General features: G+C 40.9%; 4 protein-coding genes, 1 long non-coding RNA gene and 1 pseudogene across 7 annotated transcripts; 4 read left to right on the forward strand and 2 right to left on the reverse strand.

The window, feature by feature from the left end:
• The first annotated feature begins 18955 nt into the window (after positions 1 to 18955).
• Positions 18956 to 22464, forward strand: LOC141642516 (uncharacterized). Its single transcript, XM_074451352.1, has 7 exons — positions 18956 to 19216; positions 19370 to 19825; positions 20093 to 20299; positions 20648 to 20836; positions 21171 to 21620; positions 21718 to 21924; positions 22152 to 22464. Exons 2-7 carry the CDS (start codon positions 19442 to 19444, stop codon positions 22239 to 22241), a joined length of 1527 nt encoding a protein of 508 aa, XP_074307453.1. The 5' UTR covers positions 18956 to 19216; positions 19370 to 19441; the 3' UTR covers positions 22242 to 22464.
• A 4092-nt stretch (positions 22465 to 26556) lies between these two features.
• On the forward strand, positions 26557 to 31923 carry LOC141642514 (uncharacterized). Of its 3 annotated transcripts, XR_012543330.1 has the most exons (7): positions 26557 to 26574; positions 26671 to 26773; positions 27015 to 27086; positions 28108 to 28204; positions 29099 to 29322; positions 29636 to 29901; positions 30218 to 31923. It is a non-coding gene; the product is annotated as an uncharacterized LOC141642514 (long non-coding RNA). The 3 variants fall into 3 exon arrangements; XR_012543328.1 differs by lacking the exon at positions 26557 to 26574 and having other exon boundaries at positions 26625 to 26773; XR_012543329.1 differs by lacking the exon at positions 26557 to 26574 and having other exon boundaries at positions 26625 to 26773; positions 29639 to 29901.
• Positions 31924 to 33855: 1932 nt separating this feature from the next.
• On the forward strand, positions 33856 to 35687 carry LOC141642518 (uncharacterized). The gene is made up of 3 exons (XM_074451354.1): positions 33856 to 34035; positions 34166 to 34701; positions 35016 to 35687. The coding sequence occupies exons 2-3, from the start codon at positions 34240 to 34242 to the stop codon at positions 35103 to 35105; spliced, it is 552 nt and encodes a 183-aa protein (XP_074307455.1). The 5' UTR covers positions 33856 to 34035; positions 34166 to 34239; the 3' UTR covers positions 35106 to 35687.
• Positions 35688 to 36153: 466 nt separating this feature from the next.
• LOC141642517 (stellacyanin-like) lies at positions 36154 to 37368 on the reverse strand. The gene is made up of 2 exons (XM_074451353.1): positions 36951 to 37368; positions 36154 to 36711 (listed from the first exon to the last, which is right to left on the reverse strand). The coding sequence occupies exons 1-2, from the start codon at positions 37138 to 37140 to the stop codon at positions 36341 to 36343; spliced, it is 561 nt and encodes a 186-aa protein (XP_074307454.1). The 5' UTR covers positions 37141 to 37368; the 3' UTR covers positions 36154 to 36340.
• A 13828-nt stretch (positions 37369 to 51196) lies between these two features.
• On the reverse strand, positions 51197 to 52528 carry LOC141637798 (uncharacterized; annotated as a pseudogene).
• A 5718-nt stretch (positions 52529 to 58246) lies between these two features.
• On the forward strand, positions 58247 to 59410 carry LOC141637804 (uncharacterized). Its single transcript, XM_074447231.1, has one exon. The coding sequence runs from the start codon at positions 58247 to 58249 to the stop codon at positions 59408 to 59410; it is 1164 nt and encodes a 387-aa protein (XP_074303332.1).
• Positions 59411 to 72089: the final 12679 nt, after the last annotated feature.

Genomic DNA, 72089 nt, shown 5'->3' on the forward strand with positions numbered 1-72089 from the left:
TTCGATACACAAGGGCATTTCCACCATGTGATCTGGCATATTTATTAGAGATGCAAGTTTCGCAAGAGCGTCTGCAAATTGATTTTCCTCCCGAGGTAGGTGTAGGTATGTTACATGATCAAAGAATTGAGCGACTTGGTCTATCCTAGCCTGATAGGGTGCGAGGCTTTCACTTCGGATTTTCCAGGATCCTGTAACTTGGTTGATGATTAGCGATGAGTGCCCATGTACTCGGAGGTTTTTGATGCCTAAGCTTACTGCCGCTTGTAGTCCAATGAGGCAAGCTTCGTATTCGGCAGCATTGTTTGTCACCTCGAAGTCGAGTTTGACAGCAATCGGTGTATGCTCACCTTCAGGAGAAATGAGCAACACTCCTATTCCGAATCCTCTTAAGTTTGATGCTCCATCAAAGTACAGATCCCAGGAGTCTACATCTGTTTGAAGTATGTCCTCGTCGGGAAATGACCAAGTATCTATGGTTTGTGCGTCGTTGATAGGGTTTTCTGCGAAGAATTCGGCGACGGCGCGACCTTTTGTGACTTTCAGTGGCACATATTTAAGGTCGAATTCTGAGAGCATCAGAGTCCATCTTGCCAGACGTCCGTTGAGGACGGGTTTCTCGAAGAGGTATTTGACTGAATCCATTTTGGAGTATATCTTGACAGAGTAGCTAAGCATGTAGTGACGTAGCTTCTTCGTTGCCCACACAAGAGCGAGGCATGTCTTTTCAAGTTGTGAGTATTTGCACTCATATTCCAAGAACTTCTTACTTAGATAGTAAATAGCTCTTTCTTCGCTTCCTACAGTTTGAGCCAACATGGCACCCATGGCGGTTTCCGTTACTGTGAGATATAAACCAAGAGGTTGATCTCGTTGCGGTGGCATGAGTACTGGTGGTTTAGCTAATATCTCCTTGATTCGGTCAAACGCCTTTTGACAATCATCATCCCACATGGTGTGGTCTGTTTTCTTGAGTTTTTTGAAGATAGGCTCACAAATCATCGTAAGTTTCGATATGAATCGACTTATGTACTGTACTTTTCCCAGGAATCCTCTGACTTCTTTTTCTGTTTGAGGTTGTGGCATTTCGATCAGAGCTTTGATTTTTGAAGGATCTATTTCTATACCGCGTTGGCTAATGACATATCCCAGGAGTTTCCCAGATGTTACCCCAAATGTGCATTTCTGTGGGTTGAGTCTCATGTTGTACTTTCGTAGTCTCGCGAAGAACTTGCGAAGGTTCGCAATATGTCCCTCTCTTTCCTTGGATTTGACGATCATGTCGTCTACGTATACCTCAACTTCTTTGTGCATCATGTCATGTAGGAGTGTAGTTGCGGTGCGTTGGTATGTAGCTCCGGCGTTGATCAATCCGAATGGCATTACCGTATAGCAATATGTTCCCCATTGGGTGACGAATGCGGTCTTGTGCATATCTTCCATGGCCATCTTGATTTGGTTATAACCCGCATATCCATCCATGAAGGATAGTAATGCGTGGTCTGCAGTATTGTCTACCAATATGTCAATGTGAGGTAGAGGAAATTCATCTTTTGGACTCGCTTTGTTCAAGTCCCTAAAATCAACACAAACACGGATTCTCCCATCCTTTTTGGGCACGGGTACTATGTTAGCTACCCAGTCAGAATACTCGGAAACTTTGATGAACCCGGCTTTGAATTGCTTGTCCACTTCTTCCTTAATCTTTAGAGCCCATTCTGTTCTCATTCGTCGAAGCTTCTGTTTCACAGGTTTGAAGCCTGGCTTAATCGGAATCCTATGTTCGGCAATATCCCTGTCGATCCCTGGCATGTCTTTGTAGGACCAAGCAAAAACGTCTTTGAATTCATTTAGGAGGTCTATGAAATCGGCCCTTTCGGTTGAGCTCAAGGTAGTCCCTACCCTAAGTTCTTTGGGTTCTAGTTCGGTTCCAACATTGATGGGTTCGGTGTCCTCTATTACAGGTCCCCCTTCCCCTTCCTGTAGTATTTCTTTGGCTACGTAGGGAGGTATTTCGGTCAAGTCTGGGTCTTGGTCATCCTCAGTATCATCGTAAACAGAATTGCACTCAAGATAACGCAAAGAGTAAGCGAGAACCCGATTTATTCATATTAAGATTTGAGTAAAGTTGAAACAAAGAAGCCAACTGATCCATGGTCCGTGGCGGCAAAGGGACATAATGGTGGGGCATTTCCCGAACTACCGTGACTACTCGAGGCTAAGCTAGGAGAAACAAAGGGAGTGGGGATGACAACAGGAGTAGATTCTCTAATGACTCCTCTAGACTCTGACTCTGACTCCGACTCCGACTCCGACTCGAACTCGTCGTCTTCTGGTTCTCCTTTGAACATCTCTCCTTCTCCAGTAGTGAGCTTGAAGAGTCTTCCTTGGTTGTTGATCCATTTGATGGATTTTCTCCATCCTTTCACGCTTTGTGTCGATTTCTCGTGATCAACGCGGTGGGGTTGAAGCGATCGTCTGAAGTATCATAGTAATGATCTCATCTGCGCGGCCCTAATGAATCGATCTTCTCCAAACAATAGGCTAACAGCTTGTTCGTCGAAGCAAGGTGCTTGACGGGTTTTGACGGTAGGAACCGTTTCGGGAGGAATGAAGTAGCAATCGTGAAAGATCTCGATTCCGGCTAACTTCCTCTCAAGATAATGCCAAGGTTCGGGAAATCCGTGAAAGAGTTCTGAACTTCCTTCTTGAACGAAGTACCCATTTAGAGTGGGGAGATATGGCCTCATTTGGATTCCCACGTGCTTGCGATTTTGGACTTGGGCGAGCATTTCGAGAACTTCTTCTTTTGTGGGTTTGTACCCTAGTCCAAGTGGTATCCTTGTCGAGTTGCCTTCCTTGTATGGTGCGAAGGTGTTCTTGCGAATTGGGTTTAAAGGCATTCCAGGGAAGTATCCCTGAGATTTGAGTATGTGGTTGACCACCAAGTTGGAGTAGGGATTATAGTATAAGGGTGCCAACTCACTTTCTATGACGTTTACACTTTGGAAGCCCCCAAGTTCGTATACGGGATCCGCAAGGACTTGATTGTTTGATTGCTTCTCGATTATTGCCTTGATGGGTGACGAAGTGATCGTCACAACTTTGCCATTTAGTGGGATCTTGATCTTTTGATGAAGGGTGGATGTTACCGCTTTGGAAGCGTGAATCCAAGGCCTTCCTAGAAGTATGTTGAATGAAGCTTCGATGTCCACTATTTGGAAGTTAACCTTTCGTTCAATCGGCCCCGTGGCTATGGTTAGGTTAACAAGTCCTACCACTTTTCGTCGCGTACCGTCATATGCACGAACACCTTGATTTGTAGGAGTCCAATCCGACTCCTTCATGCCTAGTTTGTATGCCGTTTTGAGGGGTATGACGTTGACCGCGGAGCCATCGTCTACCAAGGTCATTGGCACATTTTTCTTTAGACAAATGACAGTGATGTATAGAGCAAGGTTGTGACTAGCGCCAAAAGGTGGCAAGTCTTCATCCGAGAAAGTAATAGGATTACTTAGCTTAGGTGATTCTTGGAAGACCAAATTGACTACATCTTCAGGAGTGGAGTTATGTGCCACATTCAATTTGGCCAAAGCTTGCGATAAAGCTTGGCGATGTGGAAATGAGCTTGCCACTAGTTGCCGATGAAAGATCGGCCTTGGTTTTTGTAATTGCTTGAGCAAATGATCGGTGGGGTCATCTTCGTTGTCATTTGGTGTGATGACGTTGGTTGGACCGTTTTGAATAGTGCTTTGATATGGGCGACCCGAACGAGTTAGGTGATCCACATCTTGGTCTTCACCATTTTGGACTATTTCCTTGACTAAGGAGTTTTCAATGAGATATTCGTCTTCATCATCATCGGCCCAAACCCCATTGATCAGACTAGTTCCTTCATTCTCATGATATCACTTTCTAGTCGTATGATTTGATCGACTAGTTTATCAACCACGGTGACTACTTCTTGCATAGTGGCATTTTGAGAGAAGATCAATGGTACACGTTCTTTGGGTATTGCGTTGGGATTGCGCAAGGTCGTTACCATGTTTTCTAGTTCCCACACTTGTCTATCTACATTCCTTGCCCATGTGATGAAGTCGGAAATGGTAGGGGAGATAGTAGAGTAGAGCCTTTCCTTCTCAATTGCATGAATTTCATTTTCGGTGGGAGAAATGAGGTGTGAGCAATCTAAGGTAGATTCGTCACTTGTAATCACTAGAACTCCAAGAGGATTCTGAGTGTTGTTGGGCTTACCTCCTGGTGGAATTGGAAGTCGACCATCTTCAATCATATCTTGAAGTACGTGTTTCAACTTGTAGCATTTTTCTGTGTCGTGCCCTTTGCCCCTATGGTATTCACAGTACGAATTTTCATCCCAAAACTTGGACTTCTTTTCGGGTTCGGGAGTAGGTCAAATGGGTTGGAGTTTACCTTGCTTCATTAACCTTTTTAGAGCGTTGGAGTACGTATCCCCAAGGTTTATGAATTTCCTTGGTGGAGTAGTTTTCTTAGATGGTTCGAGAAGGTTAACTTCGTCGGTCTTGCTAGTAGAGCCGTATGAACGACTTGTGGATCCGTGATATCCTCGACCTACCGTTTTGGACAAGAGTCCTTTACGGATGTCATCTTCAATTCGTGTCCCTAATACGGTTAAGTCCTTGAAAGTCTTGATGTTTTGATATCTCAAATGGTTGGCATATATGGGCTTGAGATTATCCACAAACTTTTCCACAAGAGTAGCTTCATCCGGGCGTTCAACTAGTTGAGTACTAGTCTTCCTCCACCTACTTAGGAAGTCGGTGAATCCTTCTTTGTCATTTTGGGTAAGAACCTCTAGAGTACGCATGTTGACTTGGATCTCGGCATTATCTGCGTATTGTTTCGAGAACTCGATCGCGGCGTCTTCCCAAGTAGCGACCTTCTTGTGATTTAAACTTAGGGATATCCGTCATGCTAAAGTTAGTTGGCAATTTGGAATTGACGGCTTCATACTTGCGATTGTTTTCCCTATAAATGTCATCCCCCTTAAGGTACATCAATTGCTCCTCTAGGTATTGGAGTCTCTTCTCGGCTGCAGTTGTCCCTATGATAGGATTCTCATCCCCAGACTCGTCATCGGAGAAACGTAGTACTTCACCTTTAAGGGGAGGCAACCTTCCCTCTACATCAAAGATACGGCCTTCGATGAGCTCAAGGCGGTCATAGGTTTGGTTTTGGGTAACTTGCATTTGGGCTAGCGTGGCTAGGATTCGATCATTACTATCTTGAATTTGCTGGAGATTTGTTTCTTCACTTGATCCGGGCATCTTGGAAACTGGATAAGAGATCGGCGACGAATCAAAACACGATCGACCATTCTATCACACTTGCTAAAAGAGGAAAAGTTTTGACTCGTGAAGTGGGTGTGTGCCACTTGTGTTGAGTGGATTTTGAAGAAAGACAAGGTCTTTGAAAATGTGTGTCCTAGTCAACTGCAGTGTAGTTGTAGGAGTGGACTCGAAGTGAGGTTTGAAATGGGCTTGTGGCCCGAATTTTGACACGACGAACGGACAGGGTTTTGACCGGACTTTGCGCTAATTGAAGGCCCTTTTTTTTTCGAAATTTTTGTTTTGAAATTGGGTTTTGATTTTTGAAAATTCGTCATGATTTGTTTAGAAATGGTGATCACGTAAGGTTTATATATATTTATACAAGCATTATAACGGGATGCTGAGTGCATTTAAAAGGGTTTTGGTTTAAAGGGTAGGTTGCCATACCGAACCATCAAACCCGAAGTCTGTGGAGAGGCTCGTGCCAAACAAGAGTAAGGCCGATTCCTAGTCCATTTCCTCAAGTAGTGAAGGCCCTTGATACAAACAAGAGTAAGCATCATGGTATGGATGACGTCAATCGCTATCCATCCTTAGGCCCAAATAAGAATTAGGACCGTTTAGACGGGACGATTGGTCGAATGGGTTGGGTTGGGCCTAGGAAGGCCGAATAAACGATCTAGGAAGACCGAGTTATGAAAACCGACAATTGTCTTGTACAAACTTATTCCCTAACCTTGTTCAAGTTCCACCCTTGCTACACGTAAGTGTATTATCCCCAGCGGAGTCGCCAAACTGTGGACAGCGGGCCGCCCACGGGGGCGCTTGGTGAAGGTCGAAAAACAAGCGTTTGCATTTTGTAAGGAGTCGCCACCAATTATTATGGGAAATTGGAACCGTTCGAATACCTTGTGCCATGTCAAGACACAAAGTAGTGACATGAACACTAAGCAATCGTTACCCTTAGCATTCTATGTCTAGAATGACTCTCGTGGATGCCAATGAACACGGGTGCTCACGGAGATCTGGAGTAAGGGGTGAGGGTACGTATTAGGAAGCTCTTTTGATCGAACACCTAATCCCGCCCGCCTCGATAGCGGCCTCTACTAATGATTAGGGAAGTTATTCATACTCGATATATCGTCGGCTATATGCATGCAATGCAACATCCAAGTTTTAATCCTAGCATGTGAAGATTTAACTAAGTCGGTTGACACGTAGTTAGCATACAATTGGGTCGAAGTTGGATTTAATGCTGATTTACATGTGGAAACATACAAACAATAAAAGAAATACAATAATTATAAATTACAATAATGGAAATTACATTAATTACAACGGATAGGCGATTTATGTCGAAAATACCTTTAAAACGGATAAATTGAGAAAAAGAATAAAAGAACAAAAGAAAGAATTAAATAAATCAACGAACAGGAATTAGCGTGATATTATGGATAATAGTTAATTAATATGTAAACTAAACAAACTAGGTCAAGGCAGAAACGGAGTTCAGGGACAGAACTCAACCAGGAACAGGCGCAGCAGAGCTGCGTCCTTTGGAATAGGCGCAGCAGACGCTGCGTCTGTTCCCTGGCTCAGTTCTGGCTGTGAAGCCGTAATTGCAAGCCGTTAATGTCGATTGGTGATTTAAAGGATTAATTGATGACATTTACTCGGATGAAAGTGATTAACAGGTTAATTACATGTGAATGATGGTCATAAAAGCGATAAACATGAATGATACGGATGTAGACGAATTAATTACATGAAATTATGATGAAAATATTAATGAGTCCTCTGTTGAAATAAGTCAATTAGGCTAAATATGACGGATATACAACGAATATGCAAATAAGCAGATGAAAACTATATCGATGGCGAATTCCAGAAACTCAATATGAACAAATTGAATCTCTAAAATCCGGGTTTGAATTTAATGACGAAAACCCGCAAATATGAATTATAAGGGATTTAAGTCGGATTTATGATAAACAAAACATATTAATGAATGATGATTAAAATATACATGTGAATTATCAATGACGATTATATCAAAGAATTAACGGACGAACAAATAACAAATAAAAAGAAGCGAATTACAGAGGACGAGGAAGAAGAAAAGAAGCAGGAACTGCGGCAGCCTCACGAAGAGGCGCAGCAGGAACTGCGCTCCTTCAAGAGGCGCGCAGCGATTCTTGCGTCTTTTCTCGACGCCTGCGTTCATCTGGAAATCCGCGAAAACAGAGTTTTAAAGCACGGTTTTAGAAATCGGTTTTAATGGTGTTTTCGACATAAATCTTACAATGGTGATACGATAAATAAAATACAATAAATAAAAGAGGAATTATACACCCTCAGACTTACATGTTGACGGAACGAGATGAACTAAGATATCGACTAGTGAATGCTCGACGCGAATGCAAAGAGAGTGCCCTCGTAAGAGGAAAACGATTGATTAATTAAATTGATTGAGTGTAGTTGGTCAAATTGGTCGGTCATGCAACGGAGAGGCTGGTACCGGAAAGATCCGAGCTTACGTGGTCGAAAGTTCAAGCACGTAGGCGCCAATTAGTAAGAACAAAGTCTAGAATGCAAAGGGAGAAGAGAAGGGCGGACACTCGCGTGAGAAATATGAGGAACGAAGGCTCTTATTTATACTAATCACACGACGGAATTAGGGTTTCGGAGACTCTTTGGAAGTGAATCTCGGAAAGATATGAAAAGGATACGTAAGACATGCAAAGAAGGGCCTGGGAAAAGGCGCAGCAGCCACTGCGTCTCTTGGAAGAGGCGCAAAGATGACTGCGTCTATTCCCAGGAGGTTTCCTCCCTATTTGAAGAAAGATTTCCGCGTTTGAGTTATGGTAGGACGAAAATAATTCGATTATCTTATGAATATTACGGGATATTATTTGCCAAAAGATAAAATTTATGAAATATGGAATAGAAATATCCGGAACATTCCAGAATATTCCGACTCGGGATTTAACGATTTATCGAGAAAATGGAGACGGTTTTTGACCCGGACTCGAATGTACTCTAATTATCGCCGAACGACCGTATCGGGACGTAGATGACAACTAAGAGGTCGACATTTAATATTTGAGCAATCACTTGACGATAATCTTACGAACTGTCACAAATCGTTCCGCGTATCAAACATGCGGCCCAATCATCACCGGGTGGTTTGCGGGAGGTGCAGAAATGAGGTATCTACAGGGAGTAGTGAATTTGTCTCAAAATTTATTTCTATCGTAATTTTAGGATATGTTATAAAAAATATATTAATGATAAATTTATGGGTTATGCAACTTTAAGTAATTTTATTTAATGAAATAAAAAATAATGGTAAGAAGAGGTAGCCCGGGCGAAGCCGGGCACCAATACTAGTATAACTAATAGCTAAGCAATGAAAAAAAGAAAAGTAAGATATGATGTCTGCCAGAATCGCCTGTAGAAGATGGTGTGGACGCTCAACGCCAGCCAATTGACTAACAAGACAGAAGCAATCAGTCGAAATCTGCAAGTGACGAATTCCTTGCTCCTGCGCCCACAAAAGAACCAAACGCACGCCCAATCCTTCCGCTTGGGCAGCTGACTCAGCTCTAATCTTTTTTTCAGCAGTCATAAATTGTTCTCCATTTTCAGATAAAGCGACCCATCCAACACCGGCAATATCCCTCATTTTCCAACCTGCATCAACCATAACCCGAACATAGTCACAATGTCTAATCTCACCCACAAGACACAGAGGTTTACTTTCACGAATCCATAATTGACGTTCAATCTGCGGAGAAGTTGTAGTGGCAAATGCTAAATCAGTTTCCTTCTGATTCCCCTCAATTACCCGATCAGCTGTACCCACAATTTGCGTCCATAGATTATAAAACATAACGGGATGAAACTCCATTCCTTGAAATAGAACCCGATTACGAATACTCCAGAGACACCACAATATGGCCTAAAACCGGACTAGCCGCTTTTCCGCTTCCGCCAATTTAATCAAATAAGAAACCCAGTCAATTATCCATTTTTCAATACTCAAATGTGAATCCATATCAGTACGAATACCAATTTCTGAGCTAGCCCACAACCTACAGGACACAGGACAGTCCCGAAACAGGTGTTCCATTGTTTCCATGACAAGAACATCCATTTTACACAACTTACATCTTGGGTCCACCGCAATATTCCTTTGTGTAAAATTATAACCAACCGACAATGTATTAGTAAGGATTCATCATAACAGAATTTTCCATGATTGTGGCCGGAAGACCCCACAAAATCTTCTTACAAAACTTACGTGCATCCTCTGAAACCCTTACCTTATCTTTATGTGTTCCTTTTCGGTCCATGTACTCCGTGAAAAGAACCCCATAACCACTCTTCACACTATATTCCCCATCTTGAGTATGTAGCCAATACACGGCATCCCTTGTCTGTGTCTTACAAATGGGTTTGGCTAAAATACTCATTGCAAAATCATCTTCAAATATTCGATGAACCAATCCATCATTCCAAATCACATCCTCACCATAATGACCCCGAGTTGTGAGTTCATGTATCCGTAAGTTACTTAAATCCACTGATTCCAAACCTAAAAGATTCTGTTTAGGTTCAGGATACTCACCCCCTACCCATCTACTCGTCCAAACATTAAGTTTCGACCCTAGTCCTGGTTTCCATCCCATATGTTGTCTCAGAAATGTCAACCCATGTAAGACACTTTTCGCACCCCATGATAAATTATTTCCTTTAACAAGAGCAAAGTTTTCCGCCACTTGTCCTTCTCTAAGAAGCTTTTTCCGATAAACTCTAGTGAATAAAGTGCCATCTCCATAGAGGATCCGCCATCCATGCTTTGCCAACATTGCTTGATTTAAGCATTCAATTTTACGAATCCCAAGACCGCCCTCAGTTTTCGGTAAACTAAGAAACCTCTGACTACACCAATGAATTGGCTTCCCTAACCTCCTACCCGCCCACAAAAAATGTGATAATAAGGAATTAACCTTATTTGTCACACTTACCGGTATCTTAAATACCGATAGAAAGTAAATAGATAGATTTGATAGGACGGAAGAAATTAAAGTAAGCCTTCCTGCAGGTGATAAGAAAATTCCATTCCAAGAGGAGATCCGTTTCATCACATTCTCCACCATACCCTTAAATAATTCTCTCTTTGATCCCTGAATATCTGTAGGTAAACCAAGATACTTTCCAAGTCCCTTATTGCCTTTAATCTTCAGATGTTTCAACCCACGTCTTGCCTTTGCACGTGTAGTACTTGGACTGAATTGAATCCCCGATTTATCTTCATTCATGACTTGCCCCGAAATCTTGCAATAATTATCAATAATGTCCCTTAAAGACTTAGAAGATTTTTGCCTGTCCTGTAGAAAAAACACCGCATCATCCGCAAAGAAGAGATGAGAGAGCTGCTCCTCCCCTCGACACAAACTGGTGCCTTTAATGATTCCATTATTCTGTGCCCTGATTAGCTTCCAAGAAAGCACTTCCATGCATAGGACAAAAAGATAAGGTGATAAAGAGTCTCCTTGTCTAAGACCACATTTGGGTTTGAAAAGATTTAAAGGCGCTCCATTGAAAAGTACCTGGTACGAGACCGTGGTTACACAATTCATGATCAACTTTATAATGCGACTTGGCAACCCGATTTTACTTAAGATGGCCCTTAAGAAGTCCCATCGTACCCGATCATAACTCATATCAGCCTTGAACACATAGCAATTATTCCGCCCTTTTTTATGGGAATTGATTTTATGAAGTGCCTCATGCGCCGTAAAATATTATCCGAAATCACTCGTCCCGGTATGAAAGCATTTTGAAATTCCCCTACCAAGTATCCCATCACTCCAGCCAGTCTATTCGTAATACACTTGGAAACAATACGCATAAAAACGTTAGACAAGCTTATTGGCCGATAATCCCCTACATTTTCCGGATTATCACACTTTGGTATCAAACATATGAATGTCCTATTTTGTTCTGAAGAACCCTCCCCGAATTGAGCACTGATAATACTGCCTCTGTCATATCCCTTTTAATAAAAGTCCAACACTTTTGATAAAAGATAGCTGGTATCCCATCAGGACCCGGGAACTTCATCGATCCCATTTGAAAAACAGCTGCGCGTACCTCCTTAGCCGTAAAGGTCCGGTTCAGAGAGTCACAATCATCACTCTTAATTATCTTAGGGTAATCACACAAAGACTCCACCGTTAATTGCCTCCGTGTATCATTATCCACCCTTGAAATTGGATTATACAACGAAAAGAAGTATTCATGAAAAATTTTCCCTACCTGATTCGAATCATACTCCCAACAGCCCTCGCCATCCTTAACTCCTAAGATAAAATTCCTTCCTCTCTCCCCTTTACCCAATTGAAGAAATACTTAGTACACGTATCCCCATCAACCATCCATCTCAATTTCGCCCGTTGTCTCCAAAAAACTGTCGTAGCTCTCGAAAATTCTCGTACTTCTTCATTTGTTTTAGTATACAAATCTTCATCTCCATCCGTTATGGCAACCTCCATCCCCCTTTCCAAAGCAACATCAAAATCGCCCCATTTTTGTTTCCATTCTTGTCTTTTATCCAATGCCCATCACTTAACCCGTTGTCTAGTTGTCGTACTCTAGACAACTTTCGTGCAATCCTAAATGATGGTGATCCCCACACATGAAAAATCCACGCTTCCTTAATAAGGGTAATACATTCTTCATATGAAAAAACCCACGCATCAATCTTATACGGTTTTTGTGTCGTATTTTTCGTAAGGTGCAAGTCAAGTTCAATAGGCGCATGATCAGAGATTTGAATAGGGTAATGTTTAATTCCCGTATCCGGAAACAAAGATAACCAATTCTTTGAACCCATAGCTCGATCAATTCTTTCATAAACCCGTTTTTTCCCTTTCCGATTATTACACCAAGTAAAACGTGGTCCCTTGAAAGGTATATCTACCAATTGGTTATTAATCTTCCAAACGTTAAAGTCATATGCCCCATTGATGGATCTTGTATTCATACTGAGCTTGTCACTCCCAAATTTAACCTAATTGAAATCGCCCAAAATTAAGAACGGTTTATCGAATTTCGCAAGGCATTCTTCTAATTCTTCCAGGACTGACTGACGAAGAAGAAAACATGGAGCACCATAGAAGAGGACGAGGTACCATAACCGATCATTACATTTTTCAACAAGCAAAACGATGAAGTTATTACAACTCAAAACATGGCTTATTTTAGCCTCTTGTCTCCAACCTACCCAAAGCCCTCCCGAGCTTCCATTGGCATCTATGCCAATTTTATTTAAAAAACCAAAAGACCTAAACAAAGGATTAATACTAGATGCATTACATTTAGTCTCAATTAAAAAAAAAAATCATAATACTTAGTACTAAGTAACGCTCTTAGTTTCCGAATTGTAGGGACGAGCGTGTTATTAAGACCCCTACAATTCCAAGTAAGTCCAATCATGACGAAGAAAGAGGTTGAGATGGTCCAACCTCCGCAAAACCCTCATTGTTGCTAGCAACTGATGAATCTGATGACACTTCAATCTCCATATCAGTCACTGCCAGACGAAAGCCCCCACTTCCCACAGATTGATCACAGCACACCTTTCCTTCAATACATCTTTTTTTGGCCAGCTGAGTAAGATATCCCTTTGCATTCTCCATTGTGGTAACAACATCCTCAGGTACTTGTAATTCATCAGTTTGGGTACAACACTTACGTTTCCTTGCAGCCATGATAGTCTCCTTATTCTCCTCAATGCAAGTTGACTTGTAATAGCAGTCTGCCAGTCTCATAAAACCATCAGACATACTTGCAGCACGCCTACCCTTGTCCATACTTGCAATTAGTTTAGCTGATGGAGTCCCAAAATATGGGAACTCAAAAGACTTGCTCTACTTAACACCAGACCCCTCAACAACCACCCTTTCTTCCTGAATAACCCTGTCATGTCCACCCACACTCACAGCAGCTCCTAATACTTCATTCAAAGGCATGACAGAAGCAGAAGCTGCCTCCAATTCTCCAGCTTTCCTAATGATGGCTTCAGGTATTATAGAAATATCCAGCCTTTCCTCTCTGTCAGTCTCATCAACATTCCTTGTCCCCTCTCCCTCCTGTGTGATCCCATTCAAGCAAACACTACTACAAATCCAGGCAACTACAACGCCCCTTTAACAACGATTATTCACGAAAATCACAATAGACGTTGTATGTAGAATGTATGGCGCGAATTTTACTAAAATTAATTACAACGGGTATGGTTATAAAAACCGTTGTTATTAGTTTTAACAACGGGTCACACATGCACAACCGTTATTAATAATTTGGCGCAAAATTGGCGCAAAGTTAGTGAAAAGTAATCACAACGGTTACTTTTGTAACCCGTTGTTAAAACATAGTTGACAACGGGTGTTTTTTACAACCGTTGTTAAAACATATTTGACAACGGTTGTTGTTTAATAACCGTTGTCAATACCTTCCATACTATAAACCACACAAACATAAGTCTGCTGTAGCCACAAAACACAACCCTTAATACACAAACACAAACACAGCAGACAAACACAAACACAAAACACACACTTTCTCATCGTCTCTTTCTCTCTTTCTCATCGTCGCTTTATCTTCTCGCCGTCCATCGTTGATTTCATCGTCTCTTACGTTCGTATTTATCAGGTAAATCTCGCCGTCATCCTTTTGTTAGTTTCATCGTCATTATTTTCTTTTTCTAATTATTTCTTTTGCATGTATGTGTTTTTATCGACCATTATGTTATTTGTTTAAGTATTGTTCGCATAATTAGTTAGTAAAACAAAGAAGAAGCAAGATGAAGAAGCAAGATAAACATAATTAATATATATATATATATATATATATATATATATATATATATATATATATATATATTTATAAATAAATAAAATAAAAAAAAAATTACATTAATAAAAATGCAATTCTTATATTTTCATAGAGGATCTTATTCTCCTCTATCATATCCGTCCTCTCCTCCTTGGCTATTTGGAGGTTCCGTTCGCAGATTGCTATATCGTCATATAGCCGCAATCTTTCCGCTCCGTCAAGCCATCTTCTTTGGCGTCCTTCAGTACGGATCGAGCATCCGCAAGGTAGCTCCTGAAACTTTCCTCAATATGGAGGAACCGGCGGATGAAACTGTTGTTGTTCTCGATCATAGTAAGAGTCTTAAGGATGATATCATTCATTTTGTTGGAGTTTGGAGTTTGTTTTGAAAGATTAAGTAGGGTTAATTTATTTGGAGTTTGTTTTAGCAGTTAGGGTTTGGAGATGTATATATTGAGATAATGAAAATGTTAGTTGAGATAATACAATGTATTTATACTTCCTCCATTCAACTCCAAACTACCATATTGGTTTTTGCATACTATTCACAAATGAATCTTCAATTGCAATTTTCTCTCAATATATAAGTGAAAATATATTCTTGTGGGATCTTATTTGATTCGTCTTTACGAGTACATTAAAAATATGTAACTTTTATAATTTTTGCATATACGTAGCTAATGATATTTACCGCGCAAAACATGCGTTGGCAAACGTGAAAAGTGTACTATGGTAGTTTGGAGTTGAATGGAGGAAGTACTAAGCAATGTGTGGGTTGAGTTGTTTTTTAATTAATATATATGTTAGGAAGTTGTGCCATAATCATCATCATATCTCTCAATGCTGCTTCAAATCTTATTACTAACCCTTCTCATTCCATATTGTCCGTTCATATGCACAGTGATGTCAGTAATAATGCATGCATCGGAATTATAACGGGCCGTAATTATGCATGCATCTAGTAATATTTAATTTTTTTATTTTTTTATTTTTTAAGAACAAACAACAACGGTTATTTACAAACAACCCGTTGTCATTAGTTATAACAACGGTTTTGTATATTAAAACCCGTTGTTATAACTTTCCCCCCAAAATTGAGTCACACTTTCCACAACGGGTTTTTATACTTAAAACCGTTGTTAATATTTTTAACAACGGTTTCCTTAAGAAAACCAACCGTTGTTAAAACCTTTTACAACGAACGCTTTAACAACGTCCGTTTTTTTATATAACGACGGTTTTTGACCGTTGTTATAGCCTGTATTTGTAGTAGTGAAAGCTCAGTATTCACACTAACAGGTGCCCTAATCACCTCAGAAATATTTTCAGAACTCGAAATCAGATTAATAGCTGAACTATGATGAAAAGCAGATGACCCATCTGAAGTATTTCCCAAATCACCCTGATAAACCATCCAACTACTTGGATAAGAATCAGACTCCCCTTCACCCTCAAACTGCCCACCACTAGTCCCTACTCTTACTCCCTCTGCCACTAGAGGTTCCGTATCAGAACTAATAACAATGACACTATGAGACTCATCAACCCCCATATTCACCTCATTACCCCCCTCTCCCATTTCAACATCAGCACCCACTTCTTGTCCCATCATCCCTGGATCAACCCCCTCAGGATAGTGATACGTAATTGGAATACCACCTGGTGGTGAGTCAAAAGTTTGGTTATACCCACGATCATCGTCTTGAACCCTAGCCCATTCAACATCACTCTCCACACGGTAAGCAATGGCTTCTTGAATCCTTAAATCCCTATCTAGTGTTCCCCTAATAGTCCCTCTCCCACTGAAAACAACATACGGATCCCCAGCTTGAACATGTTGCAGGAAACCATGAACCTCAGCAGGCGGCACATGCACCTCAAATTCCTCCCCAGCACTGTAATAAGTTTCCTGATTGTTACCACTCCCCTCTCCTGGTAACCATCCACCTGCCCCAGGTTGATTTTGTCCCCTAAAAGACCCCTGCCCAGCACCTCCTTCTCCCATTAACACTCTCTCAATGCAATCCATTACTCCCCCCACCATCTTGAGCATTATGCAGATTAACCCCATTATTACCCTCTCCTATAACCATATCCTCTCCTTGCACATTACCAGCATCAGCTGGCTGAACATTTGCACTAGGGTTACCTACTCCCCCCTCTTCCCCTAAATGAACTGCACCCTGTCCTACTTGAAAGATGACTGGTCCAGCAAAAGACTGTGCTGTCACCGCAAAGCTCATACCAGGCAGCACACGCCCACCAGGTGTAGTTCCCAAATCGAAATTAACAGCTCTCTCCCTTGTTTGTCTTCTTTGATTGTCAGTTGCAATCCTTCTATTTCCCAATTGAAGTCTAGATGAAATATACCTAGTTGTGCACGGTGTAGCTCTCAAGTCCATATTGAACATAGTATGATTACTATGTGCCTGGAAAACCACAAAGCCACGCTCACAGACCTATCCAACAATCCATTAATGGAAGAGACAACAGTTGCTAATGATTCCCTACATTGAGCCCCCTGATGACCTATCTTACCACACTTGACACAGTACTTGAAAACCTCCTCGTACTTAAACTGTACCCACAAAATATGACCATCATCCATAGCTAAAAAGAAGCCAGGCATCAATGGCTCATTCAACTTAAGACACACGCTCAATCTTAAGTAATCATTTCTTGGAATAATTTCAAACGGTTCTACTTGATAATGATGACTTAGCAACTTACCCGCAACATGTGCCACATGCATGTTTAGGCACTCAAAAGGTAATCCACATACTCTAACCCGCATTTCCGCATAAGGAAAACGGACGGTTCTCGAAACAGTATCCGGGGACCACCTTGCAAGGACCATCAAAGCTCCATCAAAGGTAACAGTTGTCCTTCCCAGCAACCCTTCAAGATCTTCCACACTTTCACAATGGAGGACATAAATCTCCCCCATTCGAAAAACAGTAATTCGCCCATTCGTACTCCATTTCCTCCTAATAAGCCCATTAATCAAATCATCTTCAAAAAGTCGGTAATCCACCAGAAAACCCAAACAACAGTTGCCTCAAAACTCCCTTGATCTCCCCAACTCAGCTGGATCAACATTGATTACACCTCCAGACCTTGGGAACCTCCAGATATTTGCATGCAAAGGATTCATCAGGTTGAAATCTGCATTTGGATGCGGCTGATGATAGTTTTGATGATGGTAAATGTTTTGATGAACATCACCAGCATCCCCAGGCCCAACATTCCCAGACCTTCCAAATTGAGCCTCAAACTCCATCTTAGAACTGTTTGATTGAAGATTTGATGATTGATTAATCGAATGTGTAATACAACTTTGTAATGAAACAGATGACTTGAATTTTGATGGATTAAACCTCCTCATCTTCTTAGATTAAATAGACGTTCCCAAAACCCTAAAACACTCAACCTAATAGACTAGCCTCTTCACTTCCCCAATCCGCCAAAAAGTGGAAACTCCTGATTGGTAACAGAAACTGTTGAACTTCCCACCGACGCTGTGCTCCAATAACTTTTATTGAATGCTAATGATTAGTAATTAAAAGACAATTTTTTGGATAAAGAATCCCTTAAAAATGATGAAAATGGCAGTTTAGAAGCCTTAGGGTTTTTAGTTACCCAATCAGCAGAGAATTTTCTGACAATTAAAAGCTTTTTTAATTGATGAATTTTCCAAAAAACGCAGAAGACCAATAGAGTCTTAGATTTTAGAATGATTACAGATAAGTTGAGTGATTTTGGTATTAAAAACCCAGACTAATGATAGTGATGTCAGAACAAATGCTTAGGGTTCTTCATTACCCAATAAGCAATCAAGAAAGAAGGTGGAAAAAACCCCTTAATAATTTGAGTTTTTTATTTTTTTTATTTTTTAGAAGCTCTCCAAAAAAGAGAGAAAACGCTCTCTAAAAACAAGAGAGAGAAGATCTATTACTTATAATTCATTCAAATACTAGAAAAGTTGGTGAAACAAATGAGATTGTAGCAGATCATTGATTGATTCGCAACTATCAGATTAATCTTTTTGGGTAGGATGATTTTCTACGTAGTATCAACATAAGGTATATGGTAAAACAAGGAAACGTACATAGCAAGTCCCCAACCAGGAATGTGCAATCATTAGCACAAGAAGCGATATTAGAGGAGACGTCCCAACCACGGTCATCTTCGACGACATGGTGAACTTGTGCATCCGCCCATTTCCTTGCGTGCATAAACATCGCTACCACCACCATTCTTACAAAAGCCATATCCGTAACCAGGTTGGTAAAAAAAAAAATCATCGGGTTAGATTCAAGTCGGGTCATTTTGGGTTTGTAGACTTGGGGTTGGGTCGGGCCAACTCATTCTGGGTTCAGGTCATTTTCGGGTAAGCTATTACCAAGTTATTTGTTGATAATAATCAGTTGGCAATGACTTGAGTCTATGCATTCTGGACTTCGAGCTTGTCACCCTCGGATGGCTTACCTTGTATCACGTATAAGTTATAACCTAGGATTTATCAAGTGCGCACCGAAGGTAGCGGCTACATGTTCCCTCGTCACAAAAAAAAAAAAATAAAAATCAGTTGATAACAATAAACATTTGGATCGGGTTAAACTAGGTTGAGTCAATTCAGATTCGGGTCAAGTTCGAGTCTTGAATTCGGGTGTCGGGTCAGATTGCCAGGTCTAAAATTGGGTATTCGTTGGGACGTTGGCGGGAATCCGTCCTTTCTATTCTTTTGTTCGTTCTTTATTCATCTTCTTCCGAGCGTTCTCCTCTACAGATTTCGAAATTACCTCTTCAATTCCTATCTCAAATTGTCTACCCCCATCATTCTCTCATACAAATCAAATCTCTTTCTCCCTTACCAATTCGAAATTTTCGAATTCCAAACCCTAACTTTTGGGGTTTTTTCGAAATTTCTGGTTTTATTGCAATAACAAGGAGTTTTCAACATTCTTTCTCATTGCTAGGAGGCGATTTTCTCATCTTTTTCGGTAAAATTCTTTGCCTTGTCTCTTCCCTTTTATTATATACTTGAATTTCAAATTTTAGTATTAATTTAGGGTGAAATTTCTTGTTCTTTGAGTATATTCTGGTACAATTGTTAATCTTATGCTTGAATTTGTTGTGCTGTACCATTGTTGAAGGAGAATTGGAGATTCTTGTGAGATTTGTGTGAACTTGAGGTGAATTGTGTGTTCTTGTTGTTGCTTGTGATAATGAGTAGTGCAAAAGAAACTGGAAGAAAAACCCCTGATGCCGAGGTCGATAAAACGAATAAGGGTCCTCGACGTGTAGAGATGAGTGATGATAGCGAGTGTGATGCTAATAAGGAGAGTGGTAATGATGATGAGGAGTCGAAACCCACTTGGATGACTAAATCTGATGCTAAGCTTAAGGCACTTACTGATGTGCATGTAAAGACACGGGAGCTTGTTCGATGTTTGAGTCGTGGTGAGTTCTTTGCTGAATTAGATGGGCGAGATCAGGCCCGAGCTGCTAGAGAGGAGGCACGTATCTCTAAGAGTCTTGATATCGGAGATCCTGAGGAACGAGAAGACTCACTGGCACCAGAAGTTCCTGCCCCCTCAGAGATTAAAGAGGTTTGTCTTTGACGGGCTTTTTTCTTCTCTCATGTTCAATGTATACAAAATAAGCTCATTAAGAAATAAAATCTGGAGGGGGTGATTCGGTTATACTCAAAACATGGCGGTTGAGTTACTGATACTGCAAGTGATGATACAAAACCTGGTAGTGGCAGTGCTTTAAAGAAGATAAAGTCAGAAAGTGTATGATTTCTCTTGGTTGACCTTAAATCTGTGACTTATTTTCTTTCTATTAATTTTTTCTGTGGATGTGTCTGAGAATAGGATGTCAATCCCAACATAAATGAAGAATCTTCAAAAACAGGCGGAGGTTCAAAAATTACACCATCATCTGCTCAAGGGATGGCTGGCGCATCATCTGCTCAAGGCCCCGTGAAAGAAGAGGAAATTAGGGCCGTTTTATTGCAGAGATCTCCTTTAACCACTTCTGAACTTGTCGCTACATTTAAAGCTACACTGAAGTCCCCTGAGGTATATTTACAAGCTTATGTGAATGAGTTTTGACTATACCGCCTGCTCTGGTTCTCTAATTAAGATTTTCACCCTTCTGCTTTGATCCCCTAATATGATTTTCTTTGTCTTAAATAAGAAGTTCTCATGCCTGAATCCCTTTGTATTCCTCATTTAAAGTTTAGGTTTGCTCTCACATGTTTGATTGTCTCATATACGTTTTTGTGTATGACTTAACCCTTTCACGTATTATCTCTCACGTTGAAATAAATTATTCTGTTGACTGGAAGGATCTCTGTACTAGATTATACAAGTTGTGTCAATGATAATAATCCATGTGCATTTCCATTGCGTACTTCCCCTTTTCAGAACAAGAAGGCATTTGCAGATATTTTGAAGAGGATATCAAAGATCCACAAGATGAATAACAATCAGAACTATGTTGTGTTGAGGAAGGATGTCAAAGAAAAGGAAATTAGGCCTGTTTTATTGCAGAGATCTCCTTTAACCACTTCTGAACTTGTGGCTACATTTAAAGCTATACTGAAGCCCTTTGAGGTATGTGAAGGCGTTTTTGCTATACCACTTGCGCTGGTTCTCTAATTAAGATTTTCACTCTTCTGCTTTGTTCTCCTAATATGATTTTCTGTGTCTTAATTTAGAAGATTTCGTGTCTGAATCCCTATGTATTTCTCAATTAATATTAAAGTTTAATGGGTCGTTCTCACATGTTTGATAGTCTCATACGTTTTTGTGTATGACTTCAACTTTCACGTTTATCTCATGTTAAAAAATTCTTCTGTTGACTGAAAAGATCTCTGTACTAGATTCTATTAGTCGTGTCAATGGTAATAATCAATGTGCATTTCCTTTGCGTATTTCTCCTTTTCAGGACAAGAAGGCATTTGCAAAAAAATTGAAGAGAATATTAAAGTTACAGAAGACTAATACCTATCAGAACTATGTTGTGTTGAGCAAATTGAGCAAATCAGGGAAAGAGCTGAAGAAGTTGTTTGGCCGATCCAATGGCCTCAATGATTCTGATGGACATAATGAGGATGGCGGGTCTAGCAAAAGAAAGTTGGTTCCTTTGATTGCCAAATTGCATTGCCGTAAAGGTTTTGTAATATGTCAGGATGATGAGGGCCGCCCTTCTCCTGTTTCGGCTCCAAAGTTGAAAGATCTCAAGGAAGGAGCTAATGATAGTAGCCCTGCAAAATCAGCTGCTGGTAAATTTTCTCCAGGGACTCGTCACTCAAAATTCGCTAACGGAAAGAGGAACAATGGTGATGATACAAAACCTGCTAGCGGCAGTGCTTTGAAGAAGATAAAGTCTGAAAGTGTACGATTTCTTTCGGATGACCTTAAATCACAACTTATTATGTGGATTAATTTCTTTCTATTAATTTTTTTTTTTGTGGATGTCTATCTGAGTATAGGATGGCAAGCCCAACACAAAAGATGAATCATCAAAAACAGGTGGATGCTCAAAAATTACACCATCATCTGCTCAAGGGATGGCCGGCGCATCATCTGCTCAAGGCCCGGTGAAAGAAGAGGAAATTAGGGCTGTTTTATTGCAGAGATCTCCTTTAACCATTTCTGAACTTGTGGCTACATTTAAAGCTAGACTGAAGTCCCCTGAGGTACATATATTTGCAAGCTTTTGTGAATTAGTTTTGACATTTTCACTCTTCTGCTTTGATCCCCTAATATTCTTATGTCTGAAACTCTTTGTATTCCTCATTTAATTTAAAGTTTAGGTTCGCTCTCACATGTTTGATAGTCTCATATACGTTTTTGTGTTATGACTTAACCTTTCACGTATTATCTCTCACGTTGAAATAAGTTATTTCGTATTTCCCTTTTTCAGGACAAGAAGGCATTTGCAGATATTTTGAAGAGGATAACAAAGTTACAGAAGACTAATAATAATCAGAAGTATATTGTGTTGAGGAAGTAATGTGAATGTTGTAAGTTTAAGCTCACTTTTGACCTGTGATGGCTATCATGTTGATACTGTGCGGCAGGGACTCATACCATACACGTCGAAATCTTGTATAAAGGGAGTGTACCAGTCTCCTTTTTAGGGCTTGCTATGTAGCTGTTGGTATTTTCTTGTCTTTGGACTCTGCCTTGTATTTTCATGTGTCAATCTCAAATTTCACTGTAGCTACTCTGTTGATAAGTTTTCTGCATTTAAACTCAAAATGAGAATAGGAAGGAGTATATAATGTAGTCACAAAGGGCATGACCACATGAGTAATGTCACTCGTGGCTCGCGTGCCTCTGCTTAATAGCCACCAAACCTGCAACACCTTTTTATAATTTCAACCACCAAGGTTACAAAAGTATTTCGTATCTATTTATGCAAACCGAAATGTATTCCCTCCGTCCTGGTCATTTGTTGTCTTTTTCCATATTGGGGTGTCTTAGTCATTTATTGTCCTTTCTATTTTAAAAATGAACTTGAAGAGTAATTTGATCTTTCTCATTCAATTTGTTCCACTTGTCCATTTAGTTATTGGTCATGTCCTCTTTCCTTGGTCTTTGTGTCAAAACCAAAGGACAACAATTGGTTAGGACGGAGGGAGTACTAAAGAAGAATGTTAGCTTCGGACCTGTGAACATATGTGAAATGCAAGTTTACCGGTCTTAAATTTCCGATTTAGCTCTGCCCTTAGAATTCAAATTGTGGATCATTGCTGATCCTATCTTTACACCTTTAACATAAAAGTCACCAAGGGTGTGCATTGTTCAAATGAACAGTTACTGAACGGCACCGTTTTGGCTGATTTTTACTGCGTTTTGGGCTTTTGGCTAGCGTGTTTCAATGGGCCGTCCTGAGTCCTACTTCTACAATTGTATGTTTCCGTGGGCCATTTTGTGTATACTTCTATAATTCGGCTTCTCCACACTCACAAACACTCACCTAGCCCAAGTGTGACGATCCGCACACTTGAGCCCTTAGAGTTATTTTACGCTTATGTAATTTCATTTTCCTTGTACATTTGTAGTAAGTATTTTCTTAGTAGTTTTAGAATAGGTTTCCATAAATAGGTATATCGCTATTCTGAACTAAACTTGTAAATTCAATGTATCCTGCTACCAGGACCAAATAATCAAATTTCCCTCTTTGAGAGGTGCTAGTCAATGAAAAACCGCTTCTCATCCAAAAGCTTGTTGTTGCTTGTTGCTTGCTTTCAATAATCGTATTGCTTACTTTTATTGCTTTCGTGTGTCGGACTTGATAATCGTGACTAGGATTCCCGACACACACCCCCGAGACCCGAGTATCGTGCTAGTGGGCGATCCCTCACTAGTACGAAGAGCCTTGTCGCTTGCATCTTGCCTAGAGAAGGGGCAAAGGTGCGCGCCACGGTCCGGCAAAAGTAGCGGACCGTGACATTTGGTATCGAGCCGGTCTTGGACGGCGTCTCGTAAGCCGCATTTGTTTATCGAGATCGAGAAAATGGGCGAAACAATCGAGGACCGAGTGGATGCCTTAGAGGACGCAATCGATGTCAAGCTTCCCAAACTCGAGGACATCGTGATGCGGATGGCCGCGAGCCTCGAGGAGTTGCAAAAGACGGTTTGTGACCTTGAGACCAAGGTAGACGGGATGGACATTCGCATCCAAGCGATCAGTGGTGCGATCCCCGACGATCGGGAGGAAGAGATCAATCATCTGCACCGAAAGGTCGAGATGTTAGAGAACACTTGTGCCACGCTCGTGAAAGCGGTGGGCAATGACGGGAAATCTATGGGGAGCCATAAGGTGAAGGCACCCCCACCTCGTGCCTACGATGGGGCGAGGGATTCGAAAGCGGTGGATAACTTTATCTTCGATATGGAGCAATACTTCCGAGTAAGTGGGCTCGACGAAGACGCGGAAGTTGTCACGGCAAGCATGTATCTAGTCGACGATGCCAAGATGTGGTGGAGGGCTAGGTACAAGGAAATCGATGCGGGCACGATTACGGTGACATCGTGGGCCGACTTCAAGAGGATCTTGAAGGATCACTTCTACCCCGAGAACACGGAGTTTGTTGCTCGGAAGAAGTTGAAGGAAATCAAGCACACCAAATCAATCCGGGAATATGTGAGGGAATTCTCAGCGTGCATGCTCGAGATTAGCGAAATGTCCGAGACGGATAGGACATTCGAGTTCATTGACGGGTTGAAGAGGTGGGCACAACAAGAGGTCATGAGGCAGAATCCCAAAACTCTGTCTTCGGCCATATCAGCTGCGGAACGCCTACTCGACTTTCACGGAGAGCGAGAGGCACCAAGAGTGGTGGCACCAACGGGGAATACTGGTGCATCACAGAGTGGGTACAATGGACAAAGGCCACAAAACAGCGCCATTTCCGTTGGGAACAGTCGGTTCCGCTCGCAAGGAAGTCAAACCCAATCGGCGAGCACTACAAACTCGCCCTCAAGCTCGTCTTCGAAGGCGGGAAACTCTACTGCTTCCACAACGAAGAGACCGTTCGCGTGTTTTGTGTGCAAGGGTCCTCACAAGATGGCCGATTGTCCGAACCAAGCGGAGTTCAATGCCATGTTTAAGAAGATGCCGAAAGGGGCTCAAGAACGTCTTGATGGGGCGTTGGCCGTCTATCACCAAGAGTGTAACGAAGACTCGAGTGATGATGAAGACCAACCACAGATGGGCTCACTCCAACGGATCAGCGCGATGGGGAAATACGAAGAGTCCTCCGCCAAGAAATCCAACGGGCTCATGTACGTGGACATGATGGTGAATGGGAAGCATGCACGAGCTTTGATCGACTCGGGTGCCTCCCACAACTTTGTTACGAAAGAAGAAGCTGATCGGTTGGGGCTAGTTTTGCGGGATGCTAACATTTTGCTGAAGCCGGTGAATGGGAAAATGAGACGCGTCCAAGGAGTGGCTAAGAAGGTCGCGGTCCAAGTGGGTGAGTGGGCGGGGGAGCTCGACTTCACCACCGTTCATTGGATGACTTCAAGTTAGTACTCGGGATGCAGTTCTTTCAGAAAGCATTGGTGGTATTGAAACCGAGTGACGGATCGATGCTACTAATGGGGTCTATCGTAGTGAAGACGGTAGACAGCGACGAAGACAAGGGGCAGCATCGAATTTCGGCTATGAGGGTGATACCGACGCCGAAACAAGGGATGCGACCTTGGAAAATGCCTAAAGGTTCGGTGGAGCCGAGGGCGAACAAGACCCAGGCTAACTACGATGCTAAGTGGCCTGGGGGACGAAAGAAGAGTCTACCCCCTCACCGAGGAGTAGACAATGAGGGCCGAGATGCCCAAAGAAGTAGGCCTCGTACCATCAGGGGGCCGCGTCGATGTGTTGAATCGACGTCCTGGTTTCGGGTCGGATCGACCCAAGAGAGAAGGCCTCGTACCATCGGGGGCCGCGCCGAAATGCCGATTCGGCGTCCGGAGATCTCACATTCCCTTGAATGCAGGTCTTTGAAGTGACGAGAGACAAGACGAAGGTCCGTTGGGGCGAGTGATTGGAGAAAGCCCGAGAGAGCACTTTTCAAGCAGCGGCAAAGTGGGCGTTCCCGAGAGACAAGGAGCACGTGGTGGACTTGGAGAACATGATGTTCGGCAGCTTCTATGTCAAGGAACTCCAGCCTATCCTTGAAGGGACGACGAGGCCAGTCATTGTTTGGGACGAAGCGCACATTCAAGCCGAGTTGTACAAGCCAATCCCCAAACACCGCATGGACAATCGAGCTCACCGAGGATGTCTCATCAAGCACCGTTCAAGATTTTTTGTGTTGCCGAGGGCGGCAACAGATTAGGTGGGGGAGAGTGTGACGATCCGCACACTTGAGCCCTTAGAGTTATTTTACGCTTATGTAATTTCATTTTCCTTGTACATTTGTAGTAAGTATTTTCTTAGTAGTTTTAGAATAGGTTTCCATAAATAGGTATATCGCTATTCTGAACTAAACTTGTAAATTCAATGTATCCTGCTACCAGGACCAAATAATCAAATTTCCCTCTTTGAGAGGTGCTAGTCAATGAAAAACCGCTTCTCATCCAAAAGCTTGTTGTTGCTTGTTGCTTGCTTTCAATAATCGTATTGCTTACTTTTATTGCTTTCGTGTGTCGGACTTGATAATCGTGACTAGGATTCCCGACACACACCCCCGAGACCCGAGTATCGTGCTAGTGGGCGATCCCTCACTAGTACGAAGAGCCTTGTCGCTTGCATCTTGCCTAGAGAAGGGGCAAAGGTGCGCGCCACGGTCCGGCAAAAGTAGCGGACCGTGACACCAAGCACCACTACTACGGTACTACCTCTACTTTCCCCTCCTTGATTTCTTTCTTTGTTCTATTCTAAACATTGACCCCTCTCTCTCTCTCTCACTACGATTACCCTAATACAGATCCTCCTTCCTTTCCCCTATCTGATTTCTTTCGGGAGAAGATGATGAAGTATCAAGAACTAAAAGAACTGACGGTAGTGACGCCGCCAAGAGAATTAATCGGGTAAATTAAAGCCAGTACTTCCCTCATCTTTCCTTTTCATAATCAGACCTCCACATTTTTAGGGTTCTTTGCTCTATATTTTTTCAATTTCTTCATAATAATTTTGATTGTTATCTTCTTGTTATTCTTGTTTGTTTGATATCTCTTTCAAAGTGTGTTCTTTTCTCGCTCCTATCTCAATTTAGAAATTTGTGTATTGTACCTTTACTAATTTTGGTCCTGATCCATATCCCTGCTACAGGTTGGCGACAATTGTCAAGTTTGCACTCTGAGTGGAACATAGGTATCGACCAATAAGTTGTTGGTGCTTCAGGTATTCTTATTTTCCTTTATTTTGACAAAAATAACATAGTAGTAATGGAGATTGCTTCCTCCTAATAGTCACTTATAGTTGTTGTTGTGTTTGAAGTAAGACTTAAACTGAATTGGCTTAATAGTTAGGTTTATCAATTTAGGGGTTTAGATTCCCTTCAATTTACTGGTTCTGATGCGCCTGTTCTGATGAGTTTGTCTATGGATAACTCCGTAAAAGTAAGCCCGGTTAGGTCTATTGACGTTCTCCGTTTTCCCCAATTGTTATTATTTCGCGTTTTTGTTGCTTCTGTTTAGTTCTATTATTTCATTCTAATTTATGCTCACAAGGGGACAAGTATTACTTTTTTAGTCTTCGGGATTGTAGCCAAAGGTGTGTAAGTCAGTTTCTCCATTTTAAGTTTATAGTATGGATTATCAGATCAAAAGAAGAAGCAGAGGGAGAAGGAGATGACGAGGGAGGGAGGGAGGGAGGAAGGTGACTTTGACATTTTTTTGTTATCGGCGTAGAAAATTCCTTTTGTAATCGCTAGGTGACGTCATGCTGCCTCAATGGGGTAACAAGGAAATGATTGGAAGTGTTACACGGAATTGTTCAATCTCTATTGATTTTCGTAATCATTATGTTATCTCATATTGTAGCTGTGTACTCATGTGTGACGTCTTGACGAGTTACTTGTTATTTTAAGGTGATTGGAGTAGTGTAGGTCTATAGGGCTTTAGTATTTTACACATCCAACAAATGAAATTTCAATCATGTTATTGTTATTATTCTTGTTCTTATTATACTGTAAATCATTTATATTTAAACGAACTGGAGTAGAGGAATTGGATTTTTTATGTTTTAAATTGAGTCGGATTATTATTGAGAAGTTCTGTCTTGAAATTACCGTCTTTGTTTAATTTGATAGCTACTACTTCTAGCATAAATTTGTTTGGCTTGTTTTAGGTATCAAAAGATGCACTCTTTGAGCTGCAGAATTATTTTTGGTAGTCAATTTACTGATGTTCAAACATGGCAGGTTCAAAATATGGAGAATTCGATGTTCAAACATGGCAGGTAGAAAAGCAAGGGGGTGTTTTCGCATGGTTTTACAAAATTCAACTGAACCAAGGCAGGTATAATGAATTTCTGTAGTATGCTGTATCTTTTTTCTGGGGTAGTCTGAGGCACAATGGAAGCTGATGTTCTGTAATGTGTGGAGTACATCATCGTACGCAACAAACATTAATACTCTGATGTGGGGAGTTCATAAGCATGGTCTTCACACTTGAATAATGATTCCAGCAATTGACCGTGTCCACAAATTTCAGAAATTTCGTGTCAAACACCGAAACACGCCGACACGTGTCGGCGTGTTTGAGTAACATAGAATCGTATTTCCTGAGTTAGACGAGAGGGATTCGGATGTACGCAGCCTAAACCTTTAAATTTTTTGAAAAAGAACATGTGATAAATAAGCCCTCTTGTAGTTTGCTCATGGTTACCATATTCAAAAAGAAAGAAAAGGTAACAATTCTCTATGCCATTTCTTTTTGCTTTAAAATTGAATATTTAAAAGTTGGTGACCAAATTCGTATTTTCAGAGTTAGTCATAAGGGATTCTGATGTACGTGGCCTTCACCCTTCGAGGTGTTTGGAAAGAAAAATGTGACGACTATTATTGAATTGGTAATAAATAGAAAAAAAAAGATATAATGATCTATGCTATTTTGTTTTTGGCTCTGAAAGTATTATAAAGTTGGCAGCATATATACAAATTCAGAAATATTCCTTAAGGGCACACCCCAATAAGTGCATTGTTTATAAGTCAAAAGTGTTGCAGGGGTTCTGATCTATGTTATTCTTCATGTTATTTCAGTTTTGATGGTTCACGCCATGTCCTTTTGATGTTTTTCATTGAAGTCGTGATGTTCTTTGGATTAAACCGTGTGGTTGTAAACTAATGCCATTGTTAACGAGTGTATTTGGATGTGCATCAGTATGAACTAATGTCTCGTATTTAATTGCAGGGGCACTCGAAAAAGCATGCCTTGCAGCTCGATTAGAGATTCGGAAGCCATTGCAACTCCCGGCCCAACTACACTTCGTACATGCTCAGGCGTGATGTGCCTGTCGTATGCAAAGCGCAAATCCAACAACTCCGGAGATGGAAGAGTTCTTTGCTGGCTTTAACCTTCAACAACAAGAACAGTTTTGATGGATCTTTCGGTAAAAAAAGGGGAAACATAATCAGGTATTCATCTATTTTCCATTGGTTTACATTCGATTTCTGTCTATTGATTTACATTTAACTTCTGGTTTAAAGTATTTCTTACTCGAGTTTGGATAATTTCTGGAATAAAATTGGGTTTAGATTTGATTAGCCATAAATATGTAGTTCTAAGCAAACAACAACATAGGTGCATGGTTTCTAATTTAGGTCAGCTCAAAATGTAATTTCCTTAGTACAGCTGCGTTTTGATGCAATCATAAATCATAATGACAGACTTCAATTTGTGTGTAGTTGAACTAACTGAACACTAATGACATGGTTTCTAATTTTAAAGCAGACCAAAATCCTCCGTTAAACACAGTGGCACCGACCACCGCAGTCAACAGTGAGTGGATTCCCGAAGAACGAAGGACCTCATGGCAGCGATCGTGAGATGACGCCGTCGATTCCCGGGACGGAAACATACATAGATATAGCAGATATATCCAAATACCATAGTATGCTTTCTATTTATTGGCAGACATACAGTTGTTTGGTGGCCAGGTTTATGGTGTCGCCATGGGCTCCTGACAGGATCCAGGGATAGGGTCTAAATTCAAGGTATGTCTTTGGTTGGTTAAGTTAAGCAACTCGAAATGCATCTGCTTTTTATAGCGTTCTCACTGACGCCTTATGGTATTTTGGTCAAGTAAATTTGACACCCTTTGCTTTCAGTTGTTCCCGTTGACTTTAATAATGAAAAGCGGAGATAGTAATGCATATTTTTGTAGACGATATTTGGGTTGATCTTCATTATTATAGACTATACTCAATTTCATTTTCTTTTCGTAGCATTTTCAGAATTTGAGTTGGCAGAAAATTATGAATTGTTAACTAAGTTTTACTCTACTTTGTGATGCATGTTTAAACTGAATAGGGGAGCTTAGCAGGTAGTATTTGAAGGAAAGAATAGAATGTGTGAGAAAATATGTGATCCACCCTCTTGCTCTGATTTGCGCTTGATGTCATTTGGGGCGGCTGGGTCCATGGTCCATGTTTGGTTGCGTAACACCTGCTCTATCGTCTTAGAAGGTCACGATGGCTGCCTAAGTTAATGAGGTACCAAAACTACCTACACTTGACAGAACTTTCAGGCCTCCTAAGATTTGGTAGTAAGCATAAAAAGTTCCCTTTGTATTGTGTGATTGTGTCAGACCTGTCAGTATTTTAACAGGAAAGGGATACCATCAGCTAAGATGACTTTTTGACACACCTCAAAATTTAGACGGTTTGTGTAGTTTTATTGTATTTTACATTTTTATTTTATTTTAGCCTTTGTGAGGGGTGTTTTAATTAAAGGTAAATAAATGATTGGGACGGAGGTCGTACATTTCTTTAAATTGTTCAGATTATGTTTAGTCAATTTTGAGATACTTTTTTGAAGGTAAAATGTTCTTCTGGGTTATTGTTGTTTTCAGAATTGTGCAGTAGTAATGTCGCTTTATAGGAGTATTTAATACCCCGATTGCCTATTTAGGGGGCAGCTAGAGCTGGCAAGTCTGACCCGACCCGAGTGACCCGACCCGAACCCGAGCAAACCCGACCCGACCCGAAAATATTGTGACCCGAAACCGACCCGAGCCGACCCGATGACGACCCGTAACCCGACACGACCCGATTATCAGTGACCCGAACCCGACCCAGACCCGACCCGATATTGACCCGACCCGATACTCACCCGATTAAATTGATGACCCGACAATTATTAAGCTTAATATTGATCAAAATGAAAGTGATTTTGTATTTAGATTGATATGTTTGACTTAGTAATAGATTAATTAAACCAAATAATAGGTTAAAAACTAAATTTAATGGTAAAAAATTATAGTAATGCGATTAAGTTACCGGACCCGATAATGACCCGACTCAAACCCGACCCGACCCGATATATCATTCGACCCGAAATGACCCGACCCGATAACAAACCGAACCCGACCCGACTCGACCCGAAAGGGTATGTTGACCCGATATGACTCGAACCCGATATGACCCGACCCGACCCGACCCAAACCCGACCCGACTGACCCGATTGCCACCTCTAGGGGCAGCTGCCTTTGCCCCCCTTCGACCAGTGGCTTTTCTAAAGTTCAAGGTTTTTGATGATCCGATGATTTCGGCTGCTGATAAAGTTACTATTCATTGAGTTTTTTGCATTTACGGATGATGGATTATGTAACTTAATTTGGAGTAGGATTTGGTGTTTTTTTAATCAAGTTTGAATCTTTAGATTTGGTCGGTTAATATTCTAATTTTGAAGTTTCTCTTTATCCAGTCACCATATACCAGCACTCTAGCTGGCATAACAGTAGTTACACTTTATATCAGTAGTTACACATCGTATTGATGCAAACTATGATCCTAAGAAAACCAAGTCTGATGCACTATTGTGTGACCATAATCTGAAGAAGTGTCTGAGCTTGGAAAGAAACATGCCAACTAAGGGCATATAATCGCACCACGTTTGAAATTTAATTAGCTCGGGCTACTTATCGTGTAATCACCGATATCTAGAACATGCCTCTTGTATAATATGTAAGCTGGATTTTGTGAATCGTGGTTAATTTTATGAAAACCCTCTTTATAACTTTGTAAGAATTATGGATTAATGGTATCTTAATTATTTGTACTTTTGTTAATTTAAATAATTATTCACTATTTAAGTTCTCAAATCCGAAATCATTTGTATCGGTTTCTATATCTTGGGGTATCGCACGCACCGCGTGCGATACAACAACTAGTTGAAACAAAGTTTATACCCTAAGGGCTAGCACAATGTAGAAGACAATGTTCTTTTATGTCTTTTTGACCTATTTTTATATGACATTCTCATATTTCGGGTCAATCAGTTTTTTGTTCAACTTCTCTTAAAATATAAGACTAAATAGTATTACGTGTATAACTAATATAAAAGAATGTTTTTATTATGGAATTTAATGGTAGCATTTTTATAATTTTTGAACAAATTTGTCATTTCTGAAAGTTTTTTTTGTAATCAATGTGTCAGATCTCCTAGTTTTTTTTTACCAATTTGGTTGTTTTGCAAGGTAGTTATTGGCATATATAAACTTGGCAAACAGATCGAGTCGTGTTCGTGTCAACTTTAAATGGGTCACTACTACAGTACTACCCCAACCAATCCATTTAATTTTTTCATATCTCAAATCAACCTATTTAACTCATTTATCTTTAAGCAGATCATTTTTTACTTACTTAGCCCACCTTATTATTCCAAAAATGATGAATAAAAATGCTTATTTATAAGTTGTTTGGTTGAATTATAGACTCAGCCCAAATATATTACGACTCTGTTTATTAAACAAGTTTTTCATGTGGTTCGTATAAAAAGAGTTCAGTCCTAACACGATCCATTTAAATTTCTTGTATTCGTGTTAACCCAATTACTTAAATGAGTCACAATGTATTAACTCCAACCCACTAAATTCGTGCCGGATTTGTGTCCTGTCAATGATTGCGACTTCTAGGCACCTAGAGTTGGCAATCCTGGCCCAGGAATGACGGGCGGCTGGAAAACGACATGAGCACGGGTACTGTAATGGGTCGGCCCGAGCACGACACGACGAGCTGTAGGCGGGCCAACGCGCGAGATTTGGGAAAAGTTGGACCTAGGCACACATGGTCCGAAGGCACGACGAGCACGACCCATCCCTAAGTCGGCCCTAGATATGTGTAATGTTGAGAAATTACTTTAATCAATTTTTTGCATAGTATTGTACTCACTTTGTAACTTACTTTGGAGCTTCACGTTGCATAGTGTCACTCTTTCACTCTAAACACATTACTTTAATCAATTTTTTTAATTTAAAAATAACAAATTAAGTCACTGAGCCGGCCCGCAGGTCAAGTATGGCCAATACACAACTTTGATCGGGCCAAGGCGGGGAGTGGGAAAAGCGGGCCAGCACAGCTCGGTCCAAAAGCACAAATGACTGTGCCTGGACCAGGCCAAAATTTCGGCTGGGCATAATGGGCCGGAATAGCACGGCCCATTGACAACCCTAATCGTACTCCGTCTTTTCTAGTAGGGCTGTCAATGATATGAGCCAGCTCGTTGAGCCCTCGGAATCGGCTCGGTCAAAGCTCGGCTCTTGCTCGGCTAAATACGAGCCGAGCCCGAGCTCAGCAAGGCTCGACTCGGAAGCTCGTTTGGGTTCGTTTATAATTTTTTTTTGTATAATCTTTATGTTTTAGTATTATGTTTATTTCAAATTATATGTTATTTAGACATTTATATAAGTATATTATGATATAATATTTTTTAGTATTTTATAATTTAGTTGTTTTTCAAAAATATTTATATTTAATTAGATTTAAAAGGTGAGAAAGTGAAAATATATAATGACAAAACGAGCTCGATTCGAATTCGAGCTTTTCCTGAGCCGAGTTCGAGTCTCAATTTTTTAGGCTTGACAAGCTTCAAGCTGAACCCAAGCTAAAAAATTCGAGCCGAGCCCACCCGAGCTCGAGCTCAGCTCGGCTCGTTTACATCCCTAGCAACTTTCTAGTACTCCGTATTATTTTGTTCGTTCTTCATTCTTCTTCTCGTTTCCAGACTTTGAAAAAAAGAATTCCAAACCCTGACGTTTGGGGTTTTTCGAAATTTCTGGTTTTATTGCAATAACAAGGAGTTTTCAACACTATTTCTCATTGCTTGGAGGCGATTTTCTCATCATTTCGGTAAAAATCTTTGCTTTGTCTCTCTCCTTTTATTATTAATTTAGGGTGAAATTCCTTGTTGTTTGAGTATATTGTGGTACAATTGTTCATCATCCTGTGCTTGAATTTGTTGTATTATGCCATTGTTTAGGGAAAAATTGGAGATTGTTGTGAGAGTTGTGTGAAGTTGAGGTGAATTGTGTGTTCTTGTTGTTGCTTGTGATAATGGGTAGCGCAATAGAAACCGAAAGAACAACCGCTCCCGCTTCTACATCCAAAACCCCCGATATTGAGGTTGATAAAATGATTGATAGTGATGATGAGGAGTCGGGTTATGTTGTTGTGAGGCCACCAACTTCGAGGCTCGTGTCTTTTCAAGAGTGGAAGGACGGTGTGGATACTTGGATGGCGGAATCTGATGTTAAGGTTAAGGCACTTACTGATGTGCTTCTACACACACAGAAGCTTGTTCGATCTTTGATTCGATCTCAGGCCCAAGCTGCTGCTACAGAGGAGGCACACGCCTCTGAAAGTCTTGATACCGAAGATCCTGAGGAACGAGAAGACCTGCTGGCACCAGAAGTTCCGGTGAAAGAAGAGGAAATTAGGGCTGTTTTATTGCAGAGATCTCCTTTAACCCCTTCTGAACTTGTCGCTACATTTGAAGCTAGACTCAAGTCCCTTGAGGTACATATTTACAAGCTTATGTGAATGAGTTTTGACTATACCGCCTGCGCGCTTCTTTAATTAAGATTTTCACCCTTCTGCTTTGATTCTCGTAATATGATTTTCTGTTTCTTAAATTAGAAAATCTAGTTTCTGAATCCCTATGTATCTCTCATTTAATATTAATGTTTAATGGGTCGCTCTCACATGTTTAAGAGTCTCATATACGTTTTTGTGTATGACTTAACCTTTCACGTATTATCTCTCACGTTGAAATAAATTATTTTGTTGACTGTAAAGATCTATGAATCCCATTGCGTATTTCCCTTTTTCAGGACAAGAAGGCATTTGCAGAAATTTTGAAGAGGATATCAAAGATAAAGAAGATGAATAACAATCAGAACTATGTTGTGTTGAGGAAGTAATGTGAATTTTGTAAGCTTAAGCTCACTTTTGACCTGTGATGGCTATCATGTCGATATTGTGCGGCAGAGACTCATATACCATACACGTCAAAATCTCGTATAAAGATAGAATTAAGGGAATGGATCCGTCTCTTTTTATAGCTTGCTGTTGGAAATATAGTATCACTATAGGGGCGAAGATATAATTAGAGAATATTTGTTGTTGTGTCGTGGTATGGAGGCCACTGAATGAGAAACGAAATCGCCCCGACTACGGTACAAATCGATATAGGCGTCGTCCCCCAAGGTCACACAACACTCCTAAAAGTTGTGTACTCAACCATTAGGGGTTGGAACTCGTATGGTATGCTCAAAATTATCATAGAGAAGTAGTAGAGATATATGGAAGATGTGTGTCTCAAATGACTACATACTTCTCATATTTATAGTGATTAATTAGCACTATAAAGAGGCATAACCACTACCATAAACATGGAGTTAATGGGGCTATAAACATGCATTTAGTGGTGAGAGTGGAGAGATTCTCTTACGAGATAATGTAAAGCTTCTCTACAATGCAATGTATCTAGACAACATTACTAGCCTTTTGCATTACTTCCAACAGCTAGTAGTTGGTAGGCGTCTCTCGTCTTTGGACTCTTTGCCTTGGATTTTCATTCATGTCAATCTCAAATTTCATAAGACACCACTGTAAGCTGTAGCTACCGAATCTGCTGATCAGTTTTCTGCATTTAACCATATACTGAGCTCAGTTCCCTTTTGTCTATGTTCTGAAAGTCTCTGCTGTATTTGCAAAAAGCTCTATATATCTTTTTTTTGGGGATATTTTTAAGGTGTACTCTTTTTGAAAAGAAAAGTTTCAAGGGTGGTAAACCCATAAGCGTTAGCCACGAGTTCCTAAATCGGCGAATTTTATTTTGAAATGATTTTCTTTATGAGATCTCCGGTTTTAAAACAAGAATAGCCATTTTCTAAATTCGTGGCCGAGAGTTTAGTCGACTTTTTTCTGTTCTAAAAGAGACGTGCACCTTAGAAAACGTAGAAACCATTGAGGGAAAATGTACTCTTCCTTCCCATTGTCCAAAGTTGCCTCATTTTTCTTGTTTTGAGATAAGAAACAAGGACAGATATCATTAATACATGGTTAAGATAGATTAACAAACAACTGCATTAAAGAGAAATTAGGTGACATAACAACAAACTTCGTGTCATACGATCTTGTACAAGAATTTGCGTCAAAGAGCAACATGACTAAATATGATGGCAGAAAGGACCATAAGAACTGAACCATGGATCTTGACTGTCGATGAAGGAGCAACGGGTTCTTGTGCCAAGAAACCGGCTTTCTTTGTTATAATTGATGATTGTAGAGACTCGTCTTGAACTGTGGATTTGGACTTGACTTCTACAGGAAGCTTCAAACCTTTCTTACAGTTCTCAATGTTACTGCTTGCAAAGTAGCGGCTTCCTTCCTCTTGAAGCGATACCTTGTCAATGCCCTCCGTTAACATCACTATAGGGTTGCTTACATCACACGACTCAAACTCGCCTCGACTCCTTAGCTCAACCACGTTGTCTTTGTCTATGCCACCCGAGTATGCAAACCCTGCTCGTGGACCCACCATAGCCACCATTGTTAGGTTTTATTCATGTGACAAAAACATGGTAACTTAATTAGTTGTACCTAATTATTTCAACCAAAAGTCTCATATAATTCTAATTCATTCACACACTAGAAAATCATTGGTTATTCGCAACTATCAGATTAAACTTTTGGGTAAAATAATTTTCTTACGTAGTATCAATATAAGGTATGGGGTAAGAGTGTAAGACAAGAGAACTTACAGAGGAAGTCCCCAACCATGAAAGTGCGATCATTAGCCCATGAAGCGATATTAGAAGACACGTCCCAGCCACGGTCATCTCCGACGACATGGTGAACTTGTGCTTCCGCCGCCCATTTCCCCGCCTGCATAAACATTACTACCGCCACAACCATAACAAAAGCCATATCCCTAATCCTTACACTCTCCATATTCTCTCAACTCAAAAATGAATCAAGTGAATACTATTTAAGGGAAATAAATACTGAGTTTATATTATTATTATTATTATAAATTTGTAACACACTAAAGTAACTAATACAAAAACTTTTGTTAACTTTTGTTTTTACTTGCACCACACACTCACTCCTTAACAAAAGTAGAGGCTTTTCTAAGAAACTTCCTACTTGAAAGAAGACTGGTTGGTCTGGGGCCAGTAATGCTGGGACGTTTGTATATTTATATATCGGTCTCCCTTAATAGTTAAGACAATCATATTCGTCTTAAGCGTGACATGGGTTAAAATACTAGCCAATATAAGCAGTAGAGATAAAAGTTTGTCATTTTCAATAGATTCTGCTTTTTGTCTTATTCATCTATCTAAAACCCTTTTTTATTATCTAAGACGGATATATTCGTATTAAATAAGAATTTGTGTCGCCAATATATTGGGCGTTGCAAGGCAGCATGACTCTACTAAAGTGGCGCTTAATGTGCTCTCGTGTTCTCCGAAAATTGGTGTACAAAATTGTTATTAATATTTAGAATCACCCATGGGGTGTTGTAATAATAATGTTGTTGTTTTATAATGTAAGAAGACATTTTGTATTTAGGTAAGTTATCATAAGAGATTTTAAGAACTTTTACTAGTAGAATAATACTCGTCAATAGCATCTGTTTAAAAAAAAAAAAAAAAAAAAAAAAAAAAAACTATATCTTTTAGCATCGTAGACGCTTACAACTTACAAGTAACAACATAGTCATATACTCCTTATTTATTCATTTTGTATCCCTTCTATTTTGCACAAAAATTAAGAAAATGATTTTAAACCACACAAAACACTCTATTCCACTCTACCCCATGTAATTAAATTTGGACCACACAAAAGTTACCAAAAAAGGAAAGAGGGACAAAAATCCGGCTAGCTTCGATAAGGAAAGAGGGACAAAATGAATGAATAGGAGGGAGTATAATAAGATCCGATAACGTCGGTTTAAAAGATCAATTAGTAGATTGTACAACCAGTTGTATATACAACTGGTTGTATAGATTTGGAGCTTTATAATAAAGTATTGGAGCTTATATGTACATTTTACGAGTTTTATTAAAAAGAATCTAAGTGTCTTAATAAAAATTTTAACCTCAATATATTATAAAGAAACTTAAAAGTAATACATATAAACTCAATTAGATTTTAATTTTAACATCTAAAAAATTAAAATGTAACTCAAATATTTTAAAAGCTCGAAAAGATTATATTGCATATAAGCTCAATTAGATTTGTCTTGAATGTACAATGCTCATATACATTTGGATGCATAATCTTATTTGTGTTAAAAGATATAATGCTAGTTAATTGATAAGGAGTATAAAACTTTTAATTTACATATTTTTTAAGAAAGTTTTTGAGTTTTAACATTTTCTAAATTGATCGAACTGATTCACATTTATAGATTAAGTACATGTAGTACACTAATACTCCGTACTTATAGCAGAAAAATAAAATGACGCCACTAAGCAATATGCAATCTCGTACTACCCTCTCACATATTATATGTATGGTTCATTAATAGAACAAGTTTTAGCTCAAGTTATAAGAGTTTTTTTTACCCAATGATGATGTACAGAGTTCAATTATCACCGATGATATAGTGCACTTATTTGAAATAAACAAACAAACTAAAGATCAGGCGATGATCATTTGGCCACTGCAGTCCCCGAAGGAGGTGGCTTACATGGTCCATGTGGTGGTGCGGGAATGCATGAGCCCGGGGGACTCAACCCCCTCGTCATCAAAAAAAAAAAAAAAAAAGATCATCAAATATTTTCTTATAAATGTTAATCTTGCCTTTATTTATATTCTTTACTAAAACATTTTTATTATTGTTGGTATGTACTTCGTACTATGGAGTTTGTTGTGTTAAAGGAGTGATGCTTGTGCCCTTGAAAACAACAGCTTAGTCAGTTGGTAATTTAATACTCCCTCCATTCAACTTCACTTTGCAACTTTCTATTTTGCGCACTATTTACAAGCGGACGTTCAACTTCAATTTTCTCTCGATACATAACTGAAAATATATTCATGGGATCTTATTTGATTCGTATTTAAGAGTACATTAAAAATATCTAACTTTTATAATTTTTGCAAATATGCAGCTAATGATATTTATCGTAAAAAAACTGCGTTGGCAAACGTGATAAAAGAAATTTGTAAAATGGAGTTGAATGGAGGGAGTAGTATACATTAATTATGTGGTACAGAAGTGCACCAAATTGTCACAGCAAGGTACGATTATATATAATGTAGTCACGAAGGGCATGACCAATCGAGCACGAGTAATGTCACTCCTCGTGGCTCGCGTGCCTCCGCTTAATAGCCACCAAACCTTCAACACCTTTTTATAATTTCAACGACTATAAGGTTACAAAAGTGTATCGTACCTATCTATGCAAACTGAAGTGTACAAATACGAGACTAGTAGAGTAGTAGGTGATCACTGATCCTAGAGAAGAATGTTAGCTTAGGACCTCTAAGAGTATCCACAAATTCTCATTGAAGACATGACATATCCGTCACAAGCTGAAGACGGATACCATTTTACCTCACAATGTACCCACTTTTTCTCTCTCTGTAACACTATTTATGTGGTCTCCTTTCTCCACTAACCCATTTTGTTACCATTTTATCTCACAAAATATCCGTCACAAATGGTAACCCGTCACAAGGGAGACCAATTGAAGAGTATCTCCAACAATGAATATCCACTACGCGTTTCTCCTTGTCGTACAACAAAAATGACAGGTTGATCAAAATTTAGGATGAGGATCAATATGCTCCGCTATTAGACCATCCCCAAGTAAAGGTCACGCTAACTAGGTCACGACCCGATTTTACTCTTAATCCCACTGTTTCGGGTGTAATTCCGGAGCAGGATTATGACCACTTAAGCTTGTAGAATGACGTCGTTGCTTGTCTCTTTCTTTCGCTCTCTCCTGTAAAGATGAACAAGGCGAGGGGTGGCTCGGCAGTACCGAGCGTACTCACTCCGACGCTCAAGTCGGTAAACTTAAAGAGATAAGTTGTGTGTTAACTTGGCAAAGTATATTGTAGAGAGATAAGGGAGTTTATACCAGATTATTAGATGTTTTTCGGATCCTTTTCTCAATGAGAGAAGTGGAGTATTTATAGACTTTCACCTTTTGTCACGTAGTGGCCAAGTGGCTAGCAGGTGGAAAGACTATCTTACCCTCGGCCGAGGGACCCATGGCGGCGGCGCAGCTGGTTGACTCCATCGAGGGACCGGATGTGAGTACGCGGATATGCCTCTCGGGCGGCTAGTTTGCAAACCGAGATCAGTGAATGAGACCCAAGCGAGGCTATGTCGGTTAAGGTCATCTAATACGTTGACTTCTTTGTCTTTTGGCTTTGACCTTGCTCAATATGTTGACTCGGTCGGCGGGTGCAGAATATGCCCCATCAATTTGCCCCAGCGTAGTCTATGCCGTGGTATGGACCTTCGATGAGTGTTGAGCGTATTCTGCGCATGTCGATCTTCTTCCTCGGCTTGGTTCATTCGGGCCGTACCATATCCCCCTCCACATGGTTGTGTAATGGACATCCAATGTGGAAAAGAAAATGGCGCTGGCCGAGACCAAGGTTGAGAGTGTCGTGTGCTTTTGATTGCCCCCGGCCGGTGCTGCCAAGCTTGGTTGATCAGCTGGCCGTTTAGCAAGTAGATACCAAGGAGCGTGTCGAAGAAGATTTGTCACTGTGTGTCGATTGACATTCCGTGGCTGCATGCTTGACACGTGGCCTGGTGCTGATTGGTGGACGTTTCATGGGCTTTGCTCTGATTGGTCCACTGAATGGGCTTTGCTCTATAAATAGAGCAATTAGCCCCTCATTTTGACCACCAAACTTCATTTTCTCAAAAAATTTCCTCTCTCTAGTTTTTTTTTTTTTGAAGAAACTTCTCTCTAGTTTTCGAAGCGTTACTCGGCGTAACACTTTCTTCCAAGGTAAACAAACAAATTCTTCCCCAACTTTTTACTTGTTAATTAACTGTTGTCACCATGTCTGCTGCTGATGCTCTTCCTAGTACCTCTACTCCGGGGGGCGAACCTCCGCATCCTGATGAACAGGAGCCACTGGTTGTCACCCCGATAGGTTTCGGGGGGCGCTTGTCGCCTTCTCCTGAAGTTGATGAGAAATTCTTGGAGGGTTTCGATGATGATGATGATTAAAAGACCCAATCCGACTCAGAGAGGCCGCATTATTCGTGGCACGGCGAAGCCTGCTCGATCAATCCTGATCGTGTTTGGACGAACAAGTTCGCTAGTTGTTCCGGGCCTGATCTTTTTGAAGACCATTACTCCTTCGGCAGGGGGTATAGAATCATTGTCCCTGAGGGTGATCAGGCAGTCTGTTGTCCTCCCGAAGGTTGTATCGGCGTGTACATCAGACATCTGGAGTATGGGCTCCGATTTCCTCTTAATGAACACGTTGCCGCTATAATCAAAGCCATGAATGTCGCCGTGGCGCAACTGCATCCGTTGGCCATTAGGACTATTATTGGCTTTGTATGGTTATGTCTTTTTAAAGGGGAGGCCCCAACGGTGAACCTCTTCCGCCGGCTTCACCATCTTCGGCAGACTACCCTAGGCGGCTCGGGGTGGTACAACGTGCGAGGCATCACCGAGCGGGTTATGTCACCGTTTCCAAGCTGACATCTTGCAAAGACTGGAAGGGGCGGTGGGTATATGTCGAGGTTCCGGAGGACTATCCACTGCCCCGGTCCTTCCAGAGCCACGTCAATTTGCGGTGTGAGAGTCAGGGGGAGCATGACAGATATGTCTCCCGGAATAAGATTAAGATGGACGCCAAGAAGGTCTATCTTAAGGAGGACGAAGTGCGGGCAATGAGCCTGTTTGAGGCTGAGAAGGATGGCACGCCGAAGGGATGGATGCCCCCGACGCAGATCGTCCTTCAAGACGAGCCGCTTTGCCACGTCGGCCTCATACCGGCCCTCGGCCAGGGTGAGTGGGGTCGGTGTGAGGCCCACCTTTGCTTTTATGCTTCTGTATTTGAGCCTTGGTTTATTTCTTTTGCTTAACTGTTGATTTTGTTTCTTGCAGATCGATTTGGCCGGGATCTCTCCGTCTCTATTCTAAACAAGTTGGGACTCGACCAGGACGGGAGAGTTGTTGAGCTGCACCCTAAGGCCGCGCCACGTGATCGCAGACCGGCCCCGCACGAGCTTATGGAGCAGGCGATGAAGGCAATGGATGTGGCGGCGACTCAAGCGGAGATTGGTGGTAACGTGCCGCGCCGGAGACCAAAAACAACGTCTACGGCGGCTACGACGCCAACTCCCACTCAATCTCCAATCCTCGCAGTCTAAAAGGATCAGGTGGTCGTCAATGTCGACGAGGACGTCACCGTTCTGGAGGGTCCTCCTACTTCAAATAAGAGGAAGGAAGCAACGCTTTGTTCTTTCTTTATTCTCGAGGCGAGAGAAAGAAAAAAGGGGTCGGTAGGCCCTCTGCCCAAGAAGGCTAAGACTGGTACGAATCTAACCCATGGCTCGGATTTAGCAGGTTCTTTAGGCGTTCCTGATGACAGGCTTTCTGATATGTCAATGAATGTTGACATGGATGCTTTGTCTGAGTTTTTTATAGATCAGCCGTCGCCGGCTGTCGTTCTCACTGAACAGCAATTGGAGAAGCAGCCTGTGCAGACGGGCGATCAAAATGTCACCGCCGACTCCTCATCCCATAAGGTTTCCCCCGTTCAGCTCAGGGCAGACGACATAAGGTTGGCCAAGAGGCTGGTGAAGTGGGCTGAACAAGCCGGCACTCATCTTGTCGAGCAAGAAAAGCTCATGGCTCAAGCTGCCCCTACGCTCGAACGGCTCAGGCTTGAGCTTGCCGCTGCTAAGAAGGAGGCCGAGAGGACGAAGAAGGACTTCCAGGCCGCCATGAAGGACTTCCTCGCTGAGCGAAAGCTTAAGGAGTAAGCTGAGAAGCTGGTCCTGGCCGAGAGGGCTAAGGTTGAGTCTGCGCTGGCTGATGCCGCTAAGCTGCGGGGGGAGAAAACCAAATTTGAAGGCGGCTATAAGACCATGGTTGAGCAGAGGGATAGATGGAAGTCCCTGCACTTGGCCGAGGCGAAGGAGCATAAGAACACAAAGGCTTTCCTTGCTCAGAGGGAGAAGGATATTGAGATGCTTAAAACTGTCATCATCTCTGACATGTGTGCCCGGTACCGGGACCAAGCTGAAGATGCTACCAGGGATGCGATTAAAGAGCTCCTTCCTGAAGGCACCTTTCCGTGGCAAGACTTTGACCGGCTTCTGGATGAGAAGGCGGCTGCTGCAGAGGCTAAGGCCGCGGACGAGGCGAAGGCGGCGAAGGCTGCTCAGGAAGCTGCGGCCAAGGTGGCCCATGATGATAAGGTGAAGGAGGCTAGAGAGGAGGCTAAGAGGGCAAAGGCAAGTGAAGCTGCCAAGTCGTCCTCTCCGCCCACCGTTGGCGATGCTGCTACTGCTGCCGATGGCGAGCAGCAACAGGCATAGGGAGACGGGCGGTCGTCACCAGATTCACCCGGCCCTTCGGACAGCTTCACCTGTTCGGGGGCCAACTATTGAGCCTTTCCACCCTGCCATCCTTTTGGCGCTTCAAGTCTTATGTTTGTAACCTTTTGTTGTTCCTTATTTTTTGTTAAACTTTGGTAGGTTGTGTTTAGGCTATCCCTATGGGGACGGCCGTCGACTTTGTTTTGCCTTGTAAAAATTTTTCAATAAAGTTTGTTTATTTGCCTTCGGCTTGGCCGAGGCTTTGATCTCATCCTTCATTCAGTTGTCTTCTTACGTTTTTAAACATATTGAGCGCTTTTTCGTTTTTACCTTGGCTGGCCGAGGCGATTAGATTGCGTATCTCAACGTACTTAAACGTTTTTAAACATGTTGGCATGTCGGTCGCTTCCTCCTCCACTCCCGGTCTTAGCCGAGGCGGTCAGATTTGCGCTTCCCAACTGCTGTTGTGAACATGTTAGCGTATCGGTCGTTCCCCCGTCACTCCCGGATTTGGCCGGGGCAATCGAGGTTACGGCTCGACAGCGTTCGTATCTATAGACATATTGATCGCTTCCTCTGCCACTCCCGGATTGGCGGGGCGATCAGTTGCGTTCTCAATGTACTTATACGTTCTTAAGCATGTTGGTCGCTTTCATGAGTATCAATCGCATTTGTAGTGATTGCCCGGTGGCGTCTACTAAGCATTTTAGTCGCTTTCGCGAGTATCAATCGCCATTGTAGTGATTTGCCGGCTTTGGCCGTGGCGTCTACTAGTGATTTGCCGGCTTTGGCGCGGCGTCTACTTTGGTACGACTACGGAGGGGACAAGCATTTCGATGGAAAACTTGGATCACTCTTCATAAGATATAATCACGCGTTGGGGTGCCCACAACGGTCTCGGACACCTCCACCGTTATACGAAATACTTCCTAAGGTTGTCGGTGTTCCAGTGGCTCATTAGAGGCACACCCTCCATGTCTGTCAGCCGGTATGTCCCCGGCCTCATTTCTTCAACCACTTTGTAGGGTCCTTCCCAGTTGGCCGTCATTTTACCATGGATGTTTTCTTTGTTTGTTGCGGCCGACTTTCTCAGGACTAGATCTCCTACTTTTAAGTCCCTTTTGTGGACCCTACGGTTGTATGCTCTTCTCATTCGATTTTGATACACTGCCAAGTTGAGCCGTGCCGTGTCTCGAATTTCTTCGACCAGGTCTAGGGAGGCTCTCAGGCCTTCCTCATTTTCGACTGGGTCAAAGGTTTGCGTTCTGAATGTTGGCACCGCTGCTTCAATTGGCAGGACGGCCTCAGACCCATAGACTAGGTAGAATGGACTGTACCTTGTTCTTCTTTTTCCGTGGTTCGAAGTGACCACAGGACGCCGGGTAGTTCATCAGCCCATCTTCCCTTTAGATCTTCAACCTTCTTTTTTAACCCGTTCAGTATTGTTTTATTAGCTGCCTCCACCTGCCCGTTGCTCTGAGGGTGGCAGACGGAGGAGTATGCAAATTTGATACCGAGCTCTTCCAACCAATTCATCACCATGTCACTCCAAAACTCTCGGCCGTGGTCAAATACAATGACTTGGGGTAACCCAAAACGAGTTATGACGTTCTCCCAAACCACCTTTCTTACGGCCGCCGTGGTCTTGGCAGGTACCGCGACAGCCTCGACCCATTTGGTGAAGTAGTCAACGGCGACAATCAGGTACTTTCTTCCTCCGGAGGTCGTCGGAAATGGTCCTAATAAATCCATCCCCCACTGTGCAAATGGTAGGGGACTAAGTACTGGTTGCAGGTCACGGGAAGGCGCATGTATTACCGGAGCATGCATCTGACAATTCTTGCACTTCTTGGTTTTGGCCCTGGAATCTTTCAGCATGGTGGGCCAGAAGTAGTCGGCTTGGAGAGCTTTGTGGGCTAGCGTTCTCGCCCCCATGTGGTGTCCGCAGATGCCTTCGTGAATCTCTGTCAGTATAAGCTCCGGGTCGGCTGGGCCGACACATTTCAAGAGTGGTCTTATCACAGACCTTCTGTATAATTCTCCTTCGAACACCAAGTACCTTGCGGCGATCCTTCTTATCTTCTGAGAGAGACTGCGGTCCTCCGGTAACTCTTTTGTCAGCTTGTATTTCATTACCGGAGTCATCCACGTCGTCTCGGCTTCGATGTCGCCCACCATGCCGACGGTCTCAGTGATGCTTTTAGCATTCCTGATATCCACCAGCACGGTTCGACTTGACATTCTTGGTGCTTGAACTGGCAAGTTTTGAGAGAGTGTCGGCTCGGTTGTTCTCAGACTTGGGGATGAACTGTATTTGGAAAGATTTCAATTTTGAGGTGTCGGCTTTTACCCTCCCCAGGTACCTTACCATCCCATTGTTTCGAGCCTCATACTCCCCTCGGATTTGATTGGTCACTAAGAGTGAGTCTGTTTTCAACACAATATGCTCCGCCCCGGCAGCTCTAGCTAACTCGACTCCAGTTATCACCGCCTCATATTCGGATTCCTTATTTGAGGCTGAGAAGGTAAACTTCAAGGCGTACTCAAACTCGTCTCCGTTAGGGCTGGTGATAAGGATGCCGGCTCCTGAGCTGTTCGCCGTGGAGGACCCGTCGGTATATACTTCCCACACGCCGGGTTGTGATTCTTCTTGATACGTGCACTCGGCCAGGAAGTCTGCAAGTGCTTGCCCCTTTATCGAAGGTCTCGGCTTGTACTGAATGCCAAAGCCGGAGAGCTCCACTGCCCATTTGATAAGTCGACGGATTTTTCGAATTTTTCTAATGCTTTCTCCAATGGCTGGTCGGTTAAGACCGTCACGGGATGCGCGTCGAAGTAGGGTTTCAGTTTCCTTGCGGCAACGACGACGGCGAGGGCTGCCTTTTCGATTAGTGGGTAATTTCTTTCGGCGGCCAGCAGTGTATGGCTGATAAAGTAAATTGGGTGTTCTTTGCTTATTTTCTTCCTTGACGATTACGGACCGACCGTGGCCGAGGTAACTGCTAAGTATAGATATAGCGTCTCCCCCAGCGTCGGCCTGGACAGGGTCGGTAGTGTCAGAAGGTGAGCTTTCAGTTGCCTGAAAGTTGTGCTCTGTTCCTCCCCCCAGCTGAAGTCTTTATTTCCTTTCAGCACTTTAAAGAACAGAGTGCTCTTGTCGGCCGACCGAGAGATGAAGCGGGCGAGAGCCGCCATCCTTCTGGTCAGCATCATAACCTCTTTTCGATTTCTCGGCTCCGGTAGGTCTAGTATTGCTTGGACTTTCTCTGGGTTGGCATCAATTCTCCTGGAGCTGACAAGCACGCCGAGGGACTTGCCGGCCCGGACACCGAAGTTGCATTTCATTGGGTTAAGCTTCATCTTATATTTCCTTAGTGAACAAAATGTTTCGCTCAAATCGGCCAAGTGCTCGCTGTCAGACTTGCTTTTTACAATAGCATCGTCGACGTAAGCCTCGATGTTTCGCCCTTTTATATCTTGAAACACTTTGTCCACCAACCTAGTGTAAGTTGCGCCAGCGTTATTCAAACCGAACGGCATCATTTTATACATGTATGTGCCGTTACCGGTGATGAATGCGCACTTAGACATGTCTTCTTCGGCCATGAATACCTGATGATACTCTGAGAAGGCGTCTAGCAGGCTTAGCATAGTGTAGCCTGCCGTTGCGTCAATTAAACTATCTATTCGAGGCAAGGGATAGCAATCTTTAGGGCACGCTTTATTAAGATTGGTAAAATCAACACACATCCTCCACGCCCCTGATGACTTCCTCACCATTACAACATTTGCTAACCACTCAGGGTAAGTACAAGGCATGATAAAGCCCACCTCTAACAATTTGTCTACTTCGGCTTTGATGGCCTCATCCTTCTCGGCCGAGGAGTTCCTCATCTTCTGCTTGACAGGGCGAGCGGTGGAGAGTACGTTCAGCTTGTGAACGATCACCTCCCGGCTCACGCCTGGCATCTCGGCTGCTGAGTATGCGAAGACATCTTTGTTCTTCCTCAGCAGGTCTAGGAGATCGGCTCTGAATTTTGGCTCCAGGCCGACACCGACAGTTACGGTGCGCCCTGGGTCAATTTCCACTTCCTCGGTCTCGGCTCCTTCGACCATGCCGACGTTGGTGTTCATCGGATCACCCTCCTGCTGTAAGGATGAGCTCTTCCCTTTCTCTGATTTCTTCGCCACTTTGAGGGATTGCATGTTGCACCCCCTGGCAGATACTTGGACATTGACTATTTCGTCTCTTTCGTCCTTTGAGACGAGCTTTTGTGCTTCCCCCCGGTCCGAGACGTACATCAATGTCAGGGCCCGGATGGACATCACAGCATCGGCCTCGCTCAAAGTGACTCGGCCTATGAGAACATTGTAGGCAGACGAACCATCAATAACCACGAACTCAGATAAAACATTTTTCGCCACGTCCGCTTGGCCGAGCATCACCGGCAGTCTGATTGACCCCAGGGGTACCAGGCCGGCCCCAGAGAAGCTGTATAGCGGGTTAGCATAGGGTTCAGGTCTCCAATCTTCAGACCGAGATTAAGAAAGCACTCCCTGAATATGATGTTCGTGTAGGCGCCTGTGTCAATCAGGCACCTTTTGACCAAGTGGTTGGCTATATCCAGGTGGACTACAAGCGGGTCGCTGTGCAGGGCAACGACTCCTTCGTAGTCCATCTTTCCAATGGTTATATCGGGGATTGTGGAAGCGGGGATCGCTATTTTGGGCACAAAGTTGATGGCTTGGTACAACTCATTCAGGTGCCGTTTGTGCCCATTAGATGACCCACCGTTCTCGTTCCCCCCGATGACAACCTGGATCACTCCCATCCGCTGGAATACTGATTTTCTATTTGCGCTGTCGGAGCTTGTTTCTGGGCCTCCAACTACGTACTTGCTGAGGGCCCCCTTTCGGATCAGCTCTTCGATGGCGTTCCTCAGATGCCGACAGTTGTCGGTCTTATGGCCGGTCTGGCCGTGGTACTCGCAAAACTGGCTTGTGTCGCCGTCCCCCCTCGCCTTGGGGGGCCTTGCCCACTTCTGCCCTTCATTCTTGCTTAGGGTAAAGACCTCGGCTGGAGATTTGACCAGGGGGGTGAGACTACTATACCGCTTCTGGGTGTATGGTCCCGAACTCCCCCCGGCGCCCGCCGCGTTCTGTTTCCTATTAAATCTCTCAGGCTGTGACCTATTCACGTCACGACGACCTTCATCAATGTTGTCCCGGCGGCTCTTCCTCTCTGGGTGCCCAGCTTCACTGTGGCCTACCCAGGTCTTGTGATAGTCCTCCACCTTTACGGCTCGGTCGGCCATCTTTCTGGCGGAGTCCAGGTTGAGGTCCTCGCACTTGATCAGCTCGTTCTTGAACTCGCCTTTCGGGAGGCCTTTCATCGGTGCGAAGGGCGCCGATTCGGTGTTCACTCACGGATCTCTTTGAACTTTTGCGTCGAATCTCTTCACGTAGCTCCGGAGGGACTCGTCCTCCCCCTGTCGGATAGTGAGGAGATCTGATGTTTCCACGGCCCTTCTCTTGTTGCAAGCATACTGGGCTATGAAATTGTCTCTTAGGTCGGCATAACAGTATACCGAGCCATTAGGTAGCCCCTTGTACCAACTCTGAGCCATCCCATGCAGGGTCGTTGGGAAGACTCGGCACCACACCTCATCAGGCTGCTCTCATACCGACATGTATGACTCGAAAGCCTCGGCATGGTCGGTTGGGTCGCTATCCCCTTTGTACGATAAGGGCGGCAGCTTTAGCTTAGTCGGCACAGAGACTTCGAGGACATAGGCACTGAGGGGCTGTCTGACCACGTGTCGAATGACACGCGGCGATCGGCTCCTCGCAACCTTAGTCCGGCTTCTCTCCCTCTGGCGGGAAGGGCTTCTTGTTGTCCGACTTTGGAGAGTCGGACTTCTTTCATTTCTTCGGGGGTGGCCTCGTTGTTGCCGCGGCGACGTTGTCCTCCCGCGAGTGGGGGAAGGACTTAGGTCTGCCACTGGCACCACGGGCTCTGCCGGCGTCCTAGCATGACTAGCTCCTTGTATCGCTCCGGTCAAGTTGTTCGGAGTCACTTTATGGGCCCTGGTCACCTGTGGATGCGCTGCCGTCACCGTCGTCGTGACAGGGGTGACCGGCGTACTTCCCATCAGGTCCAGGAATAGCTTCAGTTTGGATGCATCGACCACATGTCCCATGACAGTGACTTGGCCGGTAGGCAGCGGGGTTTCTGGCTCTTTTGGCATCCCGTACGCCGGCTCAGTGACTTGGCCGGTGGGGGACTGCCCGATCTCAGAATTACGGAACGTGTCATCCTGGTAGAATGCCATTTCTTCACTCACAGTTTCTTGTTGCTTTGACATCTTCTTAGCTTGTTGAATGGGTTTTGTTTTTGGTTTTTTTTTTGGTAAGGGAGGTGACTAGCTTTTAGTATCTATCCCCACAGACGGCGCCGATTGTTCCGGGTGTAATTTCGGAGCAGGATTATGACCACTTAAGCTTGTAGAATGACGTCGTTGCTTGTCTCTTCCTTTCGCTCTCTCCTGTAAAGATGAACAAACTGAGGGCTCGACTTGGTACCGAGCGTACTCACTCCGACGCTCAAGTCAGTAAACTTAAAGAGATAAGTTGTGTGTTAACTTGGAAAAGTATATTGTAGAGAGATAAGAGAGTTTATACCAGATTATTAGATGTTTTTCGGATCCTTTTCTCAATGAGAGAAGTGGAGTATTTATAGACTTTCACCTTTTGTCACGTAGTGGCCAAGTGGCTAGCAGGTGGAAAGACTATCTTACCCTCGGCCGAGGGACCCATGGCAGGCCGGCAGGCCTGGTTGACTCCATGCCGAGGGGACTGGATGTGAGTACGCGGATATGCCTCTCGGCCGGCTAGTTGCCGAGACCGAGACCCAAGTGACAGGCCGACAGGCTATGTCGGTTAGGCTGTCTAATACGTTGACTTGCTGTCTTTTGGCTTTGACCTTGCTCAATATGTTGACTCGGTCAGCGGGTGCAGAATATGCCCCATCACCCACATTATTAACCTTGACTCATTTTCACCCTCCCAAGCAGAAGGTTGCGACCTAGGTCATCAACCCAATCATTATCCACTTTACAACATTCCCAATCATTTTCCACATTCTCTACCCCAATTTTCTCTCTCTTACTTTTACAATTATTTATCCTAACATTTTATAAATATATTATTTATCTATTATTTATAAATATATTATTTATCTATTATTGTAAATATCATTTTCCACATTATTTATCCTAACACTTTACAAAAAAAAAAAAATTAAATAACGTTATAATTTTGAAAAGTGATTAGACGATGGCATTAACAATTAAAAAAAAATAAAATTGAAAAACATGATTCAACATATAAAATACCGCATACATAATTAAAAAAAAACATTAAATTAAAAAACATTAAATACTACGAAATTATAAAATGCATTAAAAGCAAATTCTAGTTACGAAAGTTTTCCCAAATATGCTCAATAAGATCATTTTTCAAAGCGTTATGAGTGACATGATCACGAATCTCGCCATGAATTTCTATGAATCGTTCTTGCGTCGACCTTTTACGACGATGATATTCATACTGGTCATCAGTAGCTGAACTCGGATTATCTTCCTTAAATTCTTCGATGATGCTTTCATAGTTAAGGTAAGTTTCCCGTTCATCTTCAACTATCATATTATGCATAATAATACAAGTCATGAGAACCTTCCCCATCATAACTGGATCCCAAAGAAGACAAGGGCGTTTGATAAACGCAAATCGAGCTTGTAGGACACCGAAAGCACGCTCCACATCTTTTCGACAACTCTCTTGTCGAGCTGCAAATAACCGATGCTTTTGAATTTGAGGAGCATTAATTGATTTAACAAATGTTGCCCAACCCGGTTATATACCATCAACAAGATAATATCCCATATTATACTCCGTACCATTAACTGTGAAATTAACAGCTGGCGCAGATTCTTCTAACAATTCATTAAATAATGGAGAACGTTGAAGAACGTTAATATCATTGAGCGAACCTGGTGTACCGAAGAAAGCATGCCATATCCATAAATCGTACGATGCGGCAGCTTCCAAAACAATTGTTGGCTTCCCGCTTCTCCCACCATATTGTTCTGCTAATGCTGTTGGACAGTTTTTCCATTCCCAATGCATGCAATCAATGCTACCCAACATACCAGGAAATCCACGTACTTGGCCCATATGGAGTAATCTAGTTAAGTCATCAGGATTGGTTCTACGTAGATACTCGTTCCCAAAGTTGAGTATCACACCTTCTACGAACGACTTGAGAGAATCTCTTATAGCTGTATCGCTCATACGCAAATATTCATCTAATGAATCAGTTGACGTACCATATGCTAGAACTCTTATAGCAGCCGTGCATCTCTGTAATGGTGAGAAACTAGGCCTCCCATTACCACCTTGTCTTTGTTGGAAAACAAGATCACTGGATGATAGAGCATCAACTAATTGCATGAATACATGCTTGCGCATGCGAAATCTGCGGCGAAATAGCTCAGGTGGATAGACCGGGTTCATAAAGTAGTCGTTGTACAACTGGTTGTGACCTTCTTCGCGATTTCTCTCGATCTTTCTCCGAGGACGTATTGCGGAAGGAGTTGGTTGACGTACTCTTCTATTAACGTATTCATAAATACGTTGGGTTATAAGGTTTTGTATAGACTCAGATCGCTCATCGGCTTCGGCTTCCCATTCTTCATCGGAAAGCCTATTTTGATCAACAATATAGTTATTTGTAGAGTCGGACATTGTAAGAGTGTTTTTATTTTGTAGGCAATTGTATGATATTGAGGATTAATTGGAAGAAGGATATTGTGAGATTGATTTTGTTCAACAATTAGGAGAGTATATATAAGAATTAGGTGCAACGACTATATTTTGATCTAACGGTTATAATTAATCCAACGGCTATATTCGATCCAACGGTTATTTTCGATCCAACGGCTATATTCGATCCAACGGCTATCATTATTCCAACGGCTATATTTTGATCTAACGGTTATAATTAATTTGAAATATAATTAAAAACCGAGTAACTTGTCTAATTCCGAGTAACTAATTAATAAAAACCGAGTAACTTGTCTAATTCCGAGTAACTAATTAATAACAACCGAGTAACTTGTCTAATTCCGAGTAACTAATTAATAAAAACCGAGTAGCTTGTCTAATTCCGAGTATTCTCTTCAATATTATCTTATCTTATCTTCAATTCCGAGTATTCTCTTCAATATTCTCTTCAATCTCTATCTTATCTTCAATCTCTATCTTCATCTCGAGTACCTTCAATCATTTTCAATATTCTCTTCAATATTATCTTCAATATCTTCATCTTCAATCGTCTCCTTCATCTAATAAACCATCACCTTCATCTTCAATATCTTCATCTTCTATACACGATTAATCTTCAATATACGATTCATCTTCAATATACACGATATCTTCATCTTCAATATCTTCATCTTCTATACACGATTAATCTTCAATGTACGATTAATCTTCAATATACACGATATCTTCATCTTCAATATCTTCATCTTCTATACACGATTAATCTTCAATATACGATTAATCTTCAATATACGATTCATCTTCTATACACGATTAATCTCCACAGACGATCTTCACAGACGATCTATACACGATTAGTCTCCATCTACGATCTCCACAGACGATCTATACATTCTGTTTGCCCAACATGCTGGTATGGACACGATCTCGTTTCATTGTTTATCCGTAGATTAATTGTTTTGTGTTGTTAAGATTTAATAAACTGCTGGTGTTATGCTGTTAAGATTAATAGGACTAATTTGTATGTTCATCCGTAATTTGCGATTAAAATCTGGTTTGTTTGTTCATCTTAAATCTGGTTTTGTGCTGTTCATCTCGTTTTCTGATGTTTTGTGCTGTTCATCTCGTTTTGTGCTGTTCATCCGTAGATTAATTTTAAGATTCATGATTTTGTTGTTCTTGTTTGCGATTAAATCTGTAGCTCACTTAAAATCGAAGATTCATGATTAAGCATAGCATTCAAAACTTAAACTAAAACAGAAAGAATTACATTTGGGACATATATTTGTCCATTAGCATATCCTTCATTTCTTGATCTTTTGTGTTTAAATTTTGTTTCAAGAGGAATGTGTTTAGCCAAATCATCTTGTTTTTAGTTTTCCGGCCTTGAATTCGTAGTTCTTCGATTTTAAAATCTGCAGCCATTCTTTTTTGTCGAAACTCAACTTGCTCTTTTGTTGATAGTCTATTTCCTTCCATAACTGAGATATCACTCGGACTAAACACCGAGTCGGACTCGGTCATAGGAGCTTTACCCTGCCTTTTCTTCTTCGCTGCCTCCCTTCCTTCGGGTCGTTCGTAACCCTCGGCATTTAAACTAGATGGGGTCGGGACATTAAAACTAGACGGTGTAGGGACATTGACGCTTGATGAGGTGTAGGGACATTGACGCTTGATGAGCTAGAATCCATTTCCGGCCTTGACCTTTTTGAACCCGACCAACTAATGTTCTCACTTGCATCAGTTGGATTTTTTTTGTAAACTCCATTTTGCATGCTTACTCATGATTTTATTGTAAACATGAAACTCAACAAATTCTTTATTATTGTTCTCATTACGAAACAATTTTTGAGCTAATTGTATGTCGTCTTCTATGTTAGTACCGCTTGCCGGTGGACGATTAACAACTTTAGAATAGCACCCAACCCATTTGTTTACTAGGAAATTGAGTCATTTATAACGATTTCTCATTCCCTCAAGACTCCTAATGCCAATTTCAGCATCATTTTGATTTTCCTTACGAGTTTGTTCATATAATTTGTAAACCGAATTCCACATTGTGATATATTTTTGGTTTTTGCCCAATACCGAGTCGGTGTTACTTAAAGTCCAAGCGGACATAAGAGCTTCATCCTCTTTATCGGTCCAATTTTTCCCGTCATTTTTTAAATTGATGTGATTTTTTTGGATGGTGGTTTTTGGGATTTAGTAGCACAATAAAGAGGAGTTTCCGCTACAAAGTCGTTTGTCGGGAGTCGAGACAACAACTTGGATTTCCAAAAATATCAAGTTTTTCACTTGATTGGGTACCCGATAATAATTCGGTAAAAGTTTGAGTACTTTGATTTAAATCGAAAGTTGAATTGTTTGGAGATAAATGATCATAGTTGCCATAATTTGAAATATCATATTCGTTTAAATCCATTACTTTTTGAAAAATTAGAGATATGTAAATGTGTTTGGTTTTTTTTTTTTTTTTTTTTTTTTACTGTAAAAGTTAATTTTTTGTGGGTAGAAGATAATAAAATTTAACTGAATGTTGTGCTCTTTTTATAAGTTTTTTTTTTATTTTAAAAAATAATAAGTTATAATGTGTATTTAATTTTATTGTCGGTAGGTGGTTGTTGAAATTGGAGTGAATGAAGGGAGGTGGATTTTACTGCAAGAGTGAAAGCAGAGTAGACAAGCTGTTGTACTTTTTTTTTTTTGCAAGCTGTTATGTACTTTGACGCAGAGAATTGAAAATGTAATATTTTTATTATTTATTAATTATTCCACCAATCAGATTTGGACACATAGGAGGTCACAAATGTGGTCAATTTTATTCAAGTAAGGTCACAAATTGACCTTTGGTCACAAATTATCTCATTTGGTCACCAATTAACCACCTTAATTAACTCACTAAGCATGACCAAGCAAGGTCATGACCAAGCAATTGACGTTGCTTGGGGATGGTCTTATGTGAGGAAGAGAACGCGCAGTGCAACTCAATTAAAATAATGGCTATGTGAGTGCAGGGATAAAAGAAAAACAGTAGAGAGTAGATAGATGTACAGTAGGAAAGATAAAGTGAGCATTTTGTTTTTCTTTTATTACCTTTTCAATATTAAATCAGTAAATAAAAATTATAAAAATTATATTAAAATATTTATTTTATTTTTCTTTACAATTAGAGACCACTATTGATAATATTTGGAAAGATTTACAAAAATGTGATGAGGAGTAATTGTAAATCATTGTTGGGGAAACATTTTTGTGGTAAATTGAAAAGTTGTGTAATGTTGAGGTGGATGTGTGAGAAGTGATGAGTGAGAGTGGGATGAGGAAGAGAACTCACCATGGTTGGAGATGGTCTAAACATACACTGAAATGCAAGTTTACATGTCTTAAATTTCCGATTTAGCTATGCCCTTTCAATTCAAATTGTGAATAGTTGCCGATCCTATTCAAATAAAGTTTACAGTAAGTCTTGTTTAAGACGGAGTATCCGTTTTAAATCATAAAACAGATCAAATATTACTACATCATAAAGTAATAAAGAAAACTTTTGACATACCCCTGGGTAACTTATCCTGTGATTTTGGTATGTATTTAATTGTCGTATACAAAGTTTACACCCTAAGACAATGTTCTTTTCTTTCTTTTTGAAATAAACGTAAAAGGCATACTGTTAATTGTAGAGATAAGTGATACTTTTCTTGAACTATGCTGTAATTTCAAGTTCATGAACATATTCATGATAAGTTCTAGAGTAATTCATGTACTTTGAATTTGGATTATTTATTCATGCATAGTGGAATATGGAAGGATGTGTCTTCACCTATAAATACCATGTAATTATAAGAGAAAATTGTTGAATACAGTCTTATAAAAATTACTTTTTAAAAATTACAATCTTATATAATTTTTTTTTTTAAATTATAGCCAGTATTTCTGATAATAAATTACAATCAGAACATTAATTCCGGCGTGAAATTAATGACAATTTGAATTTTTGTGACTTAAGTTCATATTTTAAGGCCAAAATACCCTTACCTTCAACTGTATAACCTCCTTATGTTCACCCCCATCAGATTTCACAACTCATCTTCTCTTTAATTCTCCATTTGAATTCTAATTCTATCATTTTCATTTTCTCTTAAAATTAACTAGTGTTCATCATCAATTTTCCCCAAATTGAACGTAATTGGGGTTCATCATCAATTTTCCCCAAACTAATTTTAGAAATAAACCCTAAAATTGGATTCAATAAATTGAAAAACAACAAATTTGGGGATAATATCAAATTTGCAGTAACTGTTTTCAACATTTGACTTAAATATACAAACCACATATATTTGAAAACATGTAAAACAATCATGTATAATCATAGAAAAGAGCTACTCCCTCCATTCAACTCCACTTTACAAGTTTCTCTTTTGCGCACTATTTACAAGCGGACATTCAACTTCAATTTTCTCTCGATACATAAGTGAAAATATATTCATGCGGGATCTTATTTGATTCGTCTTTAAGAGTACATTAAAAATATCTAACTTTTATAATTTTTGCAAACATGCAGCTAACGATATTTATCGTCTAAAAGTTGCGTTGGCAAACGTGATAAATGAAAGTTGTAAAGTGGAGTTGAATGGAGGGAGTACTAAGTACACACTTTCACCAACAATCCAAAATTTATAAGCATAGACTCTCAATTTGCTATCAGACGGTCTCATAGCTGTAAAAAATTTGACATGTATGGCACCAATTGACATCTTTACTATCATTTATGAAAATTATATCTTCAAAATAACTTCATAAGTAAACAAATTTCACAATAATGTAAGACGAATTTCAAGTTGGGGCACTTTTAAGACGGAGTTTTAAGACAAAATTTTGAGTGAAAATAATCAAAATCAGCTCTAAACATGATATGTATAACATACATTACCCAATTTTTCCCCCTTTTCATACAAAAGACAACCAAAATTCAATTCAAATTCTTAAACCCTAGAAATTTTGAGTCACATAACCTCAAATTTGATTCGATTTTTGCACAACCCACAACAATATTCAACCAATTTGAAGCAATTAGATCATACTTCATCCATTCAACTCCAATCTACCATAGTACACTTTGCACAAGTCTTAAGAAAATTATAAAGAATTAATAAAAGTACAATGGGAAATGGGATGAAAGAAAGTTTGGTCCATAAAGTAAACTGAATTAGGGAAGTACTTAGCCTCTAAGCTTCCCACCAAAAATTTCAATACTTCAAAAACCTCACCAAAACAAGTGGGACTTAATTCCCCCCCCCCCCCCCCCCCAAAAAAAAATGTCAGCTCAAATTACAAGGAACCCAGCTGGATACACATTCACACCAAGTTCTCACCTTACATTAGGGAGCTCATTCAATAACAAAGGAACAATAAAAAACTTTACAAGTCCATAAATTACAAGAATCCAAAAAAAAAGTGCTGAAGTTAAAAAAATTACACGGTTTTATTTCTTCAAATTACACAACCATCTTCAGAAAACTTCAACTTCACAGTCATGGTGTTCAAGTGTATGACAGAGGAATTGAGGACTGAAGTTGCCATCTACTTGCTTCAAAAAACTAATGATGGGAAGCTTGGATTTGGTGCTATCAGAGAGGCAACAGAAAGGTTTGGGTTGAGTGATAGAAGCATCTCAAACATATGAAAACTGGCAAAAAACCGAGGTTAGTAGGAGAAAAACTTGATGTCAAGAGTGAAAGAATAGGGAATAAAAACAGAAAAAGAATACTACCAGACATTGAGCATATCAAGTCACTTGACAATTCTAAAAGAAACACCATGGAGAGGGTTTCTAAAAACTGTGGAGTTTCAGTTGGAACAGTCCATTCATGGGTGAATGAAGGTTTACTTAAGCCTCGTTCAAGTCCATTACATCCCAAACTCAGTGACTTACACAAAGAACAAAGGCTACTGCATTCACTAAAGTCATTGGTGGTTAGACAACAAGTGCAAGAATTTCTGGATCTAAATTCAATCCCATTCACTGAAATAATATTTGATGAGATGAGCAACACTATCCACATGGATGAGAAGTGGTTCTTCATAACCTCAGACAATGAAAAGGTGTATATTGTGGAAGGGGAGGAGGCTCCATATAGGAGCTGCCATTCAAAAAGGTTCCTCACAAAGGTCATGTTCATGTGTGCAGTTAGTAGGCCAATATATGGAGCAGATGGGGAGTTAATATTTGATGGGAAAATAGGCATGTTTCCATTTAAACATGAAGTACTAGCAGCAAGGTCTAGCATAAATAGGCCAAGGGGGACAATGGAAACTAAGCCCATTGACTCAATCACAAAACAGGTTGTCAAAGATTGTCTAATTCATCAAGTTATACCAGCAATTAAGAGTGTGTGGCCAGACTGTTTAAGCAAGCATATTTACATTCAACAAGACAATGCAAGGCCACATATCAAGAATAACGACCCTGACTTTATGGTTGCTGCAAACTCAGATGGTTTTCATATTGAATTAGTTTTTCAACCCCCAAACTCACCAGATTTAAATTGTAATGACCTTGGATATTTCAAGGCATTACAGTCATTGCAATCATCAAGAGCATCCAAAACAGTTGATGAACTAGTCAATGAAGTTATGCAAGCATTCATAGATTACAGTCCTACCAAACTCAACAACATATTCTTATCATTACAAGCAGTCATGATTGAAATTATGATGTGTAAGGGCCCTAATGATTTTTCAATTCCACACATGGGGAAGGGTCATCTAGTTGCAATTGGTATGTTACCAAGGAATTTAGTAGTCAATGAAGAGTTGGTAAGAGAGTGCATTGAATATATGTAGGGATTAGGGAAGACAGAAGGACTTGAAAACCTAATGGACGCACTAGGGTACAATGTTGAAGGTTAAGTTTAAAGACAAATGGAGTGGAATGCATTGTCAATTCAAGTGATGTAATGTTTAGTTTAATGTTCATTTGAAACTGATGTTTCAAATGAACATTAAACTTCAGTTTACTTTTGAATGTAAGGTTCAGTTGGATGTAATGTTTTGTTTCAAATGAAATAAAATGACAAATGCAATGTTAAAATTGAAGTTCAGTTCATAATGCAATTTGAAGATCATATTTATGCAATGTTCAGTTGAAAAACAACAACACAAATCAGGAAAATGCAACGAAGATAGACCATCAACTCTCAGGCTAAGTGTGGCCTCACACTACTACAAATCCAGGCAACTACAACGCCCTTTAACAACGTTTATTCACGAAAATCACCATAAGACGTTGTAGAATGGATGACGCGAATTTTACTAAACTTAACTACAACGGTTATGTGTTGATAACCGTTGTTATAGGTTTTAACAACGGGTCAAACTTGCACAACCGTTGTTAATATAAAAACTAATAACAACAGTTTACTCTGTAATACATTATAACCGTTGTTAATAATTTGGCGCAAAATTAGTGAAAAGTAATTACAACGGTTATATTTGAACCCGTTGTTAATACTTTTTAACAACGGTTTTCTAAGGACCCGTTGTTAATATATTCTCTAATGACAAGGGGTTTTTGTGTAAAAACAGTTGTCAACACTTTCCATAATATAAACCACACAAACACAGATCAGCTAGAGCTACAGCCACAACCACAAACATACACAAATACAAACACACACTTTCTCATCGTCTCTTTCTCTCTTTTCCATCATCGCTTTATCATCTCCGTCACTGTTGTTGTCGTCATCTCTTATTTTCTCTAATTACCAGGTATCGCTTTATATGCATGGTTTTAGATTTTGTCATCATCTCAGTCATTATTTTATTTGTCTAATTATTTCATTTGCATGTGTTTTTATCGATCATTATTGTTCTTTCTCTAAGTATTATTCGCTTAATTAGTTTTGTCACTGTTGTTTTTCTGCGTTTATTAGCTTATAAAACAAATTAAATAAAATAAAACAAAAGAAGAAGATGATGGAGAGGAATGCATAACAAAATTAATTAATTAATATATAAATACATAAAAAACGAATTACATTGCTAAAAATGCAATTCTTAGATATGCATAGAGAGTCTTATTCTCTTCTATGATATCCATCCTCTCCTCCTTTGCTATTTGGAGGTTTCGTTCCGCATTTGCTATATCGTCATATAGCTACAACATCTGCTGCTTTGTCAAGCCATTTTTTTTGGCGTCCTTGAGTGCGGTCCGAGCGTCCTCAAGGTAGCTCCCGAACCTGCCCTCGATGTCCAGCAGCCGGCGGATGAAACTCTTGTTGTACTCGGTCATAATGCATGTATTACGGATGGTATCATTCATTGTTGAAGGAAGTGTTGAAGGAAGTTTGGAGTTTGTTTTAAAGATTTAGGGTTTGGATCAGTTTAGGACGTGGAGATAGTGAGATAATATGGAATGGTTATTGAGATAATGCATGAATTTATACTTAGTAATGTGTCGTTTGAGTTGTTTTTTAATTAATATATGTTTAGGAAGTTGTGCCTTCATATCTGCTTCAAATCTTATAACCTTTCTCATTCCATATATTGTTCTTTCATATGCAGGGATTTGGCAGTAATAATGCATGCATCGGTAATGGTAATGCATGCATCTAGTAATATATAAATTAATTTTTTTTTTAAAAAAAATCAACAACAACGGTTATTTAAAAAAAAACCCGTTGTCTTTAGTTATAACAACGGTTTTTTATACTGTAATCGTTGTTATAACTTTCCCACCAAAAATTAGTCACACTTTCCACAACGGTTTTTTCTACTTTAAACCGTTGTTAATAGTTTTCACAACGGGTTTCCTAGAAAAACCAACTGTTGTTAAAACCTTTAACAACGGACGCTTTTTTATATAACAACGGTTTTTAACCGTTCGTTGTTATAGCCTATATCTGTAGTAGTGGATCATCATTGAGTCGTGTCAAATGAAGGTAGACAATGATCATCAAACAAGCACAGTAACGAGTAAGGCAGCAATAAATAAATCTTTCAAACCATTAAGTAACAGTCATCATAAATCTCTCAAACTGTAATTGAAATAGATGAACACACACACCCATTTAGTTGTATACCATGTGGTGGCTTAAATACTTTAATTTAATGGCCAGATACCTATACATATACTTTCTCCATTCAACTACACCATACAAGTACTTGCTCTCAAAGCATCATCATTGAGCACAAAACTCCCAGGCCTAAATGTCCTCATCATTGAGTTTTGTAAACTAAAAATGCCTCCAACACACACACACACACACACACACACACACACACACAATGAAGATAGACCATGCTTTCTATACAAAACAGAATTGATTAAGGCAACAAGAAACTTAGCTCTCAAACCATTATGGAATAGTCATCATAGAGAATCAATAACTGTATTTGAAATGGAAAGGCACACACACTCATTCATTGGTAGACCATGTGGTGGCTTAATTACTTAAACATAGTGTCCACTTAGTATTAAACTCTAGAAATAACCTAACAACTCTCAAACCATTAAGGGTTTTCATCATTGAGCGACTGCAAGCTTCTACAGACAACAACAGACAAACCCAGTAGACAAGTGACCACATTCATGTTCAATTCAGGTTAATGTTCAGTTTCAGTTCAAGTTCAGAAGCTTTAGACATGGTTCATTTTTATGTTCAAATTTAAATGCGGACATAATAAGTAGTGTTAATGTTCAAATCCATGTTCATTTTCAATTTAGGTTAATGTTCATGTTCAAAGCAAGCAGAGAAATCTTAGCAGACAAAATCAGCAGAGAAAATCATGTTCATGTTCAATGTTCAATTCGAAGTAGAGGTTAATGTCCATGTTCAAAAACAGCAGAGAAATCTTAACAGACAAAACCAGCAGAGAAGCATTCATGGTCAAGTTCAATGTTCATGTTCAAAAACAGTAGAGAAAACCAGCAAAAAATCTTAACAGACAGTACCAACAGACAAAACCGAGAAATCTTAACAGACGCAACCAACAGACAAAACCAGCAATTAACAGACGCAACCAACAGACAAAACTAGCAATAAACATTAAACCAGCAGAGTAATGAATGCATACAAGCATTAAACCAATTTTTTCAACCAACAACAATAAACCTAAAACGTCATACAACAATAGAAGCAATAAACCGACAATTTGAACTAAATAATTTCAAACATTAAATCCTAACAATAACAACAATATTTCAATAACAGATTCGAAACAATAATCCTATACCTCCTAACAGCAATTAAATCCCAACATATTAATTGTTCAAATGAGAAATAAATAAATTTAAAAAGCTTAAGATTTAGGGATAATACCAACGCGTTCCTTAGTTTGAATGTTTAGCATTGAATCTATCGAAATAAGCCCAGAATCTCTTCGAAATTGGCGATGGAGATTTATCCTCGTCATATTCAACTGACTCGGGTTTTTTCTCAGGTGTTTAAGGATGCTTAGCAGCCATCCTCTTCAAATAAGCATTCGCATACTTTATACAAGGTGATTCAGACTTACCGGATCTACAACCCGATTCAACAACAGGAGGAATATCAGGAGACTTGGGACGATCATCGTTCTCAGGGGACTTATGAATACATACATAACCATCATCAAACTGGGTCTCCTCAACCTGAGTCCCCAAATCAGGATCTAGGGAATCAGGTACAAAAGTAGTTGGTGGAGTAATTCAGGAGTGAATTCATCATCTTCTTCACTTTCTGATGAACCAAAATGATACCAATCAAGTACACACTGCAAACATTCGTTTCCACAATTTGCATATGACGGTTTCATGATTATACTCTAAAGATTTGAGATAAAATATGAAGAAACAGAAGTATTTATCAAAGAGTTTTGACAAAATATGAAGAATCAGATCTAGGGTTAGAGAGGGGGAGTTGAAACAACGTTTTGACTGAAGTTTGATGGAGGCGGTTTAGAGAGAGGGAGGGTGATTTAAGGTTTGGGAAATTTCTGGAAGATGGGAATGTAATGAATGGGGTGGGTAGTTGGTGAGGGGAGTTATTGATGGAAAATACAAAAAAATGGACGAGATTTTTTGAATGGGTTTGGGGGGTATATTGGGTTGGGTTAGGAAAATTTGGAGGGAAGGGTTAGTGAATTGGATTTGGATTAGGAGTATTAATTGGACTGAAATTAGATTAGGGTGGATTTAGTTGGCAAAAGGAGATGGGCCATTTAATGGCAAATGTTGTAAATAGGATGGTGTGATAAGGACAATATGGTCATTTTACTTTCTTTTTATAGTAAGTGGTAGAGTGGAGTTGAATGGATGGAAAAGGAAATATGGTAGAGTGGAGTTGAATGGAGGAAGTATTATAACAATTGCAAGCAAGATTTGGCTCATATAATTCGATTTTTCAGCAATTACCAACACCCTACATGCTTCTAATTAATCAAAAACATCCAAATAGGATAAACATTCATACCTTAATTAATTGGCAAGCAAAGAGAACGTATTAAGCAAATGAAACACCAAGATTCAAGCACAAAGTTTCGAGAGCACAAGAGAGATATAGGATGTTAGGGTTTTGATTGAATGAGGAATAAGAAAGAAAGAATTAAGGAAAAAGGGTATAAAATCATGTGTTTCAGCGGTACTGTAGCAGCTTACTCGATCGAGTGGCCTCCACTCGATCGAGTTGGAGTTGCTCGATCGAGTGTTTTGTTGGCAGATCCAACTTTTCGATCTCACAACTCCTAAACTAGATCGAATGAGGTCTAGTCGGTCCAGTAGGTACTCGTACTCGGTCAAGTAAGGCTAGGTACACAGTCAGAAACTATGAGCTTAACTAAAGTTTCCTGCAAAATAGCAACGAGTGTCGATTCCAAAAATAAATTCGGAAATCATCACAGATTATCATACTTATTCACGACGGATTATTACTACACAAGCACAACATATCAATTCTAACACACACGTTACTTCATTCAACTCTTTCATTTCATTCTATGATAATCTTTATGCAACCAAAAGACTAAACTTTTAGCTTTCTCATGCATACTTTTGACACGTTTTTTTACTTCTAATCATACAATTGTGATTACAACAAAATAACTTCTAATTATATCGCTCTAAACATACATCTAACATTTAACCTTTCTTTATCATCCAACTTACCAATAATTTGACCATGACACAACGATTATCAACTAGCTTAGTCAACTTAATTAGACCATATCGCGGAAGCATTCAACCATTCATCAATCACATTTACCACATAATATTTTGATAACCATTACAACAAAATCGAAACTTACTAATTACCATTATTACCACATACAAGACTCACAACTTCTTTACACTACTGCACACAAAACGATTTTAGAAAGCAGCACTACCACCACATCTCACCACACTGTCACGTATTATAAAGATATCACTACTTCCATTACTTGCATTCACATTTCCATTCAACCATAGACCTTCACAGTTCTAATCATAGTTATACATGCTAACATCCATATAAACTCAATCACAAACATTTCTAACACAACCATTATACACATTAGGCACCAAATTTTTTCGACTCAACATTCCCATACCCGGTGACTGGCTTAAGCATAATGGGGCCATGATCTTGAAATGAGGGCGCCTACTCACCCAAAATCTAGCATCAGCCGGGGTTCCCAATATATATACACCAGGTTCATTTTATTAGACTCACTACGTTCATTAGGCTCATTTGTTACAGGTTCCAAAATTGTCGCTCTGATATCACTTTGTGACACCCCCATATACTAAGGAGCCTTAACCAGACCTTCCCTAGCATATAAGGGCATCACCATCTCGGTTGCCCGAGGACATTAATAATCAAACGTCGATAAAAGAACATTTAAGTTACATTACAAGTGATTAACAAAACTACTAATATATGAAAGATACAACTCAAGATCACTAGGTGAACTACTTCTGACGTACTCGTGAAAGACTCATCCCGCCAAGCACACAGCTAACATCCAGATCGCAACCTGCTCAGACTGACTGCTCACCATAAGGGATCACGACAGACACAACAGAAACAAACAACAAGACAACCACACAAGGTCAGTAACTGAAGAAACACACCAACCACCACAGATACAACACAGGCACAACATAACATACATACATCACATCTCCTCCAACCAATCTCCGTCACCGACCATCCACTGGACCGGCCCTGCAAGTGAGGGACCGCAACCGTACCCACCGAATCCCCACTCATCATACCGAGCGATAACCCTGTCCCATTAATGTGCACATCCCCTCCCGTGGCGGGTTCCAAGGAGGGCGAAACTAGGGCGTGAAACCACTCCCGCAAGTGACTCCACGCAGCCGAGGTTGCACCTCGAAAACCAAAGACATACAAACACAGTCCGCTGCACCACAACAACGATATAGCAAACAACACAACAACAACCAAAATTACCACAATCAAAAGGCACTCAAGACACTCAACAGTACTGAGTAGGCGAACCTACCTTAAGCCAACTGTAGCGATTCCTCGTCCGAGCACACGACACCAATCAACCAAGCAATACACCTATACAAACAGTACAATCACCTATCACTATTACTACAACCCTAACTGAACCAACACCGACAATGATGATGATGATGACATACCTACGCATAGCATTTCGAGGTCAAGACCGCTACCCGACTCAAGCAACCCATCCCTATGGCACAAGCATCCTCAAAGGCTCCAATGGAAGGAACCATGGTGAAGGGAAGAAGGAGAGATGACATTTAGGTTTTGGGAAGAGAGGCGGAAATGATTTGCGGTTTCTCAAAACACGACTTATAAATCCTCGTTGTAAACACGCTACTCGATCGAGTAACTAACTTACTCGATCGAGTGACCCCTACTCGATTGAGCTCCCAAGCTACTCGATCGAGTAGCCTCGACTAGATCGAGTGCCACCCGCACAAAGCTTACCCCGTCACAAGTTATTTCTCGTAAGGTTTTCCGAAGGTCAAGACATGCGCCTAAGGTCGGTCAATGTCAGTCAACAGGTCCCTAAAAGAACGGGTATTACAATCTTCCTCCCTTAAAAAGAACTTCGTCCCCGAAGTTCGACTCATCCCCTCCCGAACCATACGACAAAGAAACCAAGGTCATCACCACTGTTTACCCTACACAGGTCAACATAGGTGTTTAGAAATACCATACTACTACATATGTCCATCAAACATCATCATCATCCACCTTAGCACACAATACACAACACGACTCTCAGCTAATCACAAACTTCCCTTTGAACCACTGAACGCATACCAAACACATGAACGATTAATTCTACTACCACCTGCACTTACTACATAGCATTATTCAGACGTACACCAACACAGATATCAGACTATACTTCCGTCATCACTTGTCAACGATTATCAATTTCTAAACATACAAAACAACAGTCCTACCACCGATTCAACACCACATGCTACTGATTCATACAACATATATGTTTCATTATACTCTATTACTTTAACCGTACTACACAATACTGCCCAAGGCAATCCCACTGTTGTTAGTAACATTAAATTCTCAAGCCAACATAACGAATAAGTACTGAAAATAAAGTATACAACATGTTATTTTATTCAACAATTATAAATTCTTACTCAATTGCATAACTACTATGAAACTATCCAAACAATCATATAAAGCTACTCAAACAATTGTTTACATACTTTAAAATACCACCAAAAATACTGTAAAATTGTTATAATTACATCATTTTTCTTTTGCGACATTACTCTTCCCCTCTTAAAAGGAACTTCGTCCCCGAAGTTCATCATCAAACCACTTCCCTGACCCTCAAACCGACACATATTATATCATTTTAACATTACTCATAAACCACAAAACAACCTTGATCCATATTGGCATAACCTACTATTTGACATTACACAACTACAACTCGTATAAACGGAAAACCACTGAAATTAGGTAGTACACCGCAAGGGATATTCTTACGAACTAGCAGCCAAGTCACCAACCATTTGTTATACGATCATACTAATTATATTACAACATTATAACTATTGTATTCCACTTGTCCAATTTGACTTGATATAGACTACAACCTTATACAAATACCACTGAGAATTATTAAACTTAACCAACATGCATACTCGACTCATGGCAGCAACGACACTTTCTTGACATTACGTACACATGACCCACAAGATATATATATATATATATACACACACACACACACACACACACACACACACACACACACACACACACACACACACACACACACACACACACACACACACACACACACACACACACACACACACACACACACACACACACACACACACACACACACACACACACACACACACACACACACACACACACACACACACACAATTATCAACTTGAACAATACCACCGCACATTATGTTCCTGCAACAAGTTGTTTTATCGTTCCGACCCATATACATAGCATTGAAAACTATACCTATACTACGACCACACACAATTACATAATCAACGGTGAAGCTAAGCAATGTTACTAAACACCCACAATAAAGATTAACATAATAACATCCAAAGATATAATGATTCAAACAAGTCTCATTTCGAAAAGTTCCTGTAAAAGTGACACTCGATCGAGTTGGTCAGGCACTCGATCGAGCTGGCCTTACTCGATCTAGCTCATCAGCTACTCGATCGAGTAAGGCGAGATCCAATTACTCCTTCTAAGGTCACACCTGCAGCTACTCGATCGAGTGAGGGGCACTAGATCGAGTTGCCACAGGTCGAAAAGTCCCTTAAACGCCAAGTTAAACCAAACAAACATATAAACATGAGTCAGGATGCTCTCCCGACCCTAAAATCCTGCCTAACAAGTTTAAAAATACTCAAAGTACGGCCTTATGGCCAACCATACAAACCAAAGATCCAATAAAGTACCATCCGAAAACCAAAATAATATCCACTACAAACCATGAAACAAAATAAGAAGGAAAAAGAGTATCATTACTCCCCATGCTGCTCATCCATGAACTCATCACCACCACCACCTCCAGATGTGCCCGCTCCAGCCGCATCATGACCCGCATTACCACCAACGCTGACATCTGCTCCCATGCGCCAAGAGGCCAAGCAACCATAGGGATACAACTGAGGCTCTCCCCAAGTGGACCAATCCACCCCAAAAGAGTGGAAGACGCCACTGTCATCCCCAACACCCCGCCACCACTCCGGCTGAGCTCCCGTGGTCCCAATACCCTTGTACATAAGCCATCTCATAAAGATTCCGGAGTGTCAAGGTAGATGACACCCTCTCCATGAGGTCGCTCACTCACATCTCCGGGCTATAGAAATGGTGGTAACCGGGATACTGGTATTGCGAAGGCACTGGCTGCTCCGGCTGGGTCTCTGCCACCCTCTCCCTTACCCAGCATTGTAACACCCCCGTACACCAGGATGCCTTACAAGGGACCATTCCAGTATGTGAAGGTGTTACCATCTCGGTTGCCCGAGGTAGTAGATCAAATAGACAATAAAAGAATATTAATATTATATTTAAGTACTCTTTACAACCATATACACAACTGATTACATGTAGGGATAAGGACTACTAGTACCCATGTCTCTGCATTTCTAGACCAGAAGCGTGGTGACTCGACTCCCTCCACGCCCAGCAGCAACAGACCAACTGTACCTGCTAAGCCAACTGCTCACCATCCCCGAATGGATCACAACAGATATCATAAATAACAACGGGGTCAGTACTGTACAATCAAATAAGACAACAAGATAAGTAACCAGCTGATCATCCACCATCTCCGATCACCCGAATCTCACACAGTAACTGACTACACACTAAGGTGTGTAGCCTTAACAGATTACCCATCGCAACAGGTAATCCTCGTCGCCAGTGGGGGACCGCAGCCAATCCCCACCTAAACCACTCTCATCAACGAGCGATATCTCTGTCCCTTAATGTGCACATCCCCTTCCGTGACGAGTTTCCACGGAGGGCGAACTAGGGTGTGAAGCCACTCCTGCAAGTGACTCTACCACAATCATCACATCACCACAACATCACAACCAGCACCACAACACCATCACTCCGATGATCAGCAGACAACAATCATACACAATACAATCACAATCTTAAATCAATTAACAGTAAACTGAGTATGGAAACCCTACCTCATTGCCAACCACAAAATGCATCCACATATAGCCAAGTAAGACTCCGAAACGCATCCTACAATGATGACCACATCCTATTATACAACTATTCCCAACAATCTACTGAAAGAGACTTCAAGACAGAGGCTTACCTAATAACACGGACCGACGGCGACACGGACAACGACCACGCACGCATCCTTCCAATGTAACTCCCGTCTTTCCCATGGTTGAGGTGTAGGCCACATACATAAGAATGTATGGAGGTAGGGGTGATATGAGAGAGAGATAGGCTAGGGTCAGAAGAGGAACTGTAGAGAAATGAAAAATAAAATGAATCTCGCGAATTTGTGTTTTTATATTAATGCGTCAACAGCAGCCATACTCGGTCGAGTACTGGCATACTCGGCCGAGTAGGCTCTACTCGGTCGAGTATAAACAATACTCGGCCGAGTAGTCTCTGCTAGGCCGAGTAAACACTCTTGTAAGGTACCTATTCTAACCTAGTCTCTCCCTTATTCCTTTCTAAGGTCTTTCTTGGTCAAAGGGTCGATCAAAAGGGTCCTTAAATATCCTGGGTATTACAATTTTCCCCCCTTAAAAAGAACTTCGTCCCCGAAGTTCAACTCACACAACTCCAACAACGAAGTTAGGCACAATGAAGACGATCAACATACATAAAGGCGTATCAACTTTGGCCATCACTTATACTACCACATCATATTATTCAAACATGCTTCCACACGGCTACGAAACTATACTTTCATGCATTACCGGCCAACGACTACCGCTTACAAAACATACAGTGCAACGGTCTTATCACAGATTCACAGCAATACAAGTTCCCATCCCACACCACATATATTTCATTATACTCGATTTCGTTAACCGTACAACACGATCTTTTTAGAAGCAACTCAAACAACCACCGGCAAAAGTATACAACATGCTATAAGCTATCCACCACGATCACATAAAGCTGTTTAAATACTCGTTCACATAATTCAACATGCCACCCAAAATACTAAAACACTATAGCATTGATGTAATTTCATCATTTGCTTTCGCGACATTACTCTTCCCCACTTAAAGGAACTTCGTTGATTCATGCTGGCGGACCTAATTTATGACATTATAAAACTATGATTCGTATCAGCCGAACATGACGGGAATTAGGTATCATATCACCCGATATGTTCTTACTTACTAATAGGAAATTTATCGATTATTTGTTATTTAGTCACATAATTCATGTTACAACATTATAGCCATTGAGTTTCACTTATCAAATTTGACTTGTTATAACTATAAGTACCACAGACACCACCGAAGACTGAGCTAGTTGACCCAAAATGCAAATTCGACTCGTGGCAGCAACGATACTCTCTTGTAATTACATAATCATGACCCGCACAACTTATATGTACACCAACTTACAGCCCTTTGAACAATGCAATAACATTCATGTTAGCCCTAGCAATGTGATTTAACATTCATAGTTTGACACATTATCTATGTACATACATACATAATCATGACCGCACTTCATAATAGGACAATCGTTTACGCTAAGCAACACTACTGAGTACCCACACAAGCATTAATATATACGTATTCAAAGAAATCCGATGATTCAAAATTATTAAACACGAAAAGTTCCTGTAACAGTAATAGTCGGCCGAGTATGAGTGACTACTCGGTCGAGTAAGCTCTACTCGGCCGAGTAAGCTCTACTCGGTCGAGTATTACCTATACTCGGTCGAGTTTTTACGGGCAGAAAGGTTTTCCAGCCATAAAACACAATTCACCCACGAATTCACCTGCAAACAAACACGACTACCACACTACAAAGCATGTCCAAGTCAAACAAGTCACCACATAGTATGCTAAAATAAGTAATGGCCTTATGGCCAAGTACAGACATCCAAAAGTAAAAGATAAATCCGAAAGATGAGTATCCAACACAAATGAAACAAGTCTAGAAAATACGACAAAAAGATCAAAAGCTAGGACCCTCTTCCATGTCCTCATCACCACCTGCGCCAGAAGGACCTGCTCTCGAGCTACCCGCTCCCTGAAAACCTGCTACTGCTGAGAAATCCCCTCCTAGCAGTCTGCCGTAGTTGGATCCCCACGGTCCCGCGAGGCAGCCAAACTCAGTCTCCTCGGGTGGCCTCCAAAAGCCGGGATCTACTCCGTAGCTGTGGAAGACTCCCGTGTCCACTCCAGGTCCTCTCCACCAAACAGATTGTGCTAATTGAGTCCCTATGCCCTGATTAAGGGCCATCTCGTGCATGTTGTGGAGCACCAAGGTGGTGGAGATCCGCTCAGTCAAGTCACTCACCTGCATC

Source organism: Silene latifolia, chromosome 2 (genome assembly GCF_048544455.1).
Source record: "Silene latifolia isolate original U9 population chromosome 2, ASM4854445v1, whole genome shotgun sequence".
NCBI lineage: Eukaryota > Viridiplantae > Streptophyta > Magnoliopsida > Caryophyllales > Caryophyllaceae > Silene > Silene latifolia.

What these genes read in the sequence shown, in the direction of transcription:
- LOC141642516 (XM_074451352.1), top strand. Translation starts at nt 19,442, where the DNA reads ATGAGTAGTGCAAAAGAAACTGGAAGAAAAACCCCTGATGCCGAGGTC. An exon ending in CTACACTGAAGTCCCCTGAG is followed by an intron (nt 20,300 to 20,647) that starts GTATATTTACAA and finishes TCCCCTTTTCAG; the next exon opens with AACAAGAAGGCATTTGCAGA. An exon ending in CTATACTGAAGCCCTTTGAG is followed by an intron (nt 20,837 to 21,170) that starts GTATGTGAAGGC and finishes TCTCCTTTTCAG; the next exon opens with GACAAGAAGGCATTTGCAAA.
- LOC141642518 (XM_074451354.1), top strand. Translation starts at nt 34,240, where the DNA reads ATGGGTAGCGCAATAGAAACCGAAAGAACAACCGCTCCCGCTTCTACA. An exon ending in CTAGACTCAAGTCCCTTGAG is followed by an intron (nt 34,702 to 35,015) that starts GTACATATTTAC and finishes TCCCTTTTTCAG; the next exon opens with GACAAGAAGGCATTTGCAGA.
- LOC141642517 (XM_074451353.1), bottom strand. Translation starts at nt 37,140, where the DNA reads ATGGAGAGTGTAAGGATTAGGGATATGGCTTTTGTTATGGTTGTGGCG. An exon ending in CATGGTTGGGGACTTCCTCT is followed by an intron (nt 36,712 to 36,950) that starts GTAAGTTCTCTT and finishes GTCCACGAGCAG; the next exon opens with GGTTTGCATACTCGGGTGGC.
- LOC141637804 (XM_074447231.1), top strand. Translation starts at nt 58,247, where the DNA reads ATGAAAACTGGCAAAAAACCGAGGTTAGTAGGAGAAAAACTTGATGTC.